The sequence below is a fragment of the Triticum aestivum genome, chromosome 5D, assembly GCF_018294505.1.
Source record: "Triticum aestivum cultivar Chinese Spring chromosome 5D, IWGSC CS RefSeq v2.1, whole genome shotgun sequence".
In the NCBI taxonomy this organism is placed as follows: Eukaryota; Viridiplantae; Streptophyta; class Magnoliopsida; order Poales; family Poaceae; genus Triticum; species Triticum aestivum.
In genome coordinates this window covers 495573096-495643800 of record NC_057808.1, presented here as the reverse complement: position 1 = coordinate 495643800, position 70705 = coordinate 495573096, and the positions used below count along the sequence as shown (strand labels likewise).

The 70705-nt window shown below is 46.3% G+C and overlaps 4 protein-coding genes and 1 long non-coding RNA gene across 8 annotated transcripts in view; 4 read left to right on the top strand and 1 right to left on the bottom strand.

The window, feature by feature from the left end:
• The first annotated feature begins 23564 nt into the window (after nt 1–23564).
• Nucleotides 23565–25642, top strand: LOC123125712 (uncharacterized). The gene is made up of 3 exons (XM_044546181.1): nt 23565–24785; nt 24882–25025; nt 25143–25642. The coding sequence occupies exons 2-3, from the start codon at nt 24882–24884 to the stop codon at nt 25476–25478; spliced, it is 480 nt and encodes a 159-aa protein (XP_044402116.1). The 5' UTR covers nt 23565–24785; the 3' UTR covers nt 25479–25642.
• A 4978-nt stretch (nt 25643–30620) lies between these two features.
• On the top strand, nt 30621–41973 carry LOC123123146 (putative F-box protein At5g40050). Of its 3 annotated transcripts, none has more exons than XM_044543602.1 (3): nt 30638–30859; nt 41162–41305; nt 41385–41973. In XM_044543602.1, exons 1-3 carry the CDS (start codon nt 30770–30772, stop codon nt 41718–41720), a joined length of 570 nt encoding a protein of 189 aa, XP_044399537.1. In that variant the 5' UTR covers nt 30638–30769; the 3' UTR covers nt 41721–41973. The 3 variants fall into 3 exon arrangements, with proteins under 3 accessions (XP_044399538.1, XP_044399537.1, XP_044399536.1); XM_044543601.1 differs by lacking the exon at nt 30638–30859 and adding an exon at nt 40061–41065; XM_044543603.1 differs by lacking the exons at nt 41162–41305; nt 41385–41973 and adding an exon at nt 31937–32554 and having other exon boundaries at nt 30621–30859.
• Nucleotides 41974–49041: 7068 nt separating this feature from the next.
• Nucleotides 49042–50231, bottom strand: LOC123125711 (uncharacterized). The gene is made up of 3 exons (XR_006461477.1): nt 49974–50231; nt 49302–49429; nt 49042–49183 (listed from the first exon to the last, which is right to left on the bottom strand). It is a non-coding gene; the product is annotated as an uncharacterized lncRNA (long non-coding RNA).
• A 12338-nt stretch (nt 50232–62569) lies between these two features.
• On the top strand, nt 62570–66794 carry LOC123123145 (uncharacterized). The gene is made up of 4 exons (XM_044543600.1): nt 62570–62829; nt 64301–65389; nt 65484–65627; nt 65716–66794. Exons 2-4 carry the CDS (start codon nt 64301–64303, stop codon nt 66046–66048), a joined length of 1566 nt encoding a protein of 521 aa, XP_044399535.1. The 5' UTR covers nt 62570–62829; the 3' UTR covers nt 66049–66794.
• A 503-nt stretch (nt 66795–67297) lies between these two features.
• The window catches only part of LOC123123144 (casein kinase 1-like protein HD16), a 6910-nt gene continuing 3502 nt past the window's right edge, over nt 67298–70705 (top strand). The window contains exons 1-10 of one of the 2 annotated variants that reach the window (XM_044543599.1): nt 67298–67463; nt 68163–68621; nt 69450–69575; nt 69659–69732; nt 69813–69882; nt 69968–70023; nt 70102–70173; nt 70282–70376; nt 70555–70621; nt 70705. The exon at nt 70705 is cut by the window's right edge and continues 129 nt beyond it. In XM_044543599.1, the coding sequence (XP_044399534.1) occupies nt 68208–68621; nt 69450–69575; nt 69659–69732; nt 69813–69882; nt 69968–70023; nt 70102–70173; nt 70282–70376; nt 70555–70621; nt 70705 (975 nt within the window). In that variant the 5' untranslated portion in view covers nt 67298–67463; nt 68163–68207. Of the gene's footprint in view, nt 67464–68154; nt 68622–69449; nt 69576–69658; nt 69733–69812; nt 69883–69967; nt 70024–70101; nt 70174–70281; nt 70377–70554; nt 70622–70704 lie in introns of both variants that reach the window. The other variant, XM_044543598.1, reaches the window with a different exon arrangement.

The following is a 70705-nucleotide window of genomic DNA, read 5'->3' as shown; positions in this document are numbered from 1 at the left end:
AGGGAGCACTTGTGCTTTCACTTATCCATCGTGCTGTCTTGTGCTCCAAAGAGGAGGCGTTCAGCGATTCCGAGGAGATCGGCTCCCACACCGGGCCAGCCTTCGAAGAGGAATGCCGGTGAAGACACAGCTAGGCTTTCATCGAAGAGGTACGGATCCATAAATATGTTTTTCAGCGGCCGCACCCAAATGTGACTTTGTGCGTTTTGTCTAGTTACAAGAAAAGGGTCCGCCGGACTATGTCCGGGGGTCCGGCCAGCCGCACTCCCGACAACCGGGATTTAGACCCCGCCAGAGAAACGGGAGCAATGCCGGACTATCCTTCGGCCGAGGGTTCGGAGAATATGTCCGTTACCAACTCGGAAGTAGCGAGCGCCATGAACCATCTGCGCTGCAGGGCTATTTTACGAGACCCCGAGTTCTCGGAGGAGGCATTCAATGCCTACAGCTCGGCTTACGCATACATCCGAGCTGCTCGAAACGGGCTTAGCAGAGCCACAAAGCAGCATTTAACAGATGTGCATGTGAGTTTACTGTGCCCAAAATATGATAACCGCCAGTAGCCCCCGAGACTTAAAGTAGTTGGCACAACTGATTTGAGGATCGTTGTATAACCAGGCTCTTATGGAGAAGAACGTCCAGTTAGCCCAAGAGCTAAAAAGGTGTCAGACACAGCTAACTGCGGTCGCCGCCGAACTGGAGAAATCCAAGAAGGCGTCACCTGGTAATATTCCCCTCCATCGAGAAAATATGATTATATGCCATTAAAGCTAACAGTGTTGCCTATACCATGACGTAATTGTCAGTGGAACTCAAGGAGGCGCTGGAAGTCGCGCAAGCGAATGAACAAGAAGCAAAAAGGCTACATGCTACGGGCGAACGTGTGCTGAAGCAGGTCATTGTTGAGAAAAACCAACTTCAGGATTGCAAGACCCAGCTAGGCGAAGAGCTGAAGGATGTGCGGGCCCAGCTAGCCGATTCCGTAAAGGAGAACAAGAAGCTGCGGGGCGGCATATTTAGTATGTGTCTGAACTATTTTAAAGTAGTTCAGAGATAAATAGAACTGATATAGTTATGATTGCAGGCGTATTGACGGGTCGTCCTGAAGAGGAGGTGTCCGGATCATCAAGTGATCTGCTGCAAAGGCTGTCGCAAGTGCACGAGCATGCTCGGCTAGCCATGCAGAGTGCTGCCAAGGCTTTATGGCCATCCGCCTCCCCTCCAGGGAGTATGGAGGGGCTTGTGGAGCTGTTCAAGGGAGCGCGGCGGCGTATCCGACTATGGAAGATATCGGCCTGCCGAGAAGGTGCACGAGAGGCCTGGGCCATGGTGAAAACGCGATATACCAAGCTGGATCTGAATCACATGGCCAGGGTTGGACCGCTAGGGTCAAATGGGGAAGAAATTCCCGTTAGTTTAGTATATGACCAAGTAGAGGTGGCCGCCAAATATTCCCAACAGGATTGTAAGTTGGGCCGCTTGTTGGACGGTATAGAGGAGGAAGTGTTCGAGTCCAAGTGACTATGTACTTTCCTTACCCTGTGTAATTCTAGCTGAATTGTATAGCATTTGTCATGGCAGACCTTTTCGCTTCAACCTCTGGACCCGAGGGTGCGGAGTGTTTCCGAATACCCTCGCGGCCGAATAGACCGGGGTATGCCTGGAAAACTAGGCGTAGGGGTCATAGTTGCTTGAACAGACAATTTGTATCCTGCTAGTTATGTTATATTACATTGAGATCGTAAGAAACATCTTCCAGAGAGAATAGTTCCGTTAAGGGTTCCTTTCCCTGGGTGTGCATGTATTAATGTACATGTCCGAATTGTGATGGAAAAGTCACAGTGTATGTAACTCCTGGGGGTTCGCAATGGAGTAAGTGAAAAAACGTCTTTAATTCACCGACCAAATATTCCTTAAGAACGCTAGCTTTCGACTTCACCCAGTCTGAGGTACACATCCGGATGACCCGGCAGTAACAATCGCAGAGGTGCTCCCTTTATGCCCTAGCCGAACTAATGGGAACGTAGGGCATAAGCACAGGAGCCAGGCAACCCAGCTTGGCCAAAACTTAAGTCATATCGATGCATATAGTGGCGAAGAAAAGGTACATATGGAAGAACTCATATGTGAAGAGCTTAATACTCGAGGAATAATAATAAAAAACTTCTGTCCAAGAAGCCCCCAGGTATAATGGACATACATATTTTAAATATGTGTGTGTCAGGGGTGTGCGGTCTAGCCGTACCAAAGCTTTAAAGCGAGAAAGGAAAAAGTAATCTGAAAAGAGAGAAAAAATAATGGAAACTACAGGGGAGAAGGGGACGAACAAGGAGTTCGACGCTAGGCATAGAATCTTCGGAGTCTGGCCGCGTTCCATGGGTTCGGCTCGAGGCGATTGTCTGATGCATCACAAAGACGGTACGCTCCTCCGGTGAGAACTTCATCAATTATGAAGGGACCCTCCCATTTGGGCTTGAGTTTGTCCTTTTTCTTCTCCGGCAGGCGTAGAACGAGTTCGCCAACGTTGTAAGTCTTGGCCCGTACTTCTCTGCTTTGATATCGTCGAGCCTGCTGTTGGTAAAATGCTGAACGGGCCTTTGCGACGCCGCGCTCCTCCTCCAGGGCATCAAGGCTGTCCTGCCGATCTAGCTCAGCTTCTCTCTCTTCGTACATACGCACTCGAGGTGAGTCATGAATAATATCGCAGGGAAAAACAGCCTCTGCGCCATACACCATGAAGAAAGGTGTGTATCCCGTAGTACGGTTGGGCGTGGTCTGCAGCCCCCAGAGTATGGAGTCGAGCTCCTCAACCCAGTGCTTGTCTGATTCTTTCAAAGACCGCACTAGTCTGGGCTTGATGCCGCTCATGATAAGACCATTGGCTCGTTCAACCTGACCGTTGGTTTGCGGGTGGTAGACGAAGGCGTAATCGAGTTTAATGCCAAGATTAGTACACCATGTTTTTACCTCGTCGGCTGTGAAATTAGAGCCGTTGTCGGTGATAATGCTATGTGGGACACCATAACGATGCACAACGCCGGATATGAATTCTATCACCGGGCCGGACTCAGCTGTTTTGACCGGTTTAGCCTCTATCCACTTAGTGAATTTGTCCACCATGACCACCAAATATTTTTTCTTATGGCTTCCCCCTTTAAGAGGTCTAACCATATCCAGTCCCCAGACCGCGAAAGGCCAAGTAATGGGGATAGTTTGCAAAGCAGTTGGGGGCATGTGGCTTTGGTTGGCGAAGAGTTGGCATCCGACGCAGCGTTGGACGAGGTCCTGCGCGTCTGCTTGTGCTGTCGGCCAATAAAATCCAGTGCGGAAGGCCTTGCTAACAAGGGCCCGAGCTGCGGCATGGTGTCCGCCTAGCCCAGCGTGAATTTCCGCTAAAAGATGCCGCCCCTCTTCCTCGGAGATACATCTTTGAAGTACTCCGATAGTACTTTTCTTGTAGAGCTCTCCGTCGTGAACCTTGTAGGCCTTCGAACGCCGGACAATGCGGCGAGCCTCATTCTGGTCTTCGGGAAGCTCCTTCCTATTAATGTAGGCCAAGAAGGGTTCGGTCCATGGGGCAATGACTGCCATAATGAGATGGGCCGACAGTGTTATTTCGGTGGCCGAGCCCCCGGTACTGTCTGTATGTTCGGGATTTGAGGTTGTGTTCGGTTCTGGACTGTTGCTGCCGCCCTCCCCTTGCCATACCACGGATGGCTTGAAAAGCCTTTCCAGGGAAATGTTGGGTGGGACAGGGTCGCGTTTGGCGCCGATGCGAGCAAGGACGTCCGCTACTTGATTGCTTTCCCGGGCGACATGATGAAATTCAAACCCTTCGGACCGAGCCGATATTTTTAAGACGGCATTACGATAAGCTGCCATCTTTGGATCCTTGGCGTCAAAGTCTCTGTTTATTTGAGATATTGCGAGGTTTGAATCCCCGCGCACCTCTAGGCGTTGTATGCCCATTGTTACGGCCATCCAAAGACCATGCAATAGGGCCTCGTATTCGGCTGCATTGTTGGAGTCTGTGTATAGTATTTGGAGTACATACTGGATGACATCTCCAGTGGGAGATGTTAACACGACTCCCGCTCCTAGCCCCGCCAGCATTTTGGAGCCGTCAAAATGCATAACCCAATTGGAATATGCGCCGTACTCTTTAGGGAGTTCGGCCTCTGTCCATTCGGCGACGAAGTCAGCCAGTACTTTGGATTTGATGGCTCGACGCGGCTTGTATGTTATGTCAAATGGAAGTAGCTCTATGGCCCATTTGGCTATCCTTCCCGTGGCATCGCGATTGTTTATTATGTCATTGAGCGGGACTTCAGAAGCCACCGTGATTGAACACTCCTGGAAGTAGTGTCGTAGCTTTCGGGATGCCATGAAGACCGCGTATGCTATCTTTTGATAATGGGGGTACCGGGATTTGCATGGTGTGAGGACAGTGGATACGTAGTATACTGGTTTCTGAAGTGGGACTTTGTCTCCGTCCTGTTCTCGTTCGACGATGAGCACGACGCTCACCACCTGATGTGTTGCCGATATGTATAGCAACATAGGTTCGTCAGCGTTTGGCACGGCCAGGATTGGGTTGCTTGCTAGGAGGGCCTTTATTTCCTCCAGTCCGACAGTCGCCGCGTCTGTCCATTCGAAGTTATCGGTGCGCCGTAAGAGGCGATAGAGTGGCAGTGCCTTTTCTCCTAATCTGGAGACAAAGCGGCTTAACGCTGCCACGCAACCAGCTAGTTTTTGGACTTGTTTGAGTTCGGTTGGCGTGGCCAACTGTGACAAGGCTCAGATTTTGGCTGGGTTTGCTTCTATCCCTCTATTGGAGACGATGAAGCCCAGCAGCTTCCCCGTAGGGACGCCGAAGACACACTTTTCCGGGTTGAGTTTAATGTCATACGCATGGAGGTTGTCGAATGTAAGACGTAAGTCGTCTATTAGTGTTTCGACGTGCCTAGTTTTGATGACGATGTTATCGACGTAAGCTTCTACTGTCTTGCCGATCTGCTTCTCCAGGCAGGTTTGAATCATACGCTGGTATGTGGCGTCGGCATTCTTGAGCCCGAAGGGCATAGTGTTGAAGCAGAATGGCCCATATGGAGTAATAAATGTTGTTGCAGCTTGATCAGACTCCTTCATTTTGATTTGATGGTATCCGGAATATGCATCGAGGAAACACAGTGAATCATGTCCTGCGGTGGCATCAATGATTTGATCAATGCGGGGGAGGGGGGAGGGATCCTTAGGGCAAGCCTTGTTGAGGTATTTGAAATCGACACATAGGCGCCAGGATTTGTCCTTCTTTGGTACCATCACCAAGTTTGCCAGCCAGTCCGGATGTTTGATTTCTCTAATAAATCCGGCTTCGATAAGTTTTGCCAGCTCCTCCCCCATGGCTTGTCGCTTGGGCTCGGAAAAGCGCCGCAGTGTTTGCTTGACCGGTTTAAATCCCTTTAATATATTGAGGCTATGTTCGGCCAGCTTGCGTGGGATCCCTGGAATATCCGAAGGGTGCCAGGCAAATATGTCCCAGTTTTCGCGCAGGAATTCTCATAGTGCGGCGTCAACTGTTGGGTTTAGTTGTGCTAAGATAGATGTCGTCTTCTTGGGGTCCGTTGGGTGGACCTGGAATTTGACTATTTCTTCTGCTGGTTTGAAGGAGGTGGATTTTGGGCGTTTGTCGAGTATCACATCGTCCCTGTCCACCGTGGAGCGCAGTGCAGTTAACTCTTCGGCCGCGAGGGCTTCGGATAGTGCCTCAAGGGCCAAGGATGCGGTTTTGTTTTCAGCGCGGAGTGCTATGTCCGGATCACTGACGAGAGTGATTATACCGTTTGGTCCGGGCATTTTGAGCTTCATATACCCGTAATGAGGTATAGCTTGGAAGCGTGTAAAAGCATCCCGCCCCAATAGGGCGTGGTATCCGCTGCTGAAAGGGGCCACTTGGAAAGTGATTTCTTCGGACCGATAATTCTCCGGCGTGCCGAATTCCACGTCAAGTGTGATTTTGCCCGCTGATACGTCCATTTTGCATCATGCTTTTATATCGATATTTATTGCATTATGGGCTGTTATTACACATTATGTCACAATACTTATGCCTATTCTCTCTTATTTTGCAAGGTTTACATGAAGAGGGAGAATGCCGGCAGCTGGAATTCTGGGCTGGAAAAGGAGCAAATATTAGAGACCTATTCTGCACAACTCCAAAAGTCCTGAAACTCCACGGAAGTCATTTTTGGAAATAATAAAAAATACTGAGCGAAGAAAATACCAGAGGGGGCCCAACCCTGGCCACGAGGGTGGGGGCGCGCCCTACCCCCTTGGGCGCGCCCCCTGCCTCGTGGGCCCCCTGGCAGGCCTTCGGTGCCCATCTTCTGCTATATGAAGTCTTTCGTCCGAGAAAAAATCAAAAGCAAGCTTTAGGGAAGAGACTCTGCCGCCATGAGGCGGAACCTTGGCGGAACCAATCTAGGGCTCCGGTAGAGCTGTTCTGCCGGGGACACTTCCCTCCGGGAGGGGGAAATCATCCCCCATCGTCATCACCAACGCTCCTCTCATCGGGAGAGGGCAAATCTCCATCAACATCTTCACCAGCACCATCTCCTCTCAAACCCTAGCTCATCTCTTGTATCCAATTCTTGTCTCCAAGTCTGGGATTGGTACCTGTAGGTTGCTAGTAGTGTTGATTACTCCTTGTAGTTGATGCTAGTTGGTTTATTTGGTGGAAGATCATATGTTCAGATCCTTTATGCATATTAATACCCCTCTTATTATGAACATGAATATGCTTTGTGAGTAGTTACGTTTGTTCCTGAGGACATGGGAGAAGTCTTGCTATTAGTAGTCATGTGAATTTGGTATTCGTTCGATATTTTGATGAGATGTATGTTGTCTCTCCTCTAGTGGTGTTATGTGAACGTCGACTACATGACACTTCACCATTATTTGGGCCTAGAGGAAGGCATTGGGAAGTAATAAGTACATGATGGGTTGCTAGAGTGACAGAAGCTTAAACCCTAGTTTATGCGTTGCTTCGTAAGGGGCTGATTTGGATCCATATGTTTCATGCTATGGTTAGGTTTACGTTAATACTTCTTTTGTAGTTGCGGATGCTTGAAATAGGGGTTAATCGTAAGTGGGATGCTTGTCCAAGTAAGGACAACACCCAAGCACCGGTCCACCCACATATCAAATTATCAAAGTACCGAACGCGAATCATATGAACGTGATGAAAACTAGCTTGACGATAATTCCCATGTGTCCTCGGGAGCGTTTTCCTTCATATAAGAGTTTGTTCAGGCTTGTCCTTTGCTACAAAAAGGATTGGGCCAACTTGCTGCACTTTATTTACTTTTGTTACTTGTTGCTCGTTACAAATTATCTTATCACCAAACTATCTGTTACCTATAATTTCAGTGCTTGCAGAGAATACCTTGCTGAAAACCGCTTATCATTTCCTTCTGCTCCTCGTTGGGTTCGACACTCTTACTTATCGAAAGGACTACGATAGATCCCCTATACTTGTGGGTCATCAAGACTCTTTTCTGGCGCCGTTGCCGGGGAGTGAAGCGCCTTTGTAGGTGGAATTTGGTAAGGAAAAATTTATATAGTGTGCTGAAATTTAATGTCACTTGTTACTATGGAAAGTAATCCTCTGAGGGGCTTGTTCGGGGTATCTTCACCCCGACTAGTAGAGCAAAGAGTTGCTCCTCAACCTACTGAACCTACTGAAAGTGAAAATGTCTACTTTGAAATTCCTCCGGGTATGATAGAAAAACTGCTAGCTACTCCTTTTGCAGGAGATGGAACATTACATCCTGATGAGCACCTAATATATGTGGATGAAGTTTGTGGATTATTTAAGCTTGCAGGTATGCCCGATGATGTTATCAAGAAGAAGGTCTTCCCTTTATCTTTGAAGGGAGATGCATTGACATGGTATAGGCTATGTGATGATATGGGGTCATGGAACTACAAACGATTGAAATTGGAATTTCATTAGAAGTTTTATCCTATGCATCTTGTTCATCGTGATCGTAATTATATATATAATTTCTGGCCTCGCGAAGGAGAAAGCATCGCTCAAGCTTGGGGGAGGCTTAAATCAATGTTATATTCATGCCCCAATCATGAGCCCTCAAGAGAAATGATTATTCAAAATTTTTATGCTCGGCTTTCTGACAACAATCGCACCATGCTCGATACTTCTTGTGCTGGCTCTTTTATGATGAAGACTTTTGAATTCAAATGGGATTTATTGGAAAGAATTAAATGCAACTCTGAAGATTGGGATCTCGGCGAAGGTAAGGAGTCAGGTATGACACCTAAGTTTGATTGTGTTAAATCTTTTATGGATACAGATGTTTTCCGTAAATTTAGCACTAAATATGGACTTGACTCTGAGATAGTAGCTTCTTTTTATGAATCCTTTGCTACTCATGTTGATCTCCCTAAGGAGAAGTGGTTTAAATATCATCCTCCCATAGAAGTAAAAGTAGTTGCACCTATTAAAGTTGAAGAAAAGACTATCACTTATAATGATCCTATTGTTCCTACTGCTTATGTTGAGAAACCACCTTTTCCTGTTAGGATAAAAGATCAAGCTAAAGCTTCAACTGTGGTTCGTAAAAGCAATATTAGAACTTATACACCTCCTGAGCAAGTTAAAGTTGAACCTAATGTTGCTATGGTTAAAGATCTCTTGGCTGATAATATTGATGGGCATGTTATCTATTTCTGTGATGAAACTGCTAGAATTGCTAAACCTTGTGCTAAAGATAAACATAGACCTGTGGTAGGCATGCCTGTTATTTCTGTTAAAATAGGAGATCATTGTTATCATGGCTTATGTGATATGGGTGCTAGTGCTAGTGCAATACCTATTGACTTATACAAAGAAATTATGCATGATATTGCACCTGCTGAGTTAGAAGAGATTGATGTCACGATTAAACTTTCCAATAGAGATACTATATCACCAATGGGAATTGTTAGAGATGTTGAAGTCTTGTGTGGGAAAACTAAATATCCTGCTGATTTTCTTGTTCTTGATTCCCCACAAGATAGCTTTTGTCCCATTATATTTGGTAGACCCTTCTTAAACACTGTTAATGCTAAGATAGACTGCGAAAAGGATGTTGTTACTATTGGTTTGGGTGATATGTCTCATGAGTTCAATTTCTCTAAATTTCGTATACAACACCGTGAAGAGGAATTGCCTAGTAAAGATGAAATTATTGGTCTTGTTTCTATTGCCATACCTCCTAGTGGTCCTTTAGAACAATATTTGCTAGACCATGAAAATGATATGTTTATGAATGAAAGAAGGGAAATAGATGAAGTGTTCTTTAAACAGGGACCTATTCTGAAACACAACTTGCCTGTTGAAATCCTAGGGGATCCTCCTCCACCCAAGGGTGATCCTGTGTTTGAGCTTAAACCATTGCCTGATACTCTTAAATATGCTTATCTTGATGAAAAGAAGATATATCCTGTTATTATTAGTGCTAACCTTTCAGAGAAGGAGGAAAAAAATTATTGAAAACTCTGAAGAAGCACCGTGTTGCTATTGGATATACTCTTGATGATCTTAAAGGCATTAGTCCCACTCTATGTCAACACAAAATAAATTTGGAGAAAGATGCCAAACCGGTTATTGATCATCAACGACGGCTGAATCCTAAAATGAAAGAAGTGGTAAGAAAGGAAATACTAAAGCTCCTTGAGGCAGGTATAATCTATCCCATTGCTGATAGTCAGTGGGTAAGTCCTGTCCATTGTGTCCCTAAGAAGGGAGGTATTACTGTCGTTCCTAATGATAAAGATGAATTGATTCCGCAAAGAATTATTACAGGTTATAGGATGGTAATTGATTTCCGCAAATTAAATAAGGCTACTAAAAAAGATCATTACCCCTTACCTTTTATTGATCAAATGCTAGAAAGACTATCCAAACATACATATTTTTGCTTTCTAGATGGTTATTCTGGTTTCTCTCAAATACCAGTGTCAGTTGATGATCAAGCTAAGACCACATTTACTTGCCCTTTCGGTACTTTTGCTTATAGACGTATGCCTTTGAGTTTATGTAATGCACCTGCTACCTTTCAAAGATGCATGATGGCTATATTCTCTGATTTTTGTGAAAAGATTTGTGAGGTTTTCATGGACGATTTCTCCATCTATGGATCCTCTTTTGATGATTGCTTGAGCAACCTTGATCGAGTTTTGCAGAGATGTGAAGAAACTAACCTTGTCTTGAATTGGGAAAATTGCCACTTTATGGTTAATGAAGGTATTGTCTTGGGGCATAAAATTTCTGAAAGAGGTATTGAAGTTGATAAAGCTAAATTTGATGCTATTGAAAAGATGCCATGTCCCAAGGACATCAAAGGTATAAGAAGTTTCCTTGGTCACGCCGGATTTTATAGGAGGTTCATTAAGGACTTCTCAAAAATTTCTCGGCCTCTGACTAATTTATTACAAAAAGATATACCATTTGTCTTTGATGATGATTGTGTAGAAGCATTTGAAATACTTAAGAAACCATTGATCTCTGCACCCATTGTTCAACCACCTGATTGGAATTTACCCTTTGAAATTATGTGTGATGCTAGTGATTATGTTGTAGGTGCTGTTCTAGGGCAAATAGTTGATAGGAAATTAAATGTTATTCAATATGCTAGTAAAACTCTAGACAATGCCCAGAGAAATTATGCTACTACTGAAAAAGAATTCTTAGCAGTTGTATTTGCATGTGATAAGTTTAGACCTTATATTGTTGATTCTAAAGTAACTATTCACACGGATCATGCTGCTATTAAATATCTTATGGAAAAGAAAGATGCTAAACCTAGACTTATTAGATGAGTTCTCTTGCTACAAGAATTTGATTTGCATATTATTGATAGAAAGGGAGCTGAGAACTCCGTTGCAGACAACTTGTCTAGGTTAGATAATGTGCTTGATGACCCACTACCTATTGATGATAGCTTTCCTGATGAACAATTAAATGTCATAAATGCTTCTCGTACTGCTCCATGGTATGCTGATTATGCTAATTACATTGTTGCTAAATTTATACCACCTAGTTTCACATACCAGCAAAAGAAAAAGTTTTTCTATGATTTGAGACATTACTTTTGGGATGACCCACATCTTTATAAAGAAGGAGTAGATGGTATTATTAGACGTTGTGTACTTGAGCATGAACAGGAACAGATCTACGCAAGTGTCACTCTGAAGCTTATGGACGACACCACGCTGGAGATAGAACCGCACATAAGGTCTTGCAATCCGGTTTTTATTGGCCTACTCTCTTCAAGGATGCCCGTAAGTCTGTCTTATCTTGTGATGAATGTCAAAGAATTGGTAATATTAGTAGACGTCAAGAAATGCCTATGAATTATTCACTTGTTATTGAACCATTTGATGTTTGGGGATTTGATTATATGGGACCTTTTCCTGCCTCTAATGGGTATAAACATATTTTAGTTGTTGTTGATTACGTTACTAAGTGGGTAGAAGCTATTCCAACTAGTAGTGCTGATCATAACACCTCTGTTAAAATGCTTAAAGAAGTTATTTTTTCGAGGTTTGGAGTCCCTAGATATTTAATGACTGATGGTGGTTCACATTTTATTCATGGTGCTTTCCGTAAAATGCTTGCTAAGTATGATGTTAATCATAGAATTGCATCTCCTTATCACCCACAGTCTAGTGGTCAAGTAGAATTGAGTAATAGAGAACTCAAATTAATTTTGCAAAAGACTGTTAATAGATCTAGAAATAATTGGTCCAAGAAACTTGATGATGCATTATGGGCCTATAGAACTGCATATAAAAATCCTATGGGTATGTCTCCGTATAAAATGGTTTATGGAAAAGCATGTCACTTACCTCTCGAACTAGAACATAAGGCTTATTGGGCTATTAAAGAGCTCAATTATGATTTCAAACTTGCCGGTGAGAAGAGGTTATTTGACATTAGCTCACTTGATGAATGGAGAACCCAAGCCTATGAAAATGCCAAATTGTTTAAAGAAAAAGTTAAAAGATGGCATGACAAAAGAATACAAAAGCGTGAGTTTAATGTAGGTGATTATGTATTGCTATACAACTCTCGTTTAAGATTTTTTGCAGGAAAACTTCTCTCTAAATGGGAAGGTCCTTACGTTATCGAGGAGGTCTACCGTTCCGGTGCCATAAAAATCAACAACTTCGAAGGCACAAATCCGAAGGTGGTGAACGGTCAAAGAATCAAACATTATATCTCAGGTAATCCTATAAATGTTGAAACCAATGTTATTGAAACCGTAACCCCGGAGGAATACATAAGGGACACTTTCAGGAACGTTTCAGACTCCAAAAAGGAATAGGTATGTGGTACGGTAAGTAAACCGACTCCAAAACAGTTCTAATGGCAATTTTTCTCCGTTTTGGAATATTTAGAAAAATAAGAAGCAGTCCGGGAAGGACATGAGGGGTCCACGAGGGTGGAGGGCGCGCCCCCCTGCCTCGTGGGCACCTCGTGCACTCTGCGGACTCCGTTTTCTTGCACGATACGTATTTTGGTCGGTAAAAATTCACTATATAATCTCCCGAAGGTTTTGACTCCTGTATCACGCAATTATCTTATGTTCTTGTTTCGAGCTGTTTTCTGTCAGGGTTGTCAAGGCCAGGCATCATGTTGTCTCCCTCCTCCAACAATGGTGACAATGATGCTTGGCTAATGAAGATAGAGCTGAATAGGGAAGAACCCATGGAGATCAACAAGGACGAAGAGGTCAAGAAGGCCACGGAGGACCCAGCTCCGGCAGCAGAAGACACCCTTCAACTTGATCACAATCTTCTTACCCCAACTGAGATCGAAGCTTTAAAGATGATTGAGTTAGCTCGTATACAAAACAAGTATCCCACACGTGAAAATATTTTGTTGAAGGAGCATATCGTCGCACTCAAGGGCATTATCCGCAAGTTGGAGGATCTCTTACGCTCGATGTGCGACTACCCATCACCAACAACTCCACCATCTTCTTCACCAGCAAAGGAGACATAATCACATGGGTATGGGCACTCCCCTTGGCAACTGCCAAGCTTGGGGGAGGTGCCCCGGTATCGTATCACCATCACATCTCATATCTTTACCGTTTTTCTTAGTTCGATCCTTTTAGTATTATCTTGATCTAGTAGAATAAAGTTTTTGGTATGATCTAGTTTTGAGTTTTTCTTTATGATCCCTTTATGTAATCGAGTCCGTGAGCTATATAATAAAGATTAGTGTTGAGTCAAGGGCTTGATTATTTTTCCATGATCTTGAGTGAATAAAGAAAAGAGAAAGAATAAAAAGAAATAAAAAGAGATCATATTGATCTTATGGAGAGTAATGACTTCACATAGAAAGAGTATGATGATTAAAAGTTGTTGAGAGTTGACAAACATAGCTTTGGTCATCGTTGCAATTAATAGGAAGTAATAAGGAAAGAGAGGTTTCACATATGAATATACTATCTTGGACATCTTTTATGATTGGGAGCACTCATTAAAATATGACATGCTAAAGAGTTGATGTTGGACAAGGAAGACAACGTAATGGGTTATGTTTTCTTATATCTGAGATAAAGTATATTGTCATGGTTCCTCCAACATGTTGAGCTTCCCTTCCCCCCTCATGCTAGCCAAAGTCTTTGCACCAAGTAGAGATACTACTTGTGCTTCCAAATACCCTTAAACCAGTTTTGCCATGAGAGTCCACCATATCTACCTATGGATTGAGTAAGATCCTTCAAGTAAGTTGTCATCGGTGCAACCAATAAAAATTGCTCTCTAAATATGTATGATTGATTGGTGTGGAGGAAATAAGCTTTATACGATCTTGTGATGTGGAAGAAATAAAAGCGACGGACTGCATAATAAAGGTCTATATCACAAGTGGCAATATAAAGTGACGTTCTTTCGCATTAAGATTTTGTGCATCCAACCCTGAAAGCGCATGGCAACCTCTGCTTCCCTCTACGAAGGGCCTATCTTTTATTATTATCTTCTACCTTATGCAAGAGTCATGGTGATCTTCACCTTTCCTTTTTATATCCTTTGGCAAGCACAGGATGTTGGAAAGATCCTGATATATATATATATATATATATATATATATATATATATATATATATATATATATCTAATTAGATGTGGGTTAGCATGAACTATTATTGTTGACATTACCCCTGAGGTAAAAGTTTGGGAGGCGAAATTATAAGCCCCTATCTTTCTCTGTGTCCGATTAAAACTCCGTAACCACAAGTATTGCGTGAGTGTTAGCAATTGTGAAAGACTAAATGATAGTTGAGTATGTCGACTTGCTAAAAAGCTCTGACATAGACTCTTTCTGATGGTATGATAAATTGCAATTGCTTCAATGACTGAGATTATAGTTTGTTAGTTCTCAGTAAAGTTTCTGATTCATACTTTGCATTGTGAATAGATTATTACTTGAGCATAAGAAATTGTATGACAATATCCATATATGTTGCTGTTATAAGATTAACCATGATGCCCTCATGTCCGTATTTTATTTTATCGACACCTCTATCTCTAAACATGTGGACATATTTATCGTTATCGGCTTCCGCTTGAGGACAAGCGAGGTCTAAACTTGGGGGAGTTGATACGTCCATTTTGCATCATGCTTTTATATCGACATTTATTGCATTATGGGCTGTTATTACACATTATGTCACAATACTTATGCCTATTCTCTCTTATTTTGCAAGGTTTACATGAAGAGGGAGAATGCCGGCAGCTGGAATTCTGGGCTGGAAAAGGAGCAAATATTAGAGACCTATTCTACACAACTCCAAAAGTCCTGAAACTCCACAGAAGTCATTTTTGGAAATAATAAAAAATACTGAGCGAAGAAAATACCAGAGGGGGCCCACACCCTGGCCACGAGGGTGGGGGCGCGCCCTACCCCCTTGAGCGCGCCCCCTTGCCTCGTGGGCCCCCTCACAGGCCTCCAGTGCCCATATTCTGCTATATGAAGTCTTTCGTCCGAGAAAAAAAATCAAAACCAAGCTTTTGGGAAGAGACTCCGCCGCCATGAGGCGGAACCTTGGCGGAACCAATCTAGGGCTCCGACAGAGCTGTTCTGCCGGGGACACTTCCCTCCGGGAGGGGGAAATTTGCTAGTAGTGTTGATTACTCCTTGTAGTTGATGCTAGTTGGTTTATTTGGTGGAAGATCATATGTTCAGATCCTTTATGCATATTAATACCCCTCTGATTATGAACATGAATATGCTTTGTGAGTAGTTACGTTTGTTCCTGAGGACATGGGAGAAGTCTTGCTATTAGTAGTCATGTGAATTTGCTATTCGTTCGATATTTTGATGAGATGTATGTTGTCTCTCCTCTAGTGGTGTTATGTGAACGTCGACTACATGAAACTTCACCAATATTTGGGCCTAGAGGAAGGCATTGTGAAGTAATAAGTAGATGATGGGTTGCTAGAGTGACAGAAGCTTAAACCCTAGTTTATGCGTTGCTTCGTAAGGGGCTGATTTGGATCCATATGTTTCATGCTATGGTTAGGTTTACCTTAATACTTCTTTTGTAGTTGTGGATGCTTGCAATTGGGGTTAATCATAAGTGGGATGCTTGTACAAGTAAGGACAACACCCAAGCACCGGTCCACCCACATATCAAATTATCAAAGTACCGAACGCGAATCATATGAACGTGATGAAAACTAGCTTGACGATAATTCCCATGTGTCCTCGGGAGCGTTTTCATTCATATAAGAGTTTGTCCAGGCTAGTCCTTTGCTACAAAAAGGATTGGGCCAACTTGCTGCACTTTATTTACTTTTGTTACTTGTTGGTCGGTACAAATTATCTTATAACCAAACTATGTGTTACCTATAATTCCAGTGCTTGCAGAGAATACCTTGCTAAAAACCGCTTATCATTTCCTTCTGCTCCTCGTTGGGTTGGACACTCTTAATTATCGAAAGGACTACAATAGATCCCCTATACTTGTGGGTCATCACCCGCGCACCGTGCCTCCCGGCTGGGAATGATTTCGCGGAAGGTTGTGCTACTTTGCTTGATGCTGCTCCTGTCTATTTCCATTTTTTGGAGTGTGTCCTCATAAATGAGATTTAGTCCGTTGCTGCCGTCCATGAGGACCTTAGTAAGTCGAAACCCGTCCATGATAGGACTGAGGACTAATGCGGCTTGCACTCGGACTGTCCTGTACCTCGGTTCGTCACCGGCATTAAATGTTATAGCCGTGTCGGTCCAAGGGTTTATTGCAGCGATGTGGCAGACTTTTGAGAGGTCGCGAAGTGCCCTTTTGCGTTTGTTGTTAGAAGCGAATGTCTCGAAGACCGTCAATACTCTTGTGTCGTTGTTTTCTGGAGAGTGCTGTTCTTGGATGTCCTTGATAAGGATGTCCTCGCCGCTCTTGGCTACCTGCCGGAGTATCCAACATGCTCTAAGGCTGTGGGTTGCCACGGTATCTGGTGCCGTGTGTATTTTGCATGGGCCATCAAGCCATCCCTCCAGAACGGTGTCGTGCCGCGTAATGGGCTTATGTTTCTTGACTGTTGGGCTGGGCGTGCCACGAGGGTGCGCCCTCTTCGCCTGTAGGAGGAGTTGAGTTGGAACCGACGGTTCCCAGCAAGCTGCCTGAGTTTTCCAGGCGCTTTCCATCACGCTGTACTTTTGTACGATAGTTACTAAGTCAGCAAACTTTAGTATGCGGCGGCGATTGATAGCGTTAAGGATACCTGCGAAGTTGTTGCAGAACGCTGATATCGCGTCCTCGTCGCGGCAATCTTTTACCTTATCTTTGACAAGGAGGAATCTGGCCCAGAAGTGGTGGACCGTTTCCTGAGACTGCTGTTTGATGCTCATGAGAGCATCTATGTCCGGGTGGGTGGGTGGAATTAAATCCGAACCCTGACCCGGCCGATTATCCGGAGTCTGAAGACCTTCCGGACTCAACAGTCCGGGTCCCGAAGTATCTTCTGATTGTTTAGGGCTGCTGTCTGTTTCTATGTTCGGAGGGCTGGTCGCTTTCTTTCGCTGGTGGGTATCCGGTTCTTCCGGATCGGCAATCCGAACATGGTCCGTCTTCGATATAGAAGAAGACTCGCCGTCCTGCTCCTCGACTACCGCTATCTGGTGGGTGACCGATGGAGTTTTAATCTCTCCTTGATCGGTTTTAAGCCCGATCCGATCATAATCTGTAGCGATTCCCAAAGCGGCGATGCGATCTAGGAGCTCGTTCAAGGACGAAAACTCTGCCGGATCCATCTGCTTGGAGTGTTCAGAGTTGATGCGAAGGGGGTTTTCGATGGCCCGAGATGTCATCGTCGGCTCAACGGCCGAACGGGCGATCATGGTAAAGCCGCCCAGCCGGAGGGTTTGGCCTGGGGCCAGGACTCCCCCAGAGGTGATGTTGTCTTTAAGGACAAGGCGAGCCATCGAGCCTTTCGTCGACGTCACAGTGGAACTCTCAATGAAAGCACCAATGTCGGTGTCAAAACCGGCGGATCTCGGGTAGGGGGTCCCGAACTGTGCGTCTAAGGTCGATGGTTGCAGGATACGGGGGACACGATGTTTACCAAGGTTCGGGCCCTCTCTATGGAGGTAATACCCTACTTCCTGCTTGATTGATCTTGATGAATATGAGTGTTACAAGAGTTGATCTACCAAGAGATCGTAATGGCTAAACCCTAGATGCCTAGCCTGTATGACTAAGGTAATGAATATCATATCTGGACTATGCCCTCCGGTTTATATAGACACTGGAGGGATCTAGGGTTACATAGAGTCAGTTACATAAGAAGGAATCTTCATAGTTGGTCGCCTAGCTTGCCTTCCACGCCAAGGAGAGTCCAATCCGGACACGGGTGGAGTCTTCGGTCTTCATGTCTTCACAGCCCACCAGTCCGGCCCATGGATAGGCCGGACGCCCGAGGACCCCTTAGTCCAGGACTCCCTCACTCACGCTCATGTATTGCGTGAAGATTGAAAAAGTTTGAGAACATCAAAAGTATGAAACATTTGCTTGGCTTGTCATCAGGGTTGTGCATGATTTAAATATTTTGTGTGATGAAATAGAGCATAGCCAGACTATATGATTTTGTAGGGATAGCTTTCTTTGGCCATGTTATTTTGAGAAGACATGATTGCTTTGTTAGTATGCTTGAAGTATTATTATTTTTATGTCAATATTAAACTTTTATCTTGAATCTTTCGGATCTGAACATTCATGCCACAATAAAGAAAATTACATTGAGAATTATGTTAGGTAGCATTCCACATCAAAAATTCTGTTTTTATCATTTACCTACTCCAGGACGAGCGGGAATTAAGCTTGGGTATGCTTGATACGTCTCCAACGTATCAATAATTTTTTATTGTTCCATGCTATTATATTATCTGTTTTGGATGTTTAATGGGCTTTATTATGTAATTTTATATTATTTTTGGGACTAACCTACTAACCAAAGGCCCAGTGCAAATTGCTGTTTTTTGCCTATTTCAGTGTTCCGCAAAAAAGGAATATCAAACGGAGTCCAAACGGAATGAAACCTTCGGGAGAGTTATTTTTGGAACAAACGCAATCCATGAGACTTGAAGTGGACGTCAAGGAAGCAACGAGGCGGCCACGAGGTAGGGAGGCGTGCCTAGGGGGTAGGCGCCCCCCACCCCCGTGGCTCCACCGACCTACTTCTTTCGCCTATATATACTCATATACCCCGAAAACATCCGAGAGCACCACGAAACCCTATTTCCACCGCCGCAACCTTTTGTACCCTTGAGATCCCATCTTGGGGCCTTTTCCGGCGCTCCGCCGGAGGAGGAATCGATCACGGAGGGCTTCTACATCAACACCATAGCCTCTCCGATGATGTGTGAGTAGTTTACCACAGACCTCCGGGTCCATAGTTATTAGCTAGATGGCTTCTTCTCTCTCTTTGGATCTGAATACAAAGTTCTCCTTGATTCTGTTGGAGATCTATTCGATGTAATTCTTTTTGCGGTGTGTTTGTCGAGATCCGACGGGTTTATCTATGAACAATATTTGGTTCTTCTATGAATTCTTATATGTATGATTTGATATCTTTGCAAGTCTCTTCGAATTATCAGTTGGTTTGGCCTACTAGATTGATCTTTCTTGCAATGGGAGAAGTGCTTAGCTTTGGGTTCAATCTTGCGGTGTCCTTTCCCAGTGACAGCAGGGGCAGCAAGGCACGTATTGTATTGTTGCCATCGAGGATAAAAAGATGGGGTTTATATCATATTGCTTGAGTTTATCCCTCTACATCATGTCATCTTGCCTAATGCGTTACTCTGTTCTTATGAACTTAATACTCTAGATGCATGCTGGATAGCGGTCGATGTGTGGAGTAATAGTAGTAGATGCAGACAGGAGTCGGTCTACTTGTCGCGGACGTGATGCCTATATACATGATCATGCCTAGATATTCTAATAACTATGCGCTTTTCTATCAATTGCTCGACAGTAATTTGTTCACCCACCGTAGATTATGCTATCTTGAGAGAAGCCACTAGTGAAACCTATGGCCCCCGGGTCTATCTTCCATCATATTATTTTCCTATCAATTTATTATTTCTGCCGCCGTTTATTTTGCAATCTTTACTTTCCAATCTATATCATAAAAATACCAAAAATATTTATCTTACTATCTCTATCAGATCTCACTTTTGCAAGTGGCCGTGAAGGGATTGACAATCCCTTTATCGCGTTGGTTGCAAGGTTCTTATTTGTTTGTGTAGGTACAAGGCAACTTGCGTGTAACCTCCTACTGGATTGATACCTTGGTTCTCAAAAACTAAGGGAAATACTTACGTTCCTTTGCTGCATCACCCTTTCCTCTTCAAGGGAAAACCAATGCATGCTCAAGAGGTAGCAGCACGCTTAACGTTCGTTGACGATATAGTGTTATATGAGTTATATGATTTGGTGACCAAATGTTGTTCTGAGTCCCGGATGAGATCACAGACATGACGAAGAGCTCTGGAATGGTCCAGAGGTAAAGATTAATATATAGTACGATGATATTTGGACACCGGAAGAGTTTCAGGATGTACAAGGTAAAAATCATGTCAACGGGAGGGGTTCCGGACACCCCCAGGAGGTTAATGGGCCATATGGGCCGAAGGCGGGGAACACACCAGCCCACAAGGGGCTGGGGTGCCCCTCCTAGGCCGCAACCCGTGGGGACAGAAGGAAAGGGGGGGGGGAGTCGGCCTCCACCTTCCTTTCCTCTCCCCCATTTCCTTCCCCCCTCCGGCAAATATGGTAAAGGGGGGCGTGGCTAGGGAAAGACCCCAAGTAGGATTCGGCCCTACTTGGGGTGCCCCTTGGCCTCTCCCCTCTCCTCCACCTATATATATGTGCGAGGGGGGCGCCACACATAACCACAACAATTGTTTAGCCGTGTGCGGCGCCCCCTCCACAGTTTAGTCCGAAGGTCATATTTTTGTAGTGCTTAGGCGAAGCCCTGTGGAGATAGCTTTACCGTCACCATGTTGTCATGCTGCCAGAACTCATCAACGCCTTCGCCGTCTTGCTGGATCAAGAAGGCGAGGACGTCACCGAGCTTGAACGCGGAGGTGCCGTACGTTCGGTACTCGATCGGTTGGATCGCGAAGAAGTTCGACTACATCAACCACGTTATCAAACGCTTCCGCTTACGGTCTACGAGGGTACCTAGACATACTCTCCCCTCTCGTTGTTATGCATCTTCATGGATAGATCTTGCGTGTGCATAGATTTTTTTTGTTTTCCATGCAACGTTCGCCAACAGTTACTGCATTTGTTAGATGGTCACTAAATTACTAACATTTTCAATAAGACATTAGTGTACACTACATTGCCATTTTCATTGTAAATGATAGTTGCGTGCATCACTGCTTTTGACGTCACAATTCATGTAAACACTACAAAACGTGCGTTATTTTGTGATGTTTCACTTGTGACGTTTTCACCCGCCTTGTGACCAGTGTCGTTGGAAGAATATTGGCAAACGAATCAGCATGGACACCAATCACAGAGTCACTGAACGAAAAATATGATGCAAGGCTCACTTGCTTAACTTTGAACCCACGAAGACAAAAAAAATCTTCAAGTATGGGGCGATGGCGACTTGGCGAGAAGTTTGCACCACCTGTGATTTCTTCGGGTAGGGCAGCGCGTTGGTAGTTCGTCTCCAAGCACCCCCCATAGCATGGCCCCCTCTCTCTTTCTCCTGTCGACATCGTCGCCGTCAGAATCCGTCCATGGTCCCCTGCCTTCTCTCTTCCCTATAGCCGCCACACGCGTTATCCTTCTCATCTCTTCCTCTCGGATCAGTCAACCGGCAGGTGGAAGGAGTCGAGCAGCCACCCGGTTGTCGGGGCGCAACTACATGTGCTCGCGGCGACAGGACGGGAGAGCCTAGGAGGTCCAGAGGCATATTTGTCTGGGGGCCAGGAAGGCGGACCGGTGGGAGGCACATGATGAGTTGGGAATTAAAGGAGGAAGGGGAAGGGGAAAGTTCCGTGTGACTTGCGAGAGTGCTAGATCAGCGAGAGAGGGTGCTCGTGAGGCTAGATTGTAGCGGGTCCCTTAGCTAGTAACTGAAGGCTTACGTGGCAGGGCTGTTGCACTGGTTGGTCCCGTGTGTAAGTACCTAACAAAACGCTGATGTGGCAGGTGTGCTTAGGTGAATAGCGTGCATGTTAAGAAAAATAAGATAGTAAGAATAAACTTTGAACTAAAACCACGACGGACGGAGGGAGTATTTAGATATTATAAATAAGCTTTTATCTATATCTGAACTGAACTTCAGGATTGGGATCTCTACTTCATCATTCGTAAATTTAAAAGAAGATGGTCTCTACTTTTTATTATCTAAACTTCAGGAAGGTGCACCGTGGCAAACACAATCCGACGTATCTCCAGAAAAGGAAATTTGTTTTTCGCTGTTTTCTTTTTTTAAGCTGTTGAGAAGTCGGGTTCGACCCAAACCCGGACACGCAAGAGCCCAGATCCACCGCCGCCGTCCAGTCCACTCCCCACGGAGCTGCCGGTGAGCCAGCCGCCGCTGCTCCGACCCGATGGCCATGGACACGCCACCTCGGCTCTACCGCCGGCTCAGGAAGGCATCTGATCTCTCCATGGCCGCCACCGCTTCCTCCTCGTTCAAACGAGTACGCCGCCGCCGCCGCCGCCGCCGCTACCCCTAACCCCCTCTCCCCCGCTCCTCCTTTTTTTACCTGCCTGTAAATTTCACGTCGTTTGGAAGCAATTCCTTCTGCCATCGCTGCTAATTCATGCTAAATTACCTGTATGTAAGATGATTGTTTTGCTGCAGTTTATCAGTTTTGCTAAAGCACTAATTTATCTACCTGCTGTCAGAATTGCTCAACCATGATGCCACTTCTCCTGCTCTTAAACCGTTTCCTTGTTTCATGTCATTATATTTAGTTTTCCCCGCAAACAAATGTCACTATTTGGTTTGTTTTAGATAGCAACACTCTTTAAGGTGCTAGTCTCTGTAATATTATTATAGATCTCATGATGATAATTACTCCATCTGTAAAGAAATATAAGACTTTTTAGATATTTCTTTATAGAGGGAGTACTTTTTTGAAAAAAGTCTATTTTACTACCCTGAATAAAGTGGGTGGTTCACTTTACCCCTGATCTATTTTTCGGCTTCTTTTACCCCCCAAACAAACCCAAACCGGACAAAACACCCCCTGGTGGTTTTTCTCCACCCTCTGCTGATGTGGCACTAGTCAACAGCGGTTTTGACCTGGGTGGGGCCCCCTTGACAAGTTTCTCTCTCTCTCTCTCCCCCTCTCTCTCTCTCCAGGCCAGAACCGCCGCCGCCGAAGGAGCTCGCCCCGGGCCGATCTGGGCCCGAGCCACCCGCGCCCCACCTCCCTCACCACGTCGCCCAAGAGCCGCCGCCCTCTCCCCGCCATCGCACTGGCGTCCTGCCAGAGGAGCCTCGCCCCGCGCCGCCGCAGATCACCCCGCCCCCACGCCGCCGCTGCCTCACCGACCCTGCCGGCCACGCCATCCCGCCGCCGCCCGAGCCCGCCCCGAGTACCCATCGCCGGTGGTTGCCACCACCGCCTCGACCCCGTGCGCCACCGCCTCCTGCCAACCCCGCCTGGCCCTGCTCCGCTCGCCATCGCGCCACCTTCTCCTGTCGACCCTGCGAGCCCGCCCCAAGTACCCACCGCCGGTGGTTGCCACCACTGCCTCGACCCCGCGCGCCACCGCCTCCTGCCGACCCCGCCTGGCCCTACTCTGCTCGCCGGCGGGTGTACCTGGAGAGAGAGAGAGGTGAGACAAACCTGACAAGGGGGCCCCACCGAGGTCAAAACCGCCGTTGACTAGTGCCACATCAGCAGAGGGTGGAGAAAAACGAGCCAGGGGGTGTTTTGTCCGGTTTGGGTTTGTTTGGGGGGTAAAAGAAGCCGAAAAATAGACCGGGGGTAAAGTGAACCACCCACTTTATTCAGGGTAGTAAAATGGACTTTTTCCTACTTTTTTAACACAAATGGCTTACTCATGTTAGTTATCTGTGTAGCCTATTTGGAATCACTGACTATAGTTCCATTATTCTCTGATGGAAACGAAATCAGGTGCGTATGAGCGAGAAACACAGCAGCTGCTGTGAGGACAAGATCAGAGCTTACCTGATGAGATACTGGTCATGATCCTCGACAAGCTAGACGCACGCACAACAATAACCACCACTGTCCTTTCAAAGTGGTGGTTGGATCTTCCTCGGCGATCGCATGCATGCTATGACCTTTCCGTTTATGATATCCTCCCTCCAGGCTACCACAGGCCGAAGAAAATAACTGTCGAGACTAAGGCCAGGTATGAGGCGGTGAAGAGGACACAAAATTTGACTGACATTTCTGACAAGTACGAAAGGTATTATGCTGTCAAAGATCGGCGTGAGCGGTTGATGTGGAAAGTCCATCTGCTCACACCTATCCTGCAACGCTATGAGCGTCTGGCCATGCGATGCTATGTTAAACGGGTGAATGCATTCCTTCTACCTCCCGATAATGTTCAGCGGCCGTCTATCCAGAAGCTGAGGCTTCAAACCTTTAGTAGGTGCGGTTTTCAGCAATGGTTTACGGCAGCGGTTGGCAGATGGGGGGTTGAAGATTTAGAGATTGTCGTCGAACTCTTGCCAGCAATTTGGATTCCGTCTATTGGATAGATTCCAGAATGTGAGGCTGAAACGCCTTCTGCTATCCAATATATTTCATTATTATGGACACCCCCCCTTGATTTTTGAGAGGCTCACAACACTTATTCTGTGCAAGGCCAGTTCATGTCTCCACCTCGTATACGATATTATGAGAAATTGCTTGCAGCTGGCGGATTTGAGGCTGAGGGATTGTTCGTATATCGGAGCTCCTTTTCACGTCAATTTTACTACCTCAAGGTTGAAGAATCTGCAAGTGGACAACTGCAATATTTTGAAAATCTGTCTGACTTCATTGCCTTGTCTTGAAACATTTGCTTGTCGGGGTCAGCCAACCAAATTATGCTATGGTGAGGTGCCTCGACTTAGGCATGTGAGTTTGGACTTCTTGGAAATTGGATACAAGTATACTGGTGAGGATCATTTGCTTCCTAGAAAAAAATACCCATCCACTAGGCAGATTCTTTAAAGGGGTGCCGCCACCGGTAGAGGACCTTTTTCTACAATTGAGAGGGCATCAGGTGAGGAGCCATTACTCAAATGATATTGTTTTTATCAATGGTAACCTCGCATTGCTACATAATGTAGTGCTAAATATCACTATATCATGTCTGCAGATGTGGATTGAACCAACCGGCATTCCCAGCCGGCTCAACAATCTGAAGAAGTTATTCATTGCAAACGTGCCAATGAACTGGGATACATTCTGGATTTTCACCCTATTTGCTGCCGCACCCTACTTGCAGTCGCTCCATGTTCATGTCTGTCCCTTGTCGACCAGATAACCTAATAATTATGTTTTCTCCCAAACACGTATCTTTTCGGTTTCCTAATATTTCTGCGAGCAAGTATCCTGAACTCTGAAAATCTGAATGCAGTTTGACAACAACTCGGAGAAGCCGAGTGCTGCTGGATCAGTTCTAGATGTGCAAGTGGAGCAACCACAACACCAGCACCTGAGAGAACTCGTGGTCATCGGCTTTGACGGAGCGGCGTGGCAGACTGGCTTTGTGAAGCGGATCATGAGGGCATCGAGGTGGCTGGGGCGCGTCCATCTGCTCGACGGGCACGTTGTGGAAGACAAGGAGCGGGAGCTCGTCGGCCTGGAGATTGTCCCGCACCGGCGAGAGTGGCACGAGTGCGAGAGGTTGGAGGTGCTCGAAGAACTTACAGACGGGACTGGCTTCCCAATTCACAAAATAATTTTGGAATGAAGTTTGATAATTATAAGCTTGTTGTGCTGGTGGCCTCCTTTGTAGGCCACAGAATGATTATGGTGACTTAGAAGAGAGAGAAAAACGTGTGTCCATATGGGTAACTGGATTTCTTGTGCTTTTGCATTTGCTTGACTATGCAATGGATGGATGTAGGCATGTAGCTGTTGAGATGATTCCGTGGCTGTTCATGGTGTGACTTGACTCAGCAAAAAAGCACCACTTGTAATGTACGCCTAAAGATATTTCGATTTCTTTTTCCCTTTTCGAAAGAACCAAAAAAATATTGTAGGAATCCTTGAAATTGTTGATGACTACGACTTGGTACTAGAATTATAATCATAACGTAGTGGTAGGCATTTCTAGAACTATGATCGTAATGTAGTGCTAGGCATTTATGAATTATAATCGTAGTAGTGTTTAATGTGCAACATTTCATACTAGAGTCCAAAATATGCGATTAATTATAATCGTAATAGTGTTTAAGGGCCAGTTCTTTCGAGGCTTCTTACTGGCGGGGAAATAAGTTGCCCAACACACACACACAAGCTTATTCTAGAAGAACCTTATTTATTTATTTTAGAAGCTTATCTTCATAGCCAGTCATAAGCCCCCAAAGAACTGGCCCTAAGTTTATGTTGTTTCATGTTTAATTAATGTTCAACATGCAGTACTAGAGTTCAAAATATGCAATGAAATTATGTGCTTATGTTCATGTTTCAAATATTGGGGCACCGGTTTTAGGTGTGCTGGAGAAGGAGAAAAAATTCTGGAGACTAGCACATATCATACCAAAAACATGGACATGGGTCTGCCACACTTTCTAGAGGTGGTGAGGGGGCTGATCGGATGGGCTGGCTAGCTGCAAAATCAAGCAGCGTCGTAAAGAAAGTTGCAAAATCGAGTGCTCGTGGACGTAGTTCGCCAAGCTATCATACCCTGAATTCTCGCTTAAAAAGAACTACACTTCTGCTTCGGTAGACCCCCCTTAAACACATGGACGGCTCAGATTATCCGATACCTCTTCGTTAGTAAGGGCATGATGATCGTATTGGTAAAAGTAACTCGCAGACGTCCTACTTGTAGGTACACTTACGTCCATGCCGCGAGGCGTTTTTCTTTTCATCAGTGGTAGGTGATGCGATTTGTTCTTTTACTATCCGCCAGACTTGATTTGTTTTTTGAGAAAGTCAAAGAAAGCACCGCATGCAGAGTCGAACTAGCGACGTTTTTCTCTGAAGCGCATTAGCAAATGTGAGATAGCCACTATGGCCGACGTGCTCATTACGACATATTCTAGGTGTTTCGTCTTTCATTGCTTTTTTATTTCCGCACCTCGGCCGCGATATTTGTGTTGCGTGGCACGACAATCACGGCTGCATCCTTGGCGCGCCGCCGGTTGCCTGCCGCTGCCGCCTCGCCTACCGCGCCACTTCCATTGCTGCATGCCACCTCGCCCGCCCCGCCATTAAGTCGTTGCGTCGCGCCGCCTGGCCCCGCATTCCCAGCGATGCAGCGCCTTCCAACCTCTTGCCATCGCAGCCCCTGTCTATAAAAAGTCGGGGCCGGCCAGCCGTCAAACGTCGCCCCCTCCACCTCCTCAGTCCCCAGTCGCCCCTTCTCTTCTCGATGGCTTCCTTCGGATCTGACAGTGGCGACAACTGATCTTGGCCGTTGACTCTCTCGTGGCCGCAGGTGGACTTGAGCCACTTCGGGTTGCTCGCTCCATCCTTGGCGTGGTTGCTGAAGGATTGGCACATCACCACCGACGGATACGTAATGTAGGGACCCGACGTAACACCGGATTAGCTCCACTCCCATGCAAAAATGAACGAATTCTAAGGCCGAGCACGTTGCAACACGTCTGGCCTCTTTTTGAGGGTTTTTTCACCGAGAAAAAACATAGGAAATGCATAGAATGTCATAAATGAACGAAACTTGGCATGCATGCTGGCCATGATGATGCCATTGTGTCGAAACAATTTGGGTACGTTTGGTGAAGGTGTAAAAACGTGCATCGAGACTTGTCCTATCGGCAGACCCGAATTGTCCCGGTTGAACATGGTGTATTTGTTGTCATGCACAAAATGACATCAAAATTTGCCAGCATGTGGGCATGCCCATGGCAGCCCCCACCCAAAAAATAAACGAATTCGGACAGCGAACGCATGTTGCGTCACGTCGGCCCTTTGTTTTAGGGGTTTTCACATAAAATGCATAGAATGCCAGAAAACTTGGCATGCATGCTGGGCATGGTGATGTCATTGTGTGGAAACGTTTTGGGTACGTTTGGTGGAGGAGAAAAAAAAGTGCTTCGAGACTTGCCCTACCGTCAGACCCGAAAGGTCCTGGTTGAACATCGTGTATCCATACACAAAATGGCACCAAATTTTGGGAGCATGTAGATTGATATTAATTTGTGTTCAACATCAATTGTTGTGAATTTGTTAACAAATCTAGAATAAGTGTTCAAGTTTTTAAAGTTTTTATACACAATTTAAAATTCTAAAATTGTTGACAAATTTCAAGAAATGGTGAGGATATAAGAAAATGTTAATGTTGATTGATAATGATGAAAATTGCAAATAACCGAAGCATTTAAATTAGTAAAATCTACATTGAAACCACACACTGACTAGTCAGTGTACATTTTCGTTCGTTCCTTGAAACACGGCTCATTGTTTGTTTTGCATTTAATTAGAAAAAATTCTGAGGACCGACATGGCGACTCGTGGGACGAGAACCTGTACATCATGTGTACAAACAAAATGGAATGGATCATCCATCCATCTTATGCATGCGGATTTTTCCTTCATTGATTTACTGAAACGCGTTCACCTTTTGTATTTGATATTTTTTTATTTGCGTTAACTGTGTGTGTTTAACGTCACGCGCGTGACTCGTTTTGTTAACACTGGGTAAGAGAAGTAATTAGCCATGACAAGGTAGCTGTCCTAGTTGGTTACACTCCGTGGAATTGAACTGAAAGGTTGGGAGTTTGAATCCTATCACAAGCAACTACTTTTTGAAGGTTAAGAAAAAAAGGAAAAAAAATGGGCCAGCTCAAGACGGTTTGTGTGACGGCTGGCTGATCGGTTTGTGTACGTATACATACAACTTGTATACAAAGGTAGCTATACATTATGGTCAAATGACTATCCTGCCCTTATACGGTTTGTGAGGGGGGTCTACCGAAGCAAGGCTCAAAGAACTATTGTACCTTGAAGCCTGCCCATGCGTCATGCATGGAACAAAGGAGGTGTTTGGTGACCCGCATGTTTTCTCAGTCTGTTTGGTAAACATTCAGGCAGGGGAATGGGAGTTTGCACAAGGGTGTTTATGAAGGGATTAGGCATGGGAAGTAGATTTTTACTCTCATTCCCTTGTTTGGCATATGATGGGAATTGGCGTGGGATAGAACTCTGCTCACGAATTAATAGGGTACCCCCTGGAAAGAAATCGGTGAGAATTGGCTTCCTCAACTCCCAGTCCCTTTCCCACTTAAACTCCCATTCCCTCTAATCAAACAGTGGACTTTTAATTTCCTTACCCCTCAACTCTCATTGCCCATCTCTAATAGGCGATAGAGGTTTAAAATCAAGTTGTGCAATTTATTTGGTCTCATGCATCCTACCAAGCCTAACTGAGAAAAACACACGCATGGTTATTTGGTAACAAGCATTTGCTCCACAAATGCAACTTGCTGCTGTTCGGTTACATGCTCACAGATGATTTATCTCATCTATTATTCATGTGAATATGTGATGAACTTACCTCACGTGGGAGCCGGGTGCTGAAGGAAGAAGAGAAGGGTTAGCTCAAGGTAGAAGAAGGTGTGGTAGCCCTAGAATGCTCATTCAACTGTCACAAAATTGGTCGGGCGCGAATTGGTTTTCAAATGACACCTAGGTGTGACACTTTTATACAATCAGTAGAAAGACGTAGATCTACTCATCTACGACCGTCAAAGTAGAAAACGTACAATACCAAAAGTTGTGTGAAACTGCGAGATGAAGCTAGTGGTCTAAGAAAATTGCAAACGGTCGATCGGGTACGGAAATTTTGTCAAAATTCATCGGTTCATCATGCACGCATGAACATGTTTGTGTAGTCTACTAGGGGATATAGATCTAACTCGTCTACGATTCACCAAACAGAAAATATACAACACAAAAGTTGTGTGAAATGGAGAGATTAAGCTAATGGTCAAATAAAATTTCAAATGGTCGACCAAGCACGAGGATTTTTTTTCAAAATTCATCAGTTCATAACATGCACATATGTACACATTTGTGTGGTCTAGTAGGAGATGTAAATCTATTCATCTATGATCGTTAAAACAGAAAAAATCATGTGAACCATCGTGATGAAGCTAGTGGTCAAAAGGAAATTTCGAAGGGTCGACCGGGTGCTCAGAATTTGCCGAAGTTCGTCTAAAACCCCTCCAACATTGACATGAAATTGAAAAGTTACAGTCCATGATATTAGTAACCGATCGTCTCAATGAAACCATAACGCGGGTGTACACTATTTCGTGTACTCCCTCCGTCCTTAAAAGAGTATATTTTTAGAAAGAGTTAAACTTTTTTATGGTTGACTGTATTTATACAATAATATACCAACATTTATGCCATCAAATTAGTAGCATTAGATTCATGATATAATACATTTTCATCGTATACCTATTTGGTTTCACAAACATTGATATATTTTTGCACAAACTCGGTTAAATTTTGAAATTGTTTGACCCTCCAACAAAGTTGAAAGTACACTATTTCAAGGACGGAGGGAGTAGAACTTATTTCGAATCGAAGCACCGTTGTGTAGATTAGAATTGATTATGTGAAGAAGATTAAGGGAGGTTTTTTTTTAAGAACAGAAGATTAAGGGAGGTGAGTGAAACATGATAGTGCATTTTTTTGAGGAAAGTTTTTTTTAAGGAAAGTGAAACGACAATTTATAAGGCTAGGGGCACCGAGTGGGCTCGAGCTGCATAGCGTTTCTCCGGAGGCCGGAGCGATGCCCATGTGTGCTTTAAGCAGCGTGTCATTCAGGCCCGACAATATTTGCACGCAACAAACGGCCCGACAATATTTGCGCGCAACAAACGGCCCAAAATCGCCTGAAGACTGTCACTCACTGATGTGAGCCGGCCAAAGGGCGCTCGGCAGCGTCGGAGTCGGATTCGTCCCCCAATCCAAACCCTCCCGGCCCTCCTGAATCAGCCCCGCACCCCATTGCCTCCCCGCGAATCCGCCGCCGCCGCCAGTCGACGCCGGCCCCCGGATCCGATGGACACGGGCGCAGATCCTCCGCGCTACCGCCGGCTCAGGAAGGCCTCCGACCTCCGCACCGCCGCCGCCCACCCGCCCCCGAAACGGGTACGTACGGCATCCATCCTTGCGATTTCTGCCGAATGTTTTGCATCTGGCCGTTACAACCATCTATTCGCAGCTCACGCCCAAATGGTTCAGTTTGTTGAGAAGTACTGGTGCTGTAGGCTAGGTCTTGTGCATAAGCTAGCTGTGCAAATGAGCCTCGTGTAAGCAGCGGCGCGGAGAAGCATCTCTATTTTTAACCACCTGTTTGGAATGGCTTCTACCAATTGAGCTTATTTGGGAGTATCTGGTAGCTGTGTTAAGTCTAAAACACCCATATACATCAACGAAGAACAACACAAACACTGTATCGCAGTGACACATCAAAAACAAGAGCTACCAAATCATTTCGGCAGTGCAATAATCTGAGATCCATGGTAGCGCAAAGTACATTTCGGAAATATGGCACTGCTCCTGCATACATCCATACAACGAAATTGAGAAAATAATTATAAAGGGGGGAATTTAGAAGCGAAATGTGAAAAGGAAAAAAAGAGCTTGGATTGGGTCGTGGCGTTGGGTCTTGGGGATGCCCGTGACCTCGGCCGGGGGGTACGGAGAAGCTCGAGAAGCCTTTCTTTTGTGGCTTCCTGCTACATACATGAAATGGGAGGGGCTCGCCCTGGCAGCCACATAGAAGCTTTGCCTTAGGGATAGCTTGAGGCTTATTTGGACCATAAGCCATCCCACAAGCTGTTCCTAACCCAGTGGTAGGTGGAGACAATGCAGTTTGGTGTGTAACTATGTATGTTGCTACTGATTTTCTCTCTTATTAGTCTACAAGTTTATTGTTAAAAAATTGGGCAACTAGAACGCCTGTTCCTGTCCATCTTATGCAGCAGAATGGAGTACCTATATAGTATGATACATATATGCTCCTAAAATTGTTGCGCCTGCTCACGTCATTATTTAGGTTGAATAGGTGGACGCACTCTTTCATTTGTTTTGCTAGTTCGTGCACTATTTTTGACTAGGAATGTTGTTAATGCTTACTTTTAAGGCAAATTGCTCAGTTATCTGTTTAAGCTATTTGGAATTCCCTGACTGTTCTTCATTTATGTCTCACCAAAATAAAACTAGATGCGTCCGAGCGAGGAACACACCAGTTTCTGTGAGGACAAGATCAGCAGCTTACCCGATGAGATGTTAATCATGATCGTCGATAAGCTAGATGCACGGACGGCGATAACCACCAGTATCCTTTCAAAGAGATGGCGGGATCTTCCTGCACACTCGCACACATGTTATGACCTTGGCGTTGATGACATCCTCCCTCCACGCTACCACAGACTGAAGCAAATGGTGGTGGAGGCTAAGGCAGGGTATGTGGCAGAGAAGAACGCACTGAACTTGGCCGGCTGTCGGGGATATACCCCGCAGTATGACCCGGCTGGAGATATAACCCGGCTAGGATTGGGTGTTTCATTAATGACCCGGCAGACTATAAGCCGGCAGGAACAGTTAAGTAGGTTAAGCTCGCGGGAACAAGTTGAGCATTGTAACCCGGCAGACACAGTCATGTAACCCGGCAGACACAGTCATGTAACCCGGCACATGTTAAGCCAGATCGTAAGCCAGACGGTAAGCCAGATGGTAAGCCAGATGGTAAGTCAGATCGTAAGCCAGATGGTAAGTCAGATCGTAAGCCAGATTGTAAGAAGCCCAAGACGTTAAGAAGCCCATGGTGAGACGTCAAAGGAAGGTTAAATCTTAAGTCCGAGTTGGACTCTACATGTAACCCGCCCCTTCAGCTTATATAAGGAGGGGCGGGGCACCCCAAGAGGGGACAAGAAACAATCGATAGGGCTAGACACCGAGAGCCGGTTCCCGGCGACTCTCCCGTGATCATAATGAGACCTAGCCTCAAACAGCATGTAGGGTTGTTACCGGATGATGTTTCCCGGGGCCCGAAGCTGTCTAAATCCTTGTCTTGTGTTGCGTCTCTCGATTCCGCTCAACCCCTCTCAAGCTACCACATAGATGCGTTGGCCTCGCGACTAAGTCCTGACACTAAGGACATCTGCCGTGACAATTCCACGACAGTTGGCGCCCACCGTGGGGCTTCGACACAGTGGTGTTGAGTTCTTGGAGGGATCTCTCCAGGGATCAAGAAGCTTGCAATTTTTTCGGAGGAATAAGAGTCATTGCGGAAGGAGTATATATTTTCTTTTTTGAAGAAATACAGTCAGATTTGAGACTTATCTGAGGTTCGAGAGAAAATTAGGGTTATGATCCGCAAGTCGCCAGGGAAGCAGTCACGGGCGCGTTATCATTGTTTCCATGTGAAGGTTATGGTCAAATCAATCTTGACCCGGAGAAGGACTAGGACCATGGTTCGAGCTGTTAAATCGCCAGCCCCGCCCTCTGCAACCAGGTTTCGTCGGGCCGTTTCCCCTACAAGTCGCCATCAGGCCGCCCCGCTTTGCATCAACTCACCTCCTCGGTGTTCACTTCATCTACCGCGCGCATCAGCGCCGTTGACTCGCCACGGCGGCTCTTCCTCAATCGCCACGAACCGTGAGTGGCCGTCTTCACCTCACGCTCCGGCCTCCAAATTGCCGAGCCACCGTGAGCCGCCGTCTTCACCTCACGCTCCGGCTTCCAAATTGCCGGGCCACCGTGAGCCGCCGCACCCGCGCGGCATTAAGTCGCCACTGCAGGCCACCGTGGCATCGCCCTCAAACCGCCGCAGCCTCGCGCCGGGACACCTCCAAGGTGCCGGTCTTGTTGCCGCCTTATGCTGACCTCGTCGGAGCGGCCTCACTCCGAGCCGCGTCTAAACTGCTGAGCCGCCGGCCGCCCTCACTGCCTTTGCCGCTTCGAGCGCCGTCTCCACGACCTGCACAAGCCGCCCCCCGCTCTGTTTTGTGCCGAGACACTGCATCCGCTTCATCCACAACTGTGATCCGCCACGGGTGAGCCGCCGCCGCGCAACTCCACTCCGAGTCACTGGCCTTGGTGTTAAGTCACCATGCGTGGCCGTGCTGAGCTGCCTCGCGGAGAACCGCCGTCGGAGGGCCGTCCGATGAACCGCCGCCGCGTAACTCCACTCCGAGTCACTCCAACCGCACCGATGAGTCGCGCTGGTCGGGTGGCCTCGTTCTGCCTTTCCTCTATGGTGTTTCCTGAGAGCCGCCCCCTGTTCGGCCTCGTCTTCACTGCACATGGTGTGGCCCGGCGTCCCCTTTACGACGAGACGGTTCGTGGCCGTGTCAAGACGCCGGCGCCCAAACTCCGATGCGACGGACAAGTCGTCGCCGGCCTGCCTTCCGCTGTGACCTCGCCACTTCACATCTGCCTGGAGCAGCTGCCTCGCCTCCGCCGCACCTCAGAGCCGCCACCGAGTCGATGTCGACTGTGAGTCGCCTCCGCCTCCGGGCGTTTCATCAACCTGCCGCGGCCTACCTTCACCTGCCAAAGCCGCCACGTCGACCGCATTCCTCCGCCTCGCTGCTGCACCCGCATGACCCCGAGCGGAAACCGCCGGGTTCTCCCGCACCGCGCATGACCTCCGCTCCGGGTTACTCGATGAGTCGCCGCCGCCGGTTCGTCTCCACCGCGGGTGGACCGCGCCTTGCCGATTTTGCCTCCGCATCAAGTCACCTTCGAACTGCGTGCCTGGAATCGACCTCCCCTCGCCGGCACTATGTCACTGTCTCTGTGGCCGGTGTCTGCTGGCCATCGGTGAGCCGCCGTCGCAGCCCCCACTGCCATGACGCCCGCTTAGCACCGGCTCTCGTGTGCTCGGCAGACTGGCCGACCCGCGCCGGCCCCGCCGCCTTCGCCTCCAGGCTCACCCCTCCGGGTTGCCGCTGTCTTTGCCGTGGTTGGGTCGCTGCCGATGAACCGCCAACCCCATGGCCGTCCGAGCCGCGTCCGCTGCCCTCACCGCAGTAGTAACCTGTTACTGCCCCCACTTTGAGCCACCACCCTCCTCACCGGTGCCCATCGGAGTCGCCACTCCAAGTTGCCGTGACCCGCCGGCTGCGCCTACTGAGCCGCCATGGTCTGCTTTGAGTCGCCGCTCCGCCTCTACTACCTTTCGGAACCGCCACCTTGAGCTGTTGTGTTGTCAAATCACCACTCTACCATTTGCCACTGTCCAAATTCAGAAGCAAGTGCAGAGTTGAAGCTGAAACATTGGTGTTTCCAACAAGCCGCTTCCGCGGTCACTTATGCGGCAAATCGCCGTTGCGGCCGTATCCTGACGCGCCAGTGAGGCCATGCCCCTAGCTCCTTGCCTCGCCGTTGTTGTCGAAGGAGACGGGCCCCCTATCTCACTGAGCCGCCGCGATGATCGGCTCCGGCATGCTTTCTGTCGGCTCGCCGTCTCTCTGTTCGCGGCCGCTCGCGCCAGGCCGGTTTTGCCCTGGCCTCGAGCCGCCGTTCCTGTCGCCCGCGAGAGGCCCGGCTGCCAGATCCGCCCATCCTCGATGAGCCGCCGCGTTGCCTCCAGGACCCCGTGCCACCTCCGCTGGCCATCTGTGAGCCGCCGTCGCTGCTTGCCGATGCCTATGAGTTGCTTCCGTCAGATGATTTTCCCCTGCCGTGGCCTCTGTTTGCCTCGCCTCTCGCGCGTGAGCCGCCTCCCCTGAAGTAGCCGTTGAACTTCGATGAGCCGCCGGCCCTGCGTCACCGAGGAGCTGCCTGGCACAGCCCTCAAATTGAGCCGCCGTCATACTCACCTCCGCCTGACTGCACCGTGAGCCTCCCGCCGCAGTCTCCGAGCCGGCTCTGCCGTACCGCTGGCCTTCCGCCGTCGCTGCCTCAGCCTCGCTCTGAGTCGCCGGGGACCCCCGCAGCAGTCGCCGCCTCCGCTGTCCACACCGCGTCATGTTTCCCCCCTCACTCGACCTCGGGCCGCCATCTGCAAGCCGCCCCCGTCGACGTGACACTGAGCCCCCGCCGCCGCGGTTTCTGCCTCTGTCGGCCTCGCCTCCGTTGCGTGGCTGTGACCCGCCGAGCTGCCTTTGCCAGCCTTGCTTTTGTCATCGTCACCGCCTAAAGCAAGGACGGCTCATCTTTGTTCTGTCGACTGGTGGTCGATTCGCCTCTCCCAATACATGTTTATTTCTTAAGAAGGGATTTTGTGGCATTTTTCAAGTGATGGCTGAATCGGTTGAGGCATCAGATCCGTCAGTTTGTGTCATCTGCACGTTTCCTGTTCACATGCCGCTGTGGATATTTATCAGTCGTTGTTGTGGCCTACATGAACCGTTTCTATGACCTTATCCTCGCCAAGTCGCCGGAGCCTCCTCAGCTGTAGCAGTGCCAAGTCGCCACGGTCTTGCCTTGGCTGAGCACCCGCCCGAAGGCATTGGTGAATATTGGGTGTTTTATGGATGATATGTGGGGCTTTATCAATAGAGATGAATTTGAATAGATCAGTACAGCACTACTAGAATGTGTGAAAGGGCCATTGGAGAAGGCCTTGGCAAAAGCTCGCTTGACAGTAGAACGAGCCTTGAAAGGACTATAAATACAAGGGAATGTATTGCCCGGGGCAGTGCTTTTCGGTGTGCGATATTTCATCCCACGTTCAAAGTATGGGAGTTCTAGCAAGGTACTGCTACAAGTAATACATCAGCCAAAAAACAGTATGGAGTACTACCATTACTACATGTGTACATTCTACGGTGGGTCATCTATCATTCAAAAACATCAGGTGATATCCATCTAAAGTCTATTTTACTAGCACATATTGCTTTTGTCAAAGAACAGTTATTTTGGTCTGTGTATTTTTATATGCAGGCAGTCATCCGCAGCAAACGGGGTTATATGTCCTTGCCATGCCGCTCAATAGAGAGCGCCTAAGTTGCCGTTCTGGCGGGCCAATCTATATCAGCACATCAGGGTCACACCCGCTCATCCCAGCTGTCCAATGGACGTGTGCAGACCGCCGCCATGTGGTCCAGTCTATATTATCAGCCACCGTCTATACTGGATGGTTCAATGAGCAGACATGCAAGTCGCCACCACTACAGTTCGGTTAACTTCAAAACAGCCAGCTGGGATGGACCATTGGCCGAGTTGCTGACACAACTCGTACGGGATCATTTACAACCCGCTGCAGTCACCTCAACCTTCTGTGGATTCACATCGCATTATCAATGCCAATAATGCACATCTTACGCTATGGCCGAGTATGGGGAGTCTCAAGCCAACTCCTCGAGTCATCTTTAGACTCGGGGGCTACACAATGATATGACTCAGCAAAGTCTTGCCAGTTTCAGCAAATTCAAGAACACCAGGACATTGGAGGGAAAAAATAACCCGGTCCCGGAGGCTACCGCTATATTGGTGAAAATTTTAAAGGCCGTCAGAAAAATTTCCGGCTTAAAAAGAAAGGATTCCGGTTAAAAACCCGGCTCAAGAAACATCTCTCTCCCACAAAGCACTGAAGCTCTAAATATCGGGTTTAAAAACCGGTTCAAGGGAAATTTATTTACCACAAAGCTTTGAAGCTCTCAAATCCGGTTCAAAATCCGGCTCAAGTACGAGTTCTCAGAAAGATTAAAGGGTGCCAAAAAGAGCTTGCTGTCATGAGGCGCGGTTCAAACATGGGTATCCCACCTTACTGCTTATCTTATCATGATCACTAGGGGGCTTCCTGTTCAAACATAGGTCGTATTCGAACCAAAGAGAACATAGCTGTCGATACCCTTTTGATCGGCACACTGCCGAGCTCATTGGGGAGTTTCTTGGTCATATTTGAACCATAGCTCAACCCCCTTTGGGAACCGACGTGGATCGTATTCGAATCAGCGTCGTTAAACAACTCTCAAGATCATTTGGGGGCTTCCTGTTCAAACATAGGTCATATTCGAACCAAATAGAATATAGCTGTTGATACCCTCTTGATCGGCTGCGCCAAAGCCACCGGGGGCTATATGATCGTATTCGAATCTTAGCTTAACCCCTTTGGGACGGTTTTCTGATCGTATTCGAATCAGAAGCCTCAAAAATTTTGAAGTCTCTTTTTGCAGACAATTTTTGGATTTTATTTGAAGTTCTTTTTCATATCTAAAGTGTATATGAGTGGTTGTTATTTAACCCGGTTTGATTTTCAATGGTAAATCGCCAGCTTATGACAATCATCATCTATGTGGAAGTGTTGGCTTCTAAGGATTGGATTATCACCCTTACTGCACAGGTCATATAAACCGGCAGTACAAAATCAATATCACAGTGGTTATCTGTGAGATATTATGACCCGCCCTGCGGTAAACCACCAAGGGATCTTGTGATCTACTTGTGTGCAGGATAAGACTACATTTGGGTGATTACCCGCCCTGGCTTTTAACGTTAAGTCGCCAGGGCATATGTTGTTTAAACTCTGTGCAGGATTTACAGGGCTATGACTTACATAAATGATTAAGTTCAAGCCCATCATCAAAGATTGAAATTGGTGTCTCAAAAGGGTTATAAATTCTTGATTTTCTCAAAGGCTATAAGCCGCCGGGTTATAAAATTTCCGGCTTACAATGGAGGTGTAATAAATCGCCATCGGCCAAGCGTCGTCGGGTATTTAAACTCCGGATTTACTTGCCAAAAGATAAGGTATTTGAATCTTTAAATAGCCAAACTTGGCTGGATTTTCACTATGATATTGAATGACTGAGGTTTCAAACCGGGTTATTCAAATGTTTAATAGCCAGCATGGCTGGATTTTTATTATGGTTATCAGTAACTAATATTATGATTGAGGGTTTCAAAGTTGCTTTGGCGCAATAGCTATTATTTTATCAATGGATATGATTTATTCTACAATGAAAGGAATAGTCCCAAGTCGCTGCAGGCTTACAACCCGGCACTTGGGGGCTACATTATTTACATTGAGATCACATCAAATATGCAAGTCCCATGTCACTGCCAGCATGAACCATGGCACTTGGGGGCTAATGCAAAGTCATTTTTTGCTCACTTCATTGGAGACCCGACTCATCCCATTGTAATGAGCCGGCCCTCGGGGGCTACCAATTGCTCATGTCAAAAATTCAAGGTACACAAGCCTCAGTTCATTATATTGAAAGGTCCACTACTTAGTTGGTAGAGTACAAAGCTCTTAACCTTATGGACGTGGGTTCAAGCCCCATGGTGGAGATTACATCATGTGATGTTATCATCAATGAATTATATACAAAGTCCCAGCTCAGTATTATCTTACTGAGCCGGCCCTTGGGGACTACACGTTGCTGCTCAAGTCTACATGATCATATCTATAAAGTCCCTGCTCATTATTGTATAATGACCCGGCACTTGGGGGCTACATATGTGGAATACTCAGTTTTGACTAGTGATTGAGATGAACAACATGGATTTCTTCAAAGTGATAATATTTTTGTTGAAGCAAGTCTTAAATCATTACTTTGTTTCTGCTCAAGACTTGGTGGCTACAGGTAATATGGATAGGAGGGAGAGAATCATGACTTGGCATCATCTATTTATAAACCTGGCAAGTTTTTTCATCTTTAAGCCGGTTGAAGGTCACATGAGTATTTCAAGACCAGGATTTAAGCCGGGTCAGTAAATTGATTATGAAGTTGGCTTATTTGACCCGGATTTTTGAAGAAGGAAATAACAAGGAGTTAAGGATGATCAGGTGCTGGCTTACAAAGATGTTTTAACCCGGAGTGTAACCTGTTAAAATTGTTCTTGTGTTGTTTTACAGGATCAGTTTAACACGGATGAATCCAAATTAAACTGGGGGCTAATGTCGGGGATATACCCCGCAGTATGACCCGGCTGGAGATATAACCCGGCTAGGATTGGGTGTTTCATTAATGACCCGGCAGACTATAAGCCGGCAGGAACAGTTAAGTAGGTTAAGCTCGCGGGAACAAGTTGAGCATTGTAACCCGGCAGACACAGTCATGTAACCCGGCAGACACAGTCAGGTAACCCGGCAGACACAGTCATGTAACCCGGCACATGTTAAGCCAGATCGTAAGCCAGACGGTAAGCCAGATGGTAAGTCAGATCGTAAGCCAGATGGTAAGTCAGATCGTAAGCCAGATTGTAAGAAGCCCAAGACGTTAAGAAGCCCATGGTGAGACGTCAAAGGAAGGTTAAATCTTAAGTCCGAGTTGGACTCTACATGTAACCCGCCCCTTCAGCTTATATAAGGAGGGGCGGGGCACCCCAAGAGGGGACAAGAAACAATCGATAGGGCTAGACACCGAGAGCCGGTTCCCGGCGACTCTCCCGTGATCATAATGAGACCTAGCCTCAAACAGCATGTAGGGTTGTTACCGGATGATGTTTCCCGGGGCCCGAAGCTGTCTAAATCCTTGTCTTGTGTTGCGTCTCTCGATTCCGCTCAACCCCTCTCAAGCTACCACATAGATGCGTTGGCCTCGCGACTAAGTCCTGACACTAAGGACATCTGCCGTGACAATTCCACGACACCGGCAGTCATGCTTTTAGAGACCGATTCTTTGCCGTCAATGACTGGATGTGGTAGTCCAACGGCTGACTACCCACCTGCAACGTTATGAGCGTTGGGCCATGCGACGCTATGTTAAACGGCTGAATGCGTTCCTTCTGCCCCGCACCAATGTTCAACAACGGTCTATCAAGAAGCTGAGGCTTCAAACCTTTGGAACGAGCAGTTGCAATGATCAATGGATTACGTCAGCGATTGGCAGATGGGGCGTTGAAGATTTGGAGCTTGTCGTTGACAACTCTTCCTGGTGCTATGACTTCCGGCTATTGGATAAATGCGAGAATGTGCGATTGAAACGACTTGTGCTATCCAATTGTTATCATCATGATGCACCCAAGTCCTTGACGTTTCAGAGGCTCACAGCACTTACTCTGTGCAAAGAATGTTCACATATTTCACACGTTTGTTGTTATATTCTGAGAAACTGCGTGCAGCTGGTGGATTTGAGCCTGAAATATTCTGGTCATAACCGAGATTCTCTTCATATTCGTGTTCCTAAGTCAAAGTTAAAGAATCTGCAATTGGACAACTGCAACGTTGGGCAAGTCTATCTGACTTCACTGCCTTGTCTTGAAGCATTTGCTTGTCGCGGTCAGCCAATCGAATTACACTACGGCGAGGTGCCTCGACTTAGGCATGTGAGTTTGAACTTCTTGCAAACTGGAGATAATGCCAAGGATGGTTCCTTATGTGGACTAAGCAAGTTGTTTTTAGGGATTCCGCCACCGCTAGAGTACCTTGCTCTGCAATTAAGAGGGGGTCAGGTGAGTAGCCATTCCTGAAATGATATTGTTTTTTTATTGATCATAGCATCACATCGCTACATAAGATAGTACTTAATTATCACATCATTTATGCAGATGTGGATTAAACCTGCTGCCATTCGCAGCCAGCTTAATCATCTCAAGAAACTATTATTTGCAAACGTGGCAATGAACTGGGATACATTCTGGATTCTCACCCTACTTGCTGCCGCACCTGCCCTGGAGTCACTCCATGTTCATGTATGTTTACCCTACTTTTTTTTCAAGCACTATACTTTTTGGGGTTTGAAAGATCTGAAACTCTGAAATCTGAATGCAGTTTGTCAACAACTCAGAGAAGGTGGGTGCTGCAGGATCACTAGATGTACAAGTGGAACACCATCAGCATCACCATCACCTGAAAGAACTCATGGTCATCGGCTTCGGCGGGGTGGCGTGGCAGACCGGCTTTGTGAAGCGGATCATGCGGGCGTCACCGATCCTGGAGCGCGTCCACCTGCTGGACGGGCACGTCGTGGAGGGCGAAGATCGGGAGCTCGTCGGCCTGAAGATCGTCCGCCGCCGCCGGGAGTGGCACGAGTGCGAGAGATTGGAGGTGCTCAACGAACTGACAGACGGGATCCGTTCGCCCCATCTCGAAATAGTTTTGGAATGACTTTTGGTAGAAGTGTTGCTGTGCCAGTAGCCTTCCGTTCTGTAGGGCTTGCAGCTGTATGCCATGGCCTAATGATTATGTTATGCTGGCTTGTGAGAAAGAAGAACATGTGTTTGTATTGGGTATCGTGTGCTTTACTTTTGCTCGATTATCCAAAGGATTGATGTAGCTGTTGAGATGATTGATTCCATGGCTGCTCATGGTGTGGCTTGAAATCACCAATTGTACGCCTAAAAGATATTTTTCCTTTGCCTTTTTGAAAGAACCAAAAAGTTCACAAGAATCCTTGATATTGGTGATCAGAGCCTGTAAACCCTTTCAATCACCATGTGGTTAGAGCCCCATTTTTTTTCGTATTATATTACTTTGGCCAAAAGCAAATGAACCCTTTTTATTGTTCTAGAACCCTGAAAATAGAGGTTTGAACTAAAAGTATTTATTTTCCCTAGAAAATAACAATTCATTAAAATTCATTTATGAGGTGTATTACATACACTATCCATTCAAAAAAAGTTATTTTTAAAGATATATAAGTATTTATTATAAATCATTATCTAAAAGGGAATAAATTGTATTTATATGTTTTAAAATATTTATTTTCTCTAAAAAAATCCTCAAAAATCACCCAAGTGTTTTTTGAGATTCCAAACCACTTGGAGTGGAGAAACTTTGATAGTAATGTTCAAAATATTTGAGCATTCTCAATCAAACACCTTCCTTTTTTCCATATCTTAAGTTCGCTCAATCAGAGATATTCATAAATATCCCAAATAATTCCTGGATATGCTTCGTATTCTGCCCAATATTTTTTTGAGACATTTCTGCCCAATATAATTGACATAATCTCCCAACTTATAAAACATTTGTGTGTGCGTGTTTTTTTTTTTTTGAGGAAATTGTGTGTGCGTGTGTGTGTTCGTGGCTTCACGCTATGCCCGTTGCGACCCATCAGAGAGCAGCGTAGGCTCAGGCCTGCTACCGCCCAGGCAGGCAGTCAGTCAGTAAGCGAGGTGGTTGGGGCTTGGGGGCTTGTCGGATGGGCTGGCCCAGCTGCAAAATCGAGTGCGTCGTCGCCGGAGTTCCTCAACCCCTCGTGCCGTCGATGTTTAATGCCATTCATCATTCTGTAGGCCGATTTAACAGTGAACAAACCCCTTCTGTCATAATGGCACGCCCAGAAATCAGGCTGTATCCGCGAGCTCAGTGGGATATTCATTATAACTTCAACATCCGGCCCAATAAAATGCTCCATTAGCAGCTGCTTGTTCCAAGTTCTGGTCGTCACATCAATTAATTCAGAAACGTGCGTGGATTGGCCGATATGGGGCATATCGGTCTCAACTTGTAGTCCCGGGGAAGCCAATTATCTTCCCAAATGCGCGTCTTCTAATCAAGCCTAGGGTCAGAAGATCCCTGCCCTCAACCAAAGATCGCCATACCTGGGACGGATGGGCTCCCAAAGCTGCATCAAGGATGTTGCCGTTTGGGTAATACCTCGCCTTTAGCACGCGCGCACTTAGTGACTTTGTATCCTGCAGCAAACGCCACACTTGCCTTGCAAGCAATGCCAGGTTAAAGAGCTCGATATCTCTGAATCCTATCCCGCCCATGTTTTTTGGTTTGCACATCGTCTTTCAAGACACCCATGCAGGCTTTCTCTGGCCTTGTTTGCTTCCCCATCAAAACTTCCGAAGAAGACTGTTTATATGTTCGCTGAGGCCTCGGGGTAATTTGAAACAGGACATCGAATATGTCGGAATAGATTGTGCGACGGATTTAATTAACACCTCCTTCCCCCCTGCAGACAAGCATTTCTCCATCCAGCCTTGAATATGTTTCCAAATCCTATCCTTCAAATATCGGAAACTGCCTTCCTTGCTCTTGCCTACATCCGTGGGCAGGCCTAAATATTTCCCTGAAAGTGACTCGTTCTGGACATCCAAAACATTTTTTATCTCATTTCTAGTGGCTTCCGGGACACCCTTACTGGAATAGATTGATGATTTATCCGTGTTAATTTTCTGTCCCGAGGCATCACAGTAGGTTCTCAAGAGGTCACGAACCGAGCTGCATTTTCACCGTTGGCTTCAAAAAAAAGAAGACTATCGTCTGCAAAAAGGAGATGATTAATAGCCGATGCTGTATCTGCAACAGAAAGTCCTCGAACACCTGCACCTTGGTCTTTCAACAAGCATGATAAGCCTTCTGCAGCCAACAGAAATAGATACGGGGAGGTCGGATCCCCCTGCCTCATTCCCCTCGTGGGGCTAAAATCTTGTAGACTTCCCCTTTAAACAATACCGCAAAGGATACGGAAGTGACGCACCTCATTACCGTTTCAGTGAATCGTGGACTGATGCCAAGTTGCAACATAACTGCTTTAAGGTATGACCACTCCAACATGTCATACGTTTTCATCATATCCAACTTCAGTGCTACAAATCTGTTTCCTTTGACTCTCCTTGTTTTCATATAGTGAAGACACTCGTAAGCAGTTATAAAATTATCCGTGATCAGACGACCAGGCACAAAGGCCGACTGCTCTTCAGAAATTACCTCGGGGAGAATGATCTTCAGCCTGTTTGCTAAGATCTTAGATGCAATCTTGTAGATCACATTGCAAAGACTTATAGACCAAAATTGTCCTAGAATTTTCGGACTAGCGATCTTGGGAATAAGAACGATGAACGTACGGTTGATATCCTCCGGTGAGTCCTCTCCATTGAGCAGCCTAATTATCATGCTGGTTACCTCCTCTCCACAAAGCTCCCAATCCCTTTGAAAAAAGTGTGCAGGAAAACCATCGGGCCCCGGGGCTTTGGTCGGGAACATTTGAAAAAGTGCTTCTTTTACTTCATCCTTTGTATACTGGGCTTAGCATTCATACCTGCATCAACCCTAACTGGTATGTGTGACAGTACTTCTTCAATTCATATGCAGCCCTCGGATGTGTATAGATTCTTGTAGAGATCGTTTATCATCTCAGCCAACTCCCCTGGATCCGAAGCCATAGTACCATCAGGTTTTTGGAGCTGGCTAATTGTGTTCTTGGCTCTCCGGCCACTTGCCTTCCTCTGAAAATACTGCGTGTTGCGATCTCCTGCAGAGAGCCAGTTTATTCGAGACCGCTGCCAAATCATGATCTCCTCGCGGAAGGACAACTCCACGATCTGATCCTGCACTTTCTTCTCTTCCTCCCCCGGCCCCACTCTATGGGGATCCGCTCGCAACTCTGCTAGTTGATGGCGCAGCTTTCTCAGTTCTTGTCGTATAGACCCGAAAGTCACCCGCCCCCAGCGTTTCAGCGACGAGCCCGCAGAGGACAATTTTGAAGCTAGCTCTGCCACTGTGGTCACCGGTTGTGTTTGGTTCCATACCTGCTGCACCTTTGCACCGAAAGTACTGTCAGTTTCCCACATACACTCATAACGAAACGGCTTCTTCAGAGCAACTCTCAAGTTATTTGCTTCCAACTCATTCAAGAGTAGAATGGGGCTGTGGTCTGACTTGGCCGCCGTAAGATGTTCGACAGTGGCAAAAGGAAACATAGCCGACCAACTAGCCGTAGCTAGGGCACGGTCAAGTCGAACTCTGCAGTACTCCCCCCCAGCAACTCTCTTCTTAAACGTCCAGTCTAGGCCTTTGTAGCCCAGATCAGCTAGTTCACACACGTCCACAGCTTCCCTGAATCCTTCTATTTGTGCACTGTCCCTCTCATTTGGTCCCATCTGCTCTTCCTGTCGTGGTATCTCGTTAAAGTCTCCCATGCAGACCCAAGGTAGATCATTTTCTCCACGTAAGATTTTCATGGTATCCCACGTTTTATACCTCATGCTCCTGTTTGCTGCACCATAGAAAACAGATAACCTCCACGCTTCCTTGCCCGGTTCTTTAACCACCGAGTCAATATGATCTTGGACGCAGCTATAGGCCGGGCCATTCAAATAGAGAAGCTGAGGGGAAATCTTGGACGCAACTATGGAAGGTGCAAGTTCCATCAAAGGTCAAGATTTTTGTTTGGCGGCTGGCACATATGTCTCTACCAACGGGTTCAGCACGACATGAACGTAAAATGGCGACAACTACCGCATGCAGCCTATGTGCAGAAGAGTTTGATTCTTGGCGCCATTCTTTGTTTGAATGCAGGATGGCGATGCGTGTGGGCGCTCGGAGATGAGGAGATTCTTGAGCATGTGATATCTAACAACAGTGACGATGCGAGGCTCTTCTGACTGTTTGACACGATGAACCAACATGACCTTGCGAGAGTTTTGATTACCATGTGGGCAATATGGTGGGCTCGTCGTAGAGCGATACATGATGATGAGTTTCAAAGTCCCATGTCCACGATGTGCTTTGTTAACCGATACTTGCAAGACTTGGAAATTGCCACCACAAGGACACCGACGAGACAACCACAGGCTGTGAAGCCAAGAGCTCGTACATGGATTCCACCGGGAGTAAACGCGGCGAAAATCAATGATGATGGTGCTATTTCCCACCAGGGCACGACGGGAGCTTCAGCCGCAGTTTGCAGGGATCAACACGGCAACTACCTTGGAGCATCTGCGGTGGTATTCGATGGGATGGTCGACGCTCCATGCCTTGAAGCTCAAGCATGCAATGAGGCTCTTGCCCTAGCGCAAGACTTGATTTTGACACATGCGATAATAGCATCTGACTTCTTACAGGTTATTCAAGACATTAACGGAGCTTCGAGTTCCTCTTCTTATGCTTTAGTTTTGAATGAGATTAGAGATAGAGCTACAAATTTTGTTAGCATTACTTTTTGTTTTGAAGCACATGCCTTGGCAAAGGCGGCTTCGTCACTCCCTGCTGGGCGCCACATGTGGCTAGGGAATCCACCAGACATTATTTGTACTAGTAGACTGCCCGTGCGTTGCCACGGGCTTTTCATAATTTGTATTGGTTGCATGTAAATTTCATATAGATAGAAAATATAGCCAAAGTAATTGTAATGTACTTCGCTTGCAATGTATTTCGATAATAAAATGTAACTCTACCCTATACACAAAAGGGTTATCATATCTGATGCACAAAATAAAGGTGGTACACAAATATTGACCTCTTTATTGTGCATTGCATTACAAATGATAATAACACTTGAATGTTTTTTTATGCTTAAGATCGATTGTCTCGTGAAAGCGTGTGCATTGCTATTCTCCTTTAATTAAAATTAACACATGGATGATTTTGTTCCCTTTTAAAAAATGTTCCAAGAAGTTACAACCAGAAACTTAATTGCAATGTGCAATTGGCTGGCAAACTATTGCATATGAACTTAGGCACTTGAAACCATACAATTTACCATTTAGAAACTGCTGCAGCAAAACACATCTTCTAGAACATGCTACTCCCAGCTATCTTGGGAGAGGTAGATACATCAATCTTTGATAACATTTGTTGATTAAAAATTTATTGGCATTTATTTATATTTTTATAGTAATTTTTAGTTTTGTTAGAATTATGTAACTTCAGATTTGGTGTATCGGCTCAAAATGAAATTCACATAAGACTCAAAAGGAAATGTGTGTGTTGTACTATGAACTATGATGTAAAGGGAAGCGACCAACTCCTATTCAAATACCAACCGGAGAAAAACCCTAATTATACATACACTAAGACATTAAAATCAAAAATAAGGGTGAAAGGGCGATTGACATGCAGCATCAATTGTGAATAAGCAGGTTAAAACTTGCCCAGAGAATATTGCTCACGACTCACAAGTTTACAACATACTTTTTTCTGTATTAGCACAAAAGTCGAATAATACATGGTAGGATTGAGGAGGAGGAGGTCTATAATATTAGTCTTATCGATTGTACATTATTCTATTAGCAACTAAGAGAGAGAGAGAGGGGGGGGAGGGAGGGAGAGAGAATCGGATCACCAAATTGTCTCCATGTGTCTACGCTATCTGAAAACCGCCATATGTGAGAAGTAATGGGGTCAGGACGTCTCAGGGCAGCACGCTAGATCAGGCCGGATCACATCATGCTGGAAAAAAAGTATAGTTTTCTAAAATATTGCAAGGCATCCCGAAGATATTGACGTTACAAGTTGCTACGAGCTTAAATGCTTAAAACAATCAACCGAAAATACCAACATACTTCTCCATTTTGAGCTAGTCCACCTAACGAGGACTTCTTCATTAATACCCACAATCGTTCCAGAAAGCCAATAGGAGATAAAAGTTAGTAAATGTTGTACTCCCTCTGTTCCTAAATATAAGTCTTTTTTGAAAGTTCAATAAGGACTACATACAGATATATATAGACATATTTTAAAGTGTAGATTCATTCATTTTGCTCCGTATGTAGTTCACATTTGAGTCTCTAGGAAGACTTATATTTAGGAACGGAGGGAGTACAAATAATAATTTCAGTTGAGTTGAAAGACTTAAATTAAAAACCAACAAATATATGCAGGGTTATTTCATACTGTTATTTTAATGGGCACCAATAACGTCCTTTTCAGCATCATAATATATAATCCAAAATCATATTAACAATTTTGGGGTAACTTTATACTACTTATGAGTATAAATAATATGATTAATTAACAAATCTTGGATTGTAATAAATCTGAAAAAACATTTATATGTTTCAAAGAGTCAGATGGTGTGAGTATCGTCTGAAAGCTTTCTGGATAAATAAGGATATATGGAGTTGTTAAGTTCAAGAAAACAGAATGGCTCTCCTTACACAAAGTCTAAGTTCACCACCGTTAGATTTATAAATGGGGAAAAGATGCTATGAATAAGAGAAACAAAAATAAAGATAGAAAGGTGTTAAGTTCACCACACTCTTTATTTGCTTACTGGGTTGAGTAGGTAACAATATGTTTTAGAAGATGATGACTTCCTAATACTTTAGCACATAACTGTACTCTACTGAACCGTGGGGGACGAATCGGAGGTACAGTAGAAGAATGAACAAATAGATTTTATTTATATTATCCACACCCTACATGTACAACACTGAGAAGCTCCTCGTGAAACAAGCTTACAACAGTGAGCATTGAACAATCATACTCTCTTCTTGCTAGCCGGTGCTGAGAACACTTGTGCAGCAATTAGTATATCAATGTCCTCGTAGATAGGTTGATGAAGATTGCCAGCAATGAAAATATCATCCAGTTCATAGGCCTGAAAATTTCACCACTGGCACTCATGGGAATTAGTTAGTACTAAAAAGAATGGTATAGCTCTCGCAAGAAATTACATACAACTCCATTGCTGGTTCTTCAATGTCAAAATTTCAGCATATATGTGAACATTAAAAAGACTTCACATACCTAAATAAATTATGAAAAACACTCATGCTGCAGTGCGGCTCCCGTGTCCTCGTCAGTTTTGACGCCCTACCACGTACTTGCAGCTTGGGGCGCGACCCCTACATCCTTGGTGGCGGCCACAGCGCCCACATCCACCTACATCCACGCTTTGGCAGGAACCATATAACAAAAAAATATTGTGGACCAAATGTTCATGGAATTTTGCAGTATGATATAGACTACAAATGGGTATGATAGGCAAGAATCCTCAAATTTCCATTATACCATAATGTCTAGCTTAGGGATTTTGTTCCGTATCTTCTTATTTGGCACTACACCAACATTTAGCATGACGTCAACGACCACATAACGCCTTCATCACTGGTTAGCGATCTGATCATGTCTCTTACTACCTGAAAGCACAAATATTAAATTCTATTGTTAAAGATATATTCTTAACATGTCAATAAGAGGGAAAAGCAATATGGCAATTCAATGTCTCATCGACCCTGCAGTTGGCAACATCCCAAGTGATGATCAATTTTAAACATAATATTTAACTACAAGAATGACTACAATACAATTCATCATTTCTTTGTTCTGGGGATTTTTGCCCCTGAATACATGATAATACAAGGACAAACTTAAAGTATGCTGATACGATGTAGTGCCATCAAGCATGGATAATTATGCAAGGACAAACTCATGTTCTAGGATTTTTTTACCCTAAACGATGCATGGAAACGACCAATAATAAACAGATTAGAAAAATTGTGCATCTCTCTTTGTCCATAATAAGTTCTGTTGCTTCTTCCAAGTCAGTTTATTATTTAACCATATCGTTCGGCCACCACTCTGTCCATGTAGGGCGAGCGCTAGCATTAGTAGCATTTATCTAAACTCTGATTACCAGCACGTACAATGATTAACACGAATGTTGGTGCAAATAGAACTCACTTGTGGTGAGAAACTGAATAAGTGTTGTCGAAGGGTTGAGGGAGCTCGAAGGGGTTGGTATCACTGAACAAGTTGTTCGTCAGTACAGCCCCAAGAAAACTTTAGAAAGGATGTTTCTGTCCACCCACATAAATAAAGAGATAAATCTGTGATCGTGCAGCAAGCCTGATAAGCCACATAAATAAAGAGATAAATCTGTGATCGTGCATAAAGTAATTAACAAACCCGGTGTTGTTCTCTTCTGTCCACGGTCCGCCCGCTCCCCACCCCCGTTCTACCTCACGCCCCGTCCATCCGCTCCCAGCTTACTCCCTAGCTCCATGTTGCTCATGCTCGCCCATGTGTGCGCTGTCAGCCAGCTGGTGGCCCCAACTCGTACGGCTCCGTCCGCTTGGTGCCAGATGATTAGCACATGGATGCATCCGCCGGCCGTACCACCTGCACATCAATGAACAGTGGATTACTACGTCGACAGGGATAGAAAAATATAAAACTCACACAAACGGAATTTACAGATATCAGCAAACACTAATCTGAATACCTTCTAAATCTCACGTAGTGCAGGGGGTGCTCTGAAAGTCTAAATATCATTGTGTTACAGAAACAATGTTCCTTTCTCAGTCTACTGGGTGCCCTTAGACAGGGCCACCTCATTGTCAACCACTCCCGCATCCCTCACCCTGTCAAACCGGGTCGCGGCTTACTCGGAATTCACGAATGCCCGTGTGGCGTCATCGAAAGAGATAAGCAAATTCTCGCCAACCGCATCGCCTTCCAGCAGATGGTCATTACGAAGGATCGATGCCGCTGCCCCTATTCCACTTTTAATATGATGCATCCAGATTCTTTTTATAATAACTTCTCACATGTTTCAATTGAATAATTTGATTATCCGAACCAATTAATGAACCAGAGATGGTTTTTTATTGCTACCTTCCAATTAATGAACCAGAGATGGTTTTTTATTGCTACCTTTAAGTCATACTGTATGTTTCAGTGGTGCTGTTTTTTTTAGGCAGCTTGCAGAATGAATGATGAAGTTTTTTGGGCCTGCATCGCAAATGGGTTTGGCCAGATGCTCGACTGGTTTTACGACCAACTATAGAAGTGTATTCATCATTTCCATTGGCATGACCGTAATTTGTGAATCAGAAAAGATAGAAAAGCAAACTTTAATGTTAAATATAAAACAAAAGAAAAAAAGAATCCAAGTAATTAGATTTGTAAAAAGAAATACATTCGAGATGTTTCATCGATACAATAAGCACATCAGTAGGACATTATAATCATGGTATAAACTTGCTTCCTTTTTTATGACATAGATACACGCATACTGGAAAATTTGCAACAACAATAGATAACAAGATTATTTTTAGCTCACCTTCTGATTCCATTGTCGCTTTATCATCAGTTCATCAAAAGTGAAATTAGCCTACGAAGATAACCATGTATACTGAACACACGAGAAAAACACAAGTTTAATCCATCGGCTTTAGAGATCCTCGACAGATGCCATCAGGTTGAGAAATTTGATGTTATGAATAAGGCATGAAGAGAATTGTCTGTTGGTCAACATTTGCAGAAGTAAGCTGGATCAAGGATGAGTTTTCGCCATCGGTAAACAGGACCTGTTCAAGTACAAGCTGTAGGAATAAACTTTAGCATTAATTACTGAATAGCATACAAAATTGTCTAATGTACTGCAAACTATAGAGCAAAATCACATCCCTGGTGTTGAAACACCAGTGGCACAAGGCACTTTGTCCAATTTGTGCTTCCAAGGGTAGTCTCCGAACTCTGACACGGTGGCACCATCACCAACTTACACTTGCTTGTCAGCGCAGCTGTGATGGCCCTTGCTGGGGCTCATACCTCCGAGTCATGCTCCTCTTTCCAAAATTTGTCCAAGGTGCCTGAAAAAAAATACTTAATTAACCTCCAATGAAAATAATAATACAGCATGTCAGCATGGATAGCTATATGACTGTATTAAAAATTACTCTAATGTGAGACAATGGTTTGAGTTGCTAGATATTGTGGGTCATCTAGTTAAATTCAGGTCTTACTTCCTGCTTGCTGCACGAACTTCCTCGGTGGTAAGCATCGCAGTCGTCAGCATACAGGTTCACCACCTGAACTTACGCGCACAAGACATGACCTGATGCCCGATGTAGCCACATGCATAGCAGAACCACGGCAAGCACCCATACTGAAGTTTAAGCCCCACCCTTGTTCTCTTTTCCTTGATCCTTGCTATCATCGCAACTGAAATTTCCAGCGCCCGCTATATACAGGAAAAGCAACCCGTACACGAACAAAGTTTCCTACCTACTCTCCCATCACGTAGTTCAATTTGGAGGATTGTTCTCATGTCCTTGCATAGAGCACGTACCATTACATCTGTTCTCCAATTCATCGAGACATCAAGAATGTGTACCCATATCCACAGCCAAAGTGCACAAAGTACTTATTGCCTCCCAAAAACGTGAACGTCAGATCCTCTTTGTCCTTAGCCTCCAAGCATCTTCTAGCTCATCAAACAGAAAACATATTTGCAGCGAAAAGTGATTCAATATATGAGCAATTAGGACAAGATTAGTGCTTTGGGAATTGAGAGAGTTGTCCTCCGTACTCATCCTTATGATAACATGCTTTGGGAATTAGGCAAGCTCGTGATTCTGTGGAGATGTTCGATAACATGCTTCTAGAAAGCGTCATGTTACACCACGCCCATCCTAGACACCACAGTATGATGTGAGGTTGACTCGTGCACCACATTTGCCACCTGGTCTGGCCGCCCTGCCAACCCAAGATCGTTCCAAGCCAATATTTCGCTCGGTGTTCTGAAGATCTGCAGAAGAGGTTGTAAAAATCATCAGGTGTGTAACCTGCATACAGAAGAAAGATTGATACGTGCATGTAAAACTGAGAACCAGCAAATCTGATTCAAACACAAAAGAAAAAGGGCAAGCTTAATTATGCTATCCTGCTGAGCCACGGCCGGCACTACCCCTCGTCGTTTCAGGAGGAACAGGAGAGCACGAGCAGAGGATACGGATTCAGGGGATGAGAGGGGTGGGGTGGGGATCACGAGAGCTTATCCATGTCTTGGGGCGGCCATCCATGCCGAGCGGCAGCAGCGAGGTGCCATCGTGGTGGTGACGGGCGATGCATCCAAGGAGCCGGTGGCGCCGGCGTTCTCGTGATCCATGATGGCCGCGTCTGCCCGGATGGTCGTGTCCGTCGAGGTCGGACGGACAGGGCCGCACGGGCCTTTGTAGAGGGGGAGGGTAGAGGGTTGGCAGATGGGGAAGGGAAGTACCAGGGATGTGGTGCCGACTCGTTGGTCTCAGATCACCGCCGGTCGCCTGTATTCGAGTCGCCGCGACGTATCCGAGGCGCGGCGGTGAATCAGTTGTCAGATCGGAGCACGAGGAGCGGGAGGCAGCGGATCACCATTGAAGGCCGAGGAGTGGGACGGGTATGTTGGAAATATGCCCTAGAGGCAATAATAAATGGCTATTATTATATTTCTTTGTTCATGGTAATTGTCTATTATTCATGCTATAATTGTATTGTCCGAAAATCGTAATACATGTGTGAATACATAGACCACAACCTGTCCCTAGTAAGCCTCTAGTTGACTAGCTCGTTGATCAACAGATAGTCATGGTTTCCTGACTATGGACATTGGATGTCATTGATAACGGGATCACATCATTAGGAGAATGATGTGATGGACAAGACCCAATCCTAAGCATAGCATAAAAGATCGTGTAGTTTCGTTTGCTAGAGCTTTTCCAATGTCAAGTATCTTTTCCTTAGACCATGAGATCGTGCAACTCCCGGATACCGTAGGAGTGCTTTGGGTGTGCCAAACGTCACAACGTAACTGGGTGACTATAAAGGTGCATTACGGGTATCTCCGAAAGTGTCTGTTGGGTTGGCACGGATCGAGACTGGGATTTGTCACTCCGTGTGACGGAGAGGTATCTCTGGGCCCACTCGGTAATGCATCATCATAATGAGCTCAATGTGACTAAGGCGTTAGTCACGGGATCATGCATTGCGGTACGAGTAAAGAGACTTGCCGGTAACGAGATTGAACAAGGTATTGGGATACCGACGATCGAATCTCGGGCAAGTAACATATCGATTGACAAAGGGAATTGCATACGGATTGATTGAATCCTCGACACCGTGGTTCATCCGATGAGATCATCGTGGAACATGTGGGAGCCAACATGAGTATCCAGATCCCGCTGTTGGTTATTGACCGGAGAGGCGTCTCGGTCATGTCTGCATGTCTCCCGAACCCGTAGGGTCTACACACTTAAGGTCCGGTGACGCTAGGGTTGTAGAGATATATGTATGCGGAAACCCGAAAGTTGTTCGGAGTCCCGGATGAGATCCCGGACGTCACGAGAGTTACCGGAATGGTCCGGAGGTGAAGAATTATATATAGGAAGTCAAGTTTCGGCCACCGGGAAAGTTTCGGGGGTTGCCGGTATTGTACCGGGACCACCGGAAGGGTCCCGGGGGTCCACCGGGTGGGGCCACCTGTCCCGGAGGGCCCCGTGGGCTGAAAGTGGAGGGGAACCAGCCCTTAGTGGGCTGGGGCGCCCCCCTTGGGCCTCCCCCCATGCGCCTAGGGTTGGGAACCCTAGGGGGGAGCTTCCCCCTTGCCTTGGGGGGCAAGGCACCCCTTTCCACCCCTTGGCCGCCGCCCCCCAACCCTAGATGGGTTTTGGCCGGCCCCCCTCCCAAGGGGGCCTATATAAAGGGGGGAGGGAGGGCAGCAACCTACAGCCTTGGGCGCCTCCCTCCTCCCCTGCAACACCTCTCTCTCTCTCGCAGAAGCTCGGCGAAGCCCTGCCGGAGACCCGCTACATCCACCACCACGCCGTCGTGCTGTTGGATCTCCATCAACCTCTCCTTCCCCCTTGCTGGATCAAGAAGGAGGAGACGTCGCTGCACCGTACGTGTGTTGAACGCGGAGGTGCCGTCCATTCGGCACTCGGTCATCGGTGATTTGGATCACGGCGAGTACGACTCCGTCATCCACGTTCATTGGAACGCTTCCGCTCGCGATCTACAAGGGTATGTAGATGCACTCCCTTCCCCACATTGCTAGTAGACTCCATAGATGCATCTTGGTGAGCGTAGGAAAATTTTAAAATTATGCTACGATTCCCAACAGTGGCATCATGAGCCAGGTCTATGCGTAGTTACTATGCACGAGTAGAACACAAAGAAGTTGTGGGCGTTGAGTTTGCCAATTCTTCTTGCCGCTACTAGTCTTTTCTTGTTTCGGCGGCATTGTAGGATGAAGCGGCCCGGACCGACCTTACACGTACACTTACGTGAGACAGGTTCCACCGACTGACATGCACTAGATGCATAAGGTGGCTAACGGGTGTCTGTCTCTCCTACTTTAGTCGGAACGGATTCGATGAAAAGGGTCCTTATGAAGGGTAAATAGAAATTGGCAAATCGCGTTGTGGTCATATGTAGGTAAGAAACGTTCTTGCTAGAAACCTACAAACCACGTAAAAAAAACTTGCAACAACAATTAGAGGACGTCTAACTTGTTTTTGCAGCAAGTGCTATGTGATGTGATATGGCCAGAAGATGTGATGAATGATATATGTGATGTATGAGATTGATCATATTCTTGTAATAGGAATCACGACTTGCATGTCGATGAGTATGACAACCGGCGGGAGCCATAGGAGTTGTCTTTATTATTTTGTATGACCTGCGTGTCATTGAATAACGCCATGTAAATTACTTTACTTTATTGCTAAACGCGTTAGCCATAGAAGTAGAAGTAATCGTTGGCGTGCCGACTTCATGAAGACACAATGATGGAGATCATGATGATGGAGATCATGGTGTCATGCCGGTGACGAAGATGATCATGGTGCCCCGAAGATGGAGATCAAAGGAGCATAATGATATTGGCCATATCATGTCACTATTTGATTGCATGTGATGTTTATCATGTTTTTGCATCTTATTTGCTTAGAACGACGGTAGCAAGTAGGATGATCCCTTATAATAATTTCAAGAAAGTGTTCACCCTAACTGTGCACCGTTGCGAAGGTTCGTTGTTTCGAAGCACCACGTGATGATCGGGTGTGATAGATTCTAACGTTCTAATACAACGGGTGTTGACGAGCCTAGCATGTACAGACATGGCCTCGGAACACACGCAATACACTTAGGTTGACTTGACGAGGCTAGCATGTACAGACATGGCCTCGGAACACGGAGGACCGAAAGGTCGAGCATGAGTCGTATAGAAGATACGATCAACATGGAGATGTTCACCGATCTTGACTAGTCCGTCTCACGTGATGATCGGACACGGCCTAGTTAAACTCGGATCATGTTTCACTTAGATGACGAGAGGGATGTCTATCTGAGTGGGAGTTCATTAAATAATTTGATTAGATGAACTCAATTATCATGAACTTAGTCTAAAATCTTTACACTATGTATTGTAGATCAAATGGCCAACGTTGTCCTCAATTTCAACGCGTTCCTAGAGAAAACCAAGCTAAAAGATGATGGCAGCAACTATACGGATTGGGTCCGGAACCTGAGGCTCATCCTCATAGTAGCCAAGAAAGATTATGTCTTAGAAGCACCGCTAGGTGATGCACCAATCCCACAGAACCAAGACGTTATGAACGCTTGGCAGCAGCGTGCTGATGATTACTCCCTCGTTCAGTGCGGCATGCTTTACAGCTTAGAGCCGGGTCTCCAAAAGCGTTTTGAGAAACATGGAGCATATGAGATGTTCGAGAAGCTGAAACTGGTTTTTCAAGCTCATGCCCGGGTCGAGAGATATGATGTCTCCGACAAGTTCTTCAGCTGTAAAATGGAGGAGAACAGTTTTGTTAGTGAGCACATACTCAGAATGTCTGGGTTGCACAACCGCTTGTCTCAGCTGGGAGTTAATCTCCCGGATGACGCGGTCATTGACAGAATCCTCCAGTCGCTTCCACCAAGCTACAAGAGCTTTGTGATGAACTACAATATGCAGGGGATGGAAAAGACCATTCCCGAGGTATATTCAATGCTGAAATCAGCGGAAGGGGAGATCAGAAAAGAACATCAAGTGTTGATGGTGAATAAAACCACCAAGTTCAAGAAGGGCAAGGGTAAGAAGAACTTCAAGAAGGACGGCAAGGGAGTTGCCGCGCCCGGTAAACCAGTTACTGGGAAGAAGTCAAAGAATGGACCCAAGCCCGGGACTAAGTGCTTTTATTGCAAGGGAAGTGGTCACTTGAAGCGGAACTGCCCCAAATATTTAGCGGACAAGAAGAAGGCCGGCAACACCCAAGGTATATGTGACATACAAGTAATTGACGTGTACCTTACCAGTACTCGTAGTAGCTCCTGGGTATTTGGTACCGGTGCGGTTGCTCATATTTGTAACTCAAAACAGGAACTACGGAATAAGCGGAGACTGGCAAAGGACGAGGTGACGATGCGCGTCGGGAATGGTTCCAAGGTCGATGTGATCGTCGTCGGCACGCTACCTCTGCATCTACCCACGGGATTAGTTTTAAACCTTAATAATTGTTATTTAGTGCCAGCTTTGAGCATGAACATTGTATCTGGATCTCGTTTAATTCGAGATGGCTACTCATTTAAATCCGAGAATAATGGTTGTTCTATTTATTTGAGAGATATGTTTTATGGTCATGCCCCGCTGGTCAATGGTTTATTTTTGATGAATCTCGAACGTGATGTTACACATGTTCATAGTGTGGATACCAAAAGATGTAAAGTTGATAACGATAGTCCCACATACTTGTGGCACTGCCGCCTTGGTCACATTGGTGTAAAGCGCATGAAGAAGCTCCATGCAGATGGACTTTTGGAGTCTCTTGATTACGAATCATTTGACACGTGCGAACCATGCCTCATGGGTAAGATGACCAAGACTCCGTTCTCCGGAACAATGGAGCGAGCAACCAACTTATTGGAAATCATACATACCGATGTGTGCGGTCCAATGAGTGTTGAGGCTCGCGGAGGATATCGTTATGTTCTCACTCTCACTGATGATTTAAGTAGATATGGGTATGTCTACCTAATGAAACACAAGTCTGAAACCTTTGAAAAGTTCAAGGAATTTAAGAGTGAGGTTGAGAATCAACGTGATAGGAAAATAAAGTTCTTACGATCAGATCATGGAGGAGAATATTTAAGTCATGAATTTGGTGCACACTTAAGGAAATGTGGAATAGTTTCACAACTCACGCCGCCTGGAACACCTCAGAGAAACGGTGTGTCCGAACGTCGTAATCGCACTCTATTGGATATGGTGCGATCTATGATGTCTCTTACCGATTTACCGCTCTCATTTTGGGGCTATGCTTTAGAGACTGCCGCATTCACTTTAAATAGGGCTCCGTCGAAATCCGTTGAGACGACACCGTATGAATTATGGTTTGGGAAGAAACCTAAGCTGTCGTTTCTAAAAGTTTGGGGATGCGATGCTTATGTCAAGAAACTTCAACCTGAAAAGCTCGAACCCAAATCGGAAAAATGCGTCTTCATAGGATACCCTAAGGAAACTATTGGGTATACCTTCTACCTTAGATCTGAAGGCAAGATCTTCGTTGCCAAGAACGGGTCCTTTCTAGAGAAGGAGTTTCTCTCGAAAGAATTGAGTGGGAGGAAAGTGGAACTTGATGAGGTGATAGTCACCCCTTCCGAACCGAAAAGTAGCGCAGCGCGGGAAAGTGTTCCTGTGGTGCCTACACCGACTGGGGAGGAAGTTAATGATGATGATCATGAAGCTTCGGATCAAGTTACTGAACTTCGTAGGTCCACAAGGACACGTTCCGCACCAGAGTGGTACGGCAACCCTGTCCTGGAAATCATGTTGTTAGACAACGGTGAACCTTCGAACTATGAAGAAGCGATGGCGGGCCCGGATTCCGACAAATGGCTAGAAGCCATGAAATCCGAGATAGAATCCATGTATGAAAACAAAGTATGGACTTTGACTGACTTGCCCGATGAGCGGCGAGCCATAGAAAACAAATGGATCTTTAAGAAGAAGACGGACGCGGATGGTAATGTGACCATCTACAAAGCTCGACTTGTCGCTAAGGGTTATCGACAAGTTCAAGGGGTTGACTACGATGAGACTTTCTCACCCGTAGCGAAGCTGAAGTCCGTCCGAATCATGTTAGCAATTGCCGCATACTATGATTATGAGATATGGCAGATGGACGTCAAAACGGCATTCCTTAACGACTTCCTTAAGGAAGAGTTGTATATGATGCAGCCGGAAGGTTTTGTCGATCCTAAGAATGCTAACAAAGTGTGCAAGCTCCAGCGCTTAATCTATGGGCTGGTGCAAGCATCTCGGAGTTGGAATATTCGCTTTGATGAGATGATCAAAGCGTTTGGGTTTACACAGACTTATGGAGAAGCCTGTGTTTACAAGAAAGTGAGTGGGAGCTCCGTAGCATTTCTCATATTATATGTGGATGACATACTATTGATGGGAAATGATATAGAATTCTTGGAAAGTATAAAGGCCTATTTGAATAAGTGTTTTTCAATGAAGGACCTTGGAGAAGCTGCTTATATATTAGGCATCAAGATCTATAGAGATAGATCAAGACGCCTCATTGGTCTTTCACAGAGTACATACCTTGACAAGATATTGAAGAAGTTCAGTATGGATCAGTCCAAGAAGGGGTTCTTGCCTGTATTGCATGGTGTGCAATTGAGCACGGCTCAATGCCCGACCACGGCAGAAGATATAGAAGAGATGAGTGTCATCCCCTATGCCTCGGCCATAGGGTCTATTATGTATGCCATGCTGTGTACCAGACCTGATGTAAACCTTGCCGTAAGTTTGGTAGGAAGGTACCAAAGTAATCCCGGCAAGGAACACTGGACAACGGTCAAGAATATCCTGAAGTACCTGAAGAGGACTAAGGATATGTTTCTCGTTTATGGAGGTGACGAAGAGCTCGTCGTAAAGGGTTACGTCGACGCTAGCTTCGACATAGATCTGGATGACTCGAAGTCACAAACCGGATACGTGTATATTTTGAATGAAGGAGCAGTAAGTTGGTGCAGTTGCAAGCAAAGCGTCGTGGCGGGATCTACATGTGAAGCGGAGTACATGGCAGCCTCGGAGGCAGCACAGGAAGCAGTCTGGATGAAGGAGTTCATTACCGACCTAGGGGTGATTCCCAATGCGTCGGGCCCAATGACTCTCTTCTGTGACAACACTGGAGCTATTGCCCTTGCGAAGGAGCCCAGGTTTCACAGGAAGACCAGGCATATCAAGCGTCGCTTCAACTCCATTCGTGAAAGTGTTCAAAATGGAGACATAGATATTTGTAAAGTACACACGGACCTGAATGTAGCAGATCCGTTGACTAAACCTCTCCCTAGGGCAAAACATGATCAACACCAGGACGCAATGGGTGTTCGATTCAGCACAATGTAACTAGATTATTGACTCTAGTGCAAGTGGGAGACTGTTGGAAATATGCCCTAGAGGCAATAATAAATGGTTATTATTATATTTCTTTGTTCATGGTAATTGTCTATTATTCATGCTATAATTGTATTGTCCGGAAATCGTAATACATGTGTGAATACATAGACCACAACCTGTCCCTAGTAAGCCTCTAGTTGACTAGCTCGTTGATCAACAGATAGTCATGGTTTCCTGACTATGGACATTGGATGTCATTGATAACGGGATCACATCATTAGGAGAATCATGTGATGGACAAGACCCAATCCTAAGCATAGCATAAAAGATCGTGTAGTTTCGTTTGCTAGAGCTTTTCCAATGTCAAGTATCTTTTCCTTAGACCATGAGATCGTGCAACTCCCGGATACCGTAGGAGTGCTTTGGGTGTGCCAAACGTCACAACGTAACTGGGTGACTATAAAGGTGCATTACGGGTACCTCCGAAAGTGTCTGTTGGGTTGGCACGGATCGAGACTGGGATTTGTCACTCCGTGTGACGGAGAGGTATCTCTGGGCCCACTCGGTAATGCATCATCATAATGAGCTCAATGTGACTAAGGCGTTAGTCACGGGATCATGCATTGCGGTACGAGTAAAGAGACTTGCCGGTAACGAGATTGAACAAGGTATTGGGATACCGACGATCGAATCTCGGGCAAGTAACATACCGATTGACAAAGGGAATTGCATACGGATTGATTAAATCCTCGACACCGTGGTTCATCCGATGAGATCATCGTGGAACATGTGGGAGCCAACATGGGTATCCAGATCCCGCTGTTGGTTATTGACCGGAGGCGTCTCGGTCATGTCTGCATGTCTCCCGAACCCGTAGGGTCTACACACTTAAGGTCCGGTGACGCTAGGGTTGTAGAGATATATGTATGCGGAAACCCGAAAGTTGTTCGGAGTCCCGGATGAGATCCCGGACGTCACGAGAGGTTCCGGAATGGTCCGGAGGTGAAGAATTATATATAGGAAGTCAAGTTTCGGCCACCGGGAAAGTTTCGGGGGTTGCCGGTATTGTACCGGGACCACCGGAAGGGTCCCGGTGGTCCACCGGGTGGGGCCACTTGTCCCGGAGGGCCCCGTGGGCTGAAAGTGGAGGGGAACCAGCCCTTAGTGGGCTGGGGCGCCCCCCTTGGGCCTCCCCCCATGCGCCTAGGGTTGGGAACCCTAGGGGGAGCTTCCCCCTTGCCTTGGGGGGCAAGGCACCCCTTTCCACCCCTTGGCCGCCGCCCCCCAACCCTAGATGGGTTTTGGCCGCCCCCCCTCCCAAGGGGGCCTATATAAAGGGGGGAGGGAGGGCAACAACCTACAGTCTTGGGCGCCTCCCTCCTCCCCTGCAACACCTCTCTCTCTCGCAGAAGCTCGGCGAAGCCCTGCCGGAGACCCGCTACATCCACCACCACGCCGTCGTGCTGTTGGATCTCCATCAACCTCTCCTTCCCCCTTGCTGGATCAAGAAGGAGGAGACGTCGCTGCACCGTACGTGTGTTGAACGCGGAGGTGCCGTCCGTTCGGCACTCGGTCATCGGTGATTTGGATCACGGCGAGTACGACTCCGTCATCCACGTTCATTGGAACGCTTCCGCTCGCGATCTACAAGGGTATGTAGATGCACTCCCTTCCCCTCGTTGCTAGTAGACTCCATAGATGCATCTTGGTGAGCGTAGGAAAATTTTAAAATTATGCTACGATTCCCAACAGGGTAGAGATGAAGGCCGGAGGGAGGGAAGAAAAAGGGGTGGGGGTGCGGCCGTGCGTGGAGGAAGATGTGTGGCAGCCATGGGTCATGGAGTTCGGTGGCGGCGGCGTCTTCCGGAGTTCGGCGGTAGGGACTGAAACCGCCCTGCCCTGGAGAGGCGGCGACGGCATCTCCCGGAGTTCGACGGCTGCAGGATTCAAACCGCCCTGCCTTGCAGAGGCGGCGGCGGCAACGATAGATGGGATCGAGAGGACGGCGGCGGCGACGGAAGGGGATCGAGAGGAACGACGTTCCTTATGCGGGGTGGTTTTCTTGGGTGCGTGCGTGGGGTGGGGTGAGGTGGGGCGGGGAGGTGACGAAAAAAAACCAGCGAAAAAAACCAGTCGGAAAAAACCAGTCGAAAAAAACCCGGACAAAAGTGGGGGACTATTCAACCAACTCGTCCATTAGGAATAGAGATTCCTTCTGTGATTGATGAATAAATCCCTAGTTCACCTAAGAAAAACAGGCGGGGGTGCGGCCTCGGATCCGATGGACACGGGCGCAGATCCTCCACGCCACCGCCGGCTCAGGAAGGCCTCCATCTCCGCACCGCCGCCGCCTACCCACACCCGAAACGGGTACGTACGGTGCCCATCCCTGTGATTTTTGTCGAATAGTTTCCCTGTGATTGCTCCAGCAGTACTGGTGCCGTAGGTAGGGGAAAAGCAGTTTGGTGTGTACATATTCTGCTACAGTTTTTTATTTTTTTTTACTATTTAATCTCCAGTTTGTGTTTAAAATTGGGCAGCTAGAACACATGTTCCTGTCCATCTTTTGCAGCATAATGGAGTGCCTATGTATTAGTATAGTGCATACATGCTCTTGAAATTGTTGCGCCTGCTCCTGATTACCAGTCCCTGCTGGGCAGCGGCTGGATCGATGGTTGCCTTGCTTGGTTTGGCCATGCCTTTGCTGGTTCGGCTTCGGCCATGTGTAATTAGCATCTGTGAGCCAGCTGAGCAAGTGGCCTCGCATTCCAGCACCAACAAAGCCCCAATTCCTGCAGTCATGGATAAAGTCTAATCGGGCGTGCACAATCACATATTAACACAAAATTCCTGGGTGAATCACACAACAACAATTCTGACATAAGCAATCTCTGAAACCTGTTCGGTGACTATGTGACCATCCTTTAAAGCAGTAAACTATGGATGCTACAATCAAACATGCAAAAGACACGGTTTGATTGGGTAGAAGAAAGCAGTAAACTATTGGTGCTACAATCAATCATTTCGGCAGTGCAATAATCTGAGATCCATGCTAACGCAAAGTAAATTTCGGAAATATGGCACTGTTCTTGCATACATCCATACAACGAAATTGAGAAAGTAATTATAAAGGGGGAATTGAGAAGCGAAATGTGAAAAGGAAAAAAAGTGCTTGGATTGGGTCTTGGCGTTGGGTCTCGGGGATGCCCATGACCTCGGCCGGGGAGGTAGGCGGCTAGATCTGGGCAGAGAGGTGGGACGGAGTCGATACGGTGGCGGCGGGCTGTATGAGACGGCGGTGACAATTGATGCGGGGGAACAGGAGAGGGTGGTGAAGGAGACAGACATGAGAACAGAAGCATATTTCCTAGCGAAGAGGGGCACGAAGAAGATCGAGAAGCCTCGCTTTTGAGGCTTCCGGCTGCACACGTGAAATGGGAGGGGCTCCCCCTGGCAGCCACATAGAAGCTTTGCCTTAGGGATAGCTTAAGGCTTATTTGAACCATAAGCCATCCCACAAGCCGTCCGTAACCCGGTGGTAGATAGAGACAATGCAGTTTTGTGTGTATGTTGCTACTGATTTTCTCTCTTTTTAGTCTAGTCCATCTTTTGCAGCAGAATGGAGTACCTATATAGTATGATACATAGTTGCGCCTGCTCATGTCATTATTTAGGTTGAATAGGTGGACGCACTCTTTCATTTGTTTTGCTAGTTCGTGCACTATTTTTGACTAGTAATGTTGTTAATGCTTACTTTTAAGGCAAATTGCTCAGTTATCTGTTTATTCTATTTGGAATTCCCTGACTGTTCTTCATTTATGTCTCACCAAAATAAAACTAGATGCGTCTGAGCGAGGAACACAGCAGTTGCTGTGAGGACAAGATCAGCAGCTTACCTGACGAGATGTTAATCTTGATCATCGACAAGCTAGATGCACGGACAGCGATAAGCACCACTATCCTTTCGAGGCGATGGCGGGATCTTCCTACATACCCGCGCACATGTTATGACCTTACGGTTGATGACGCTCTCCCTCCACGGTACCACAGACTGAAGCAAATTGTGATGGAGGCTAAGGCAGGGTATGAGGCAGAGAAGAATGCACTGAAGTCGGACGACAGTTATGCTTCTAGAGACCAGTTATATTCCTTCAAAGACTGGAAGTGGAAAGTCCGTCTGCTAACACCCATCCTGCAACGTTATGAGCGTTTGGCCATGCGACGCTATGTTAAACGGGTGAATGCATTCCTTCTGGCCCCCAACAATGTTCAGCAACAGTCTATTCAGAAGCTGAGGCTTCAAGCCTGTGGGACGAGCAATTTCACTGACCAATGGATTACGGAAGCGATTGGCAGATGGGGCGTTGAAGATTTGGAGCTTGTCATTGACAACTCTTGCTGGCGCTATGACTTCCGGCTGTTGGATGGATGCAAAAATGTGCGACTGAAACGGCTTGTGCTATCCAATTGTTATCATCGTTTTGCACCCAACCCCTTGACGTTTCAGAGGCTCACATCACTTACTCTCTGCAAAGAAAGTTCACGTATGCCACGCGTTGATGATATTCTGAGAAACTGCGTGCAGCTGGTGAATTTGAGGCTGAAAGATTCTAGTGGTTGCCAACCTGCTTTTCATATCTTTGTTCCTAACTCAAAGTTAAAGAGTCTGCAATTGGACAACTACAACACTGTGGGTGTCTACCTGGGTTTGGTGCCTTATCTTGAAACATTTGCTTGTCGTGGTCAGCCAACTATACTACACTATGGCTTGGTGCCTCGACTTAGGCATGTGAGTTTGAACTTCTTGCAAACTGGAGATGACGGCAAGAATGATTCCTCCGGTAGCAACAGGACATATCGACTAAGCAAATTCTTTTTAGGGTGGCCGCCACCGCTAGAGTACCTAGTTCTGCAGTTAAGAGGGCGTCAGGTAAGTAGCTTTTCCTGAAATGATCTCTTTCTTATTGGTCATAACATTGCATCGGTACATAAGACAGCACTAAATTATCACTTCATTTATGCAGATGTGGATTGAACTAACCGCCATCCCCGACCAGTTCAATCATCTCAAGAAACTATTCATTGCAAACGTGCAAATGAACTGGGATACATTCTGGATTCTCCACCTACTTGCTGCCGCACCTGCCTTGGAGTCGCTCCATGTTCATGTGCGTTCATCCTACAATTTTGTCAAGCGCGGTACTTTATTTTTGGTTGGTTTTGAGAGATTCCTGAAACCAAGAATTCTGAATGCAGTTTGACAGCAAGTCAGAGAAGGCAACTGCTGGATCACTGAATGTGCAAGTGGAGCACCATCAGCAGCACCATCACCTGAAAGAACTCGTGGTCATCGGCTTCGGCGGGGCGGCGGGGCAGACAGGCTTTGTGAAGCAGATCATCCAGGCATCGCCGATCCTGGAGCGCGTCCGCCTGCTGGACGGGCACGTCGTGGAGGACGAAGAGCGGGAGCTCGTCGGCCTGGAGATCGTCCGCCGCATCCGGGAGTGGCACGAGCGCGAGAGATTGGAGGTGCTCGACGAACTGACAGGCGGGATCAGTTCGCCTCATCTCGAAATAGTTCTGGAATGACTTTTGGTAAAAGTGTTGCTGTGCCGGCGGTGGCCTTCCGTTCTGTAGGGCTTGTAGCTGTATGCCATGGCCTAATGATTATGTTATGCTGCCTCTAAAGATAGAACAACATGTCTTTGTATCGGGTATCTTGTGCTTTACTTTTGCTCGATTATCCAAAGGACGGACGGACGGATGCAGCTGGCTGTTGAGATGATTGATTCCGTGGTGCTCATGGTGTGGCTTGACTAGGCAAAATTACCACTTGGACGCCCAAAAGATATTTTTCTTTCCTTTCTGATAGAACCAAAAAGATATGCAGCATCCCTGATATTGTAGACTACTGCTACTTGTTGGACCTGAACAACAACTTGCTGGACCTGATATCACAACAAGCACTGGTTTAAATTCATATAGCTGGCCAAATTTTCAAAACCAGAAAAGACACAAACATGGTAAGTACACGGATGAAGTTTCAACACCGTCTATATGTTTACTCAAAGAGGATTTGTGGCACACGGGTGCGGGGGCATCGACCCCATTTTTGTTTTGGCCTTTGAGTTTCAATATTTTGTAAAAGTCCAAATTGAGTTTTGTTTCCATGCTCGTCTTTCTTGTGAGAGGGCTTTCGAATATGACTCATTTTGAGTACATTTCGACGATTATTTTAAAACTTTGTGCAGTTTCATCTGCTGAAACTTGATGCAAAGAACGACAAAATGTCCAAACACAAAGACACCGGTTCAAATTTACGCGAATAAATGTTTCCACACTACGAACATGTTTTTTTTATAAAAGTACACACTACCTAGTATAGGGCTTCCTCTGTAAATAAACATAAGAGCGTTTTCATAAAATAGTGATCTAAACACTCTTATGTTTCTTTACGGAGGGAGTACATGTTAACCAAGGATCCATTCAAATTCACACGGAAATTCATCGCTTCCTACGTGCCCGTGACATTTCCAGAAAGCCCTTGAAAATCCGCCCACGCAAATCCGTCTCCCCCTCCCCGTAAATTTAAACCTCGGGCGAAACGCTGGGTAGACCTCCGCGGTGCGCGCAGGCTGTATCCACCCCAGCATGCAACGACGCCATTCCCAGGTCCAGCCAGGTGCCCCCCACTCCCCCACCCCTCCCTGCCACCCGGGCCCACCCGTCGGCGACCGCGCCCGGGCCCACCCCCAGCTGCGTCAGCTGCTGCGGCACACCGAGCACCAGCACTACCACCCCCCTCCCTCCCCCAACCTACACCCTCCAGGACAAAGGCCCGAGACGGGAGCGCTCCCCCCACAATTCCTGGCCCCCGGTCGCGCGCCCCATCCTCCCTCCCCTCCCCCTCCCCCCCCCTCCGCACGGCCCCCGAGGCGCCGCCGCCGGCGCATCCGCATCCGCATCCGCCGACCTCCCGTCCGTCCGTCGCCGGCGTCCCCGATGTAAGCCTCCCGCCGTCCCCTCCCCCATTTTGCACGGTTTTCTGTTTCCCAATCCGGCGGCGGCGGCCGGCGCCGTTCCTCGCGATCGGGCCGCGCGGCGGGCTCCCGGCCGCGATCCGATGGGGTTTCTCTGGTCCGATGCGTCCTCCGGCGGCCGATTCGCGCGCGGTCTTTTGCGTGTTAGGCTCGTGGGTAGGACGGCGCGTACGGCGCGTATTGTTTGTTGGATTTAGGAGCGATGCGTGCTCCGCGTGGGATTGGCGGCCCGCGGCTCGTCCCGGCGCGATTCGGCGCCCGATTGGCCGGAGCCCCGCGGCAAAGGCGGGATTTTTCTCCGCCGTGGGGGGAGATCCCCTTGTGGGGGAGGAGGCATCGGGCGACGGAGATGCCCGCCCGGCTCCCCTTTTGTGGTTGTGGTGGCATTCGATTCCGGCTAGAGGGCTGCGGTGGTAGGAACGCAAGCCATGTCTGCAGGACTGCCTCAAGGCCCCAGCGTTGATTCCTCCCCAGATTTTTGTCTGTCATGTCTGTCTGTCTCGGCTGCTCATGTTTGGTTTGGTTTGGTTTGCATAGGCATGGTGAAGGAGCAAGTTGTGAGCTGAGATTTTCATGTGTGTATGTATGAGTGCCTGTCACCGTTTCCTTTTACCGGTATTCATTGTTTTGTGTTTGGTTTCTTGTGCATGGGGAGATTGCCAGGAGCGCCGAGGGGTGTAACGGCACGCCGGGTTGCATGGACGGATAATGCCAGAGCTGCGAAGTGGTGTTCGGAGAGCTCGTCTGAGGTCCAGCAGGCTTGAAGACATCCAGGCTGCAGATCAGGTAGCCGCTCCCGTGTTGCCAGCTCCCAGGGGGAGGGGTGGGAGGCGTGGTGGTGGTGCAGCTGGCAGAGGCAACAAGAAAGCAGCTGCCACGGGAAGAGGAAGGCCAGCTCCAAAGGCTAGAGGAAAGAGGGTCGAGGCTATTGACTTGACTGACCAGCCTTTTGAGGACATCCCTGAAGCTATCGTTGGAGAGGCAGTTGCAGTCACCGCCCAGCAGGACCTTGCTTTGAACAAGGTAGCTGACAGGGCCGCCAACTTCAAAATGGAAGGTGCAAGTGGTGACAGACTTGCAGCAGCGGAAGATGAAGCCACGACGACGCCTGTGCCTGAGAGGGTATGACTTCCTGTTTTTCCCGTGCACTTCTTTACGTCGACTATCCTATTTCTACACTGATTACACAATTATTTCTTCCCATTCCTTTATGTTTGTTATGTTACTTGCTTATGATGTTAACTTTGTTTGGTAATATTTGTACCATCATGCGGAAATGCATTGTTCTTTTGTTGTATCATGCATACCTATCTATCTCTCCTTTGGCAACTAGTGTGTCCTTCTAGAAAAGTTCTCATGATGTAATAAGTAATAATCGATTGTTGTTCATCTAAAGAATGAACACGAAAAGCTAAGCATGTGCATCAGAGATCGTGTTTATACTTCCATGAGAGTAGTCAAGACTGAGTGGTTTTATTATGGTAGTTTTGTTTTGTAGCAGAAAGCAAACATCTAATAAGATATTGAAATATAGACCAGATGGACTTGAAAAGAAGAAACTAATTTCACATCCCTCTGTTCAAACAACATAAATACAGAAGTATTGTTGTTTTGGCTGCAAACCCAATCAATTTTCGTACTCTCTCTCTCTCTGGCAAAAACACTGCATGTTTGTCTTCCGCTGGGCATTGCTAATTATAGCAGAGTAACACACATTTCCTGAGTTCCCTAATTTGATGACTTTGCTGTGAATAGTACATATATATAGGATTGGTTTCCTTTTCACATAAAGCTTCAAGATAAAAATATGTTTCTCATTTTCTGTAGTGCTGTTTTATTTGCTCTCGTGGTGATAGTATTACTGATCCACCAATACAGTTTTGCATAGTAGAGTTCTGTTTACATGATATAAGCTCCTAAAAATCTGAATGTTATATCTAATTATTGCAGGTTCAAGTTGGTGGCTCTCCAGAATATATAACTGATAGGAAGTTGGGCAAAGGTGGATTTGGCCAGGTCTATGTTGGCAGAAGAATAACTGGTGGGGCATCTCGTACGGGTCCAGATGCATACGAGGTTTCTTTTCTCACCTGCCTCAGTTGGACACTAGAGTCTGCTTCGTGATCTAGTTGAATCTTATATGGATTAATATGCTGTAGGTTGCACTCAAACTCGAACATCGGAGAAGCAAAGGATGTAGTTATGGCCCCCCGTTTGAGTGGCAGGTTTATCAGTAAGAACTATACACAATCAGCCCTTTTTACATTTATGTTATTTTCTGTGGAGCATGGCATGCTAAACTTTCTGTGACAGGTCTCTTAATGGTTGTTATGGCATACCATCAGTCCACTACAAGGGTCGCCAGGGAGACTACTACATTCTCGTGAGTTCAACTATAGTTATGCACTACAGACTGCCTCTTAATACGATCTTTCATAGTCAATTCAACCTGCATTTCAAAATTTCAGGTAATGGATATGCTTGGTCCTAGCCTCTGGGATGTTTGGAATTCAATGGGACAGGCGTGAGTATTTTACCAATCTTTTCACCTTGTCAGCATGTTTTTATTACACCTTGCTGAAAGCACCAATATCCCGAACAGGATGTCTTCTCATATGGTTGCTTGCATTGCCGTTGAGTCCATATCAATCCTTGAGAAGCTTCATTCCAAAGGGTAATTTTCTAAAGCCATGTGTCTCTGTCAATGATCCTGGAGTCCATGGACATCATTCTCCTATTCTTTGTTGGTATTAACACTTCCTCTGCTTCCTATTATTGTCAGCTTTGTCCATGGAGATGTAAAGCCAGAAAACTTTTTGCTTGGTCAACCTGGATCACCTGATGAGAAGAAGCTTTTCCTAATTGATCTTGGTTTAGGTATGTTCTTGTTTAAGACAGTTTCATCTTAATATGTAGATATCCAGTTTCATATTTTCAGTGAACTGTGGCCTTCAGTCATAAGAATCGCTACATAATAGGATGTTGATGGTTTGACACATTTTATGCGCCACTATAACCTTTTTCATGTGGTTCTGTTAATATCTAAATTATGCAGCATCCAAGTGGAAAAAAGCATCATCCAGTCAGCATGTTGAATATGACCAGAGGCCAGACATCTTTAGGTTGGTTCTATACTATATTCTTTATGTGCAAAACTAAAAATTGTTCACCTATTAACTGACCTATTTCCTTTTATGATTTCCAGG

Bases quoted from the DNA above. Each gene is read 5' to 3' on its own strand.
- LOC123125712 (XM_044546181.1), top strand. From the start codon at position 24,882: ATGTGGATTGAACCAACCGGCATTCCCAGCCGGCTCAACAATCTGAAG. The intron at 25,026-25,142 runs GTCTGTCCCTTG...ATCTGAATGCAG, and splicing joins TGCAGTCGCTCCATGTTCAT to TTTGACAACAACTCGGAGAA.
- LOC123123146 (XM_044543601.1), top strand. From the start codon at position 40,364: ATGCGACGCTATGTTAAACGGCTGAATGCGTTCCTTCTGCCCCGCACC. The intron at 41,066-41,161 runs GTGAGTAGCCAT...TCATTTATGCAG, and splicing joins TGCAATTAAGAGGGGGTCAG to ATGTGGATTAAACCTGCTGC. The intron at 41,306-41,384 runs GTATGTTTACCC...ATCTGAATGCAG, and splicing joins TGGAGTCACTCCATGTTCAT to TTTGTCAACAACTCAGAGAA.
- LOC123123145 (XM_044543600.1), top strand. From the start codon at position 64,301: ATGCGTCTGAGCGAGGAACACAGCAGTTGCTGTGAGGACAAGATCAGC. The intron at 65,390-65,483 runs GTAAGTAGCTTT...TCATTTATGCAG, and splicing joins TGCAGTTAAGAGGGCGTCAG to ATGTGGATTGAACTAACCGC. The intron at 65,628-65,715 runs GTGCGTTCATCC...TTCTGAATGCAG, and splicing joins TGGAGTCGCTCCATGTTCAT to TTTGACAGCAAGTCAGAGAA.